This window comes from Onychomys torridus, chromosome 9 (genome assembly GCF_903995425.1).
Source record: "Onychomys torridus chromosome 9, mOncTor1.1, whole genome shotgun sequence".
Lineage (NCBI taxonomy): Eukaryota > Metazoa > Chordata > Mammalia > Rodentia > Cricetidae > Onychomys > Onychomys torridus.
The window spans coordinates 36596380-36668066 of record NC_050451.1 but is presented as its reverse complement, the minus strand read 5'-3'; the positions used below and the strand labels follow the sequence as shown (position 1 = coordinate 36668066).

The window sequence follows — 71687 nt, the reverse complement described above, 5'->3', positions numbered from 1 at the left end:
CTCTGTTTAAAGTGCAAACTCTTGGCCCTGCATGACTCTGACTCGGCAGGTCTGGGCAGAGCTTTTCCTTCTTAAATCTTCTTCTCACAGCCAGATCAGTAAGAGGCGATCTAAAATCCACTGGATCTAAAGATGATAGCTGCTTTTTGAGTCAAATAGATCTACCTACATTTTAGCATTGAACCAATGAGACTTTGGTGGATTTTGTAGCTTAGACAAGGTTGCTGTAGGAGGATTGTCTTCTTCTGCAGGCTCTGGTGGGGCCCCCATGTTTCCACCATAGGAGCTAAATTGAGGCGTCCCCTTACACATTTGTACCTGGGATGAGCAGGGCAGCATCTGCTTGCCATAGATGTTCGCACGTGGTACAGTTCCAGGGCCTTCCTTCTGAAATGCTTGGGACAAGAAGCATTTTGGCTTTTAGATTTTTTGATTTGGAGATATTTACATTTATGCAATGAGATACTCTGTGACTGAGACCCAGGCCTAAACAAAATGTGTAGATGTTTCTTATTTGCCTTGCACACAGAGCCTGAAGGTAATTTTGTAAAGTGCTTTCAATGGACCTGGCTCTGTGTATGGGGTGTGTGTGTTTGTACCCATGTTTGTGTGTCTGTATGTGTGTATGTGTGATGTGTGTATATGTGTGTACATGCATGTGTGTATTTGCTTATGCGTGTATATATGTGTGTGTGTGTGTGTGTGCATATTCACACCTGCTTGTGTCAGCCAGATGGAGATGTTAAATGTCTTCTTCAATTGTTCTCCACCTCACCTTTTGAGATAGGGCCCCTCACTGAACCCAAAAATGCACAGGTTTAGCTGGACTGGTTGGCCAGTGGGCCCTTGGCCCCCTCCTATCCCGGGGACCTCCTCAGCGTTGGGATTACAGGTCTTACTTTCTAAGTGCTGCGGGTCCCTAAGCTTGAATGGCAAGCACTTTACCAATCTGTCCCTGACCCTGTGTTTTGATTATGGTGTGTCACATGAGGCTACAGTGGAATTCCCACTTATGGATGTCACGTCAAACCTTAAGAACATTTTAGGCCTTGAAATTTCCAATAAGAGTACTTACTTTGCATGTTGGCAGAGTGGGCATTTGAACCCAAACCTTTAAAAACAAAACAAAGCAAACAAACAAAACAACAACAAAAACCAAGATCTCATCATCCAACCCTAGTTGGCCTTACGGCAATCATCCTGCTTCAGTCTCCAGAGTGCTAAGGATTATAAGCATAGGGCACCACACCCAGCTGAACCCGAATCTTTTGATGATGCCAAACCTAAAGCATGTATCTCACTGAGCCATGGGTGTCTTTACTGGCTGACCAGGAGCCTCATAAAGCAAAGTCTTTGTTGCAGGTGACATTAAAATACTTAGCAGCCTGTGGAGCAGGTACAGGGCCCCCACTGGAAGTGATGCAGATGTGAGAGCCGGGTGTTACAGAAGAGGTGGGTGTAGGCCTCAATGCCCCACACACTGATGATGGCAGAGCACCCCTCAAGGTATTATCCCAGGGGATTCAGGCTCCTAATTAGGGGTGGGAAAGAAAAGGAGGAAATCATTTCCACCCAACTTCCAGGAAATGAGGACAAACGAGATAGGAGAAATACGTATAACTGTGTGGCTATTCTTTCCTTGAGTCCAGATAGATGGCTGAACTCAAGAATTCGCTCTCAGGCTGTGGTTTAACTCAACAGTAGAGGACTCACCTAACATGCACATGGATTTGATTCTCTAATGACAGACAGACAGACAGACACACTCACAACACACACACACACACACACACACACACACACACACACAGACACAGAGAGAGAGAGAGAGAGAGAGACAGAGAGAGAGACAGAGAGACAGGGAGACAGAGAGACAGAGAGAGAGACAGAGAGAGAGACTCACAAGAATGTAAGAATGGTACAATTTCCCCCTCCTAAATGTTTCAGATGCACGGTCTGGAGAGATAAAGAGTCTCCGTGTCTTAATTCATGACTACCCCCAAAAGCGTTTAGCTAGCACTTATCACTACGCTCTTTCCTTTTCTTCCTACCACATGACCTTCCTCCTGGGCCAGGACACAAACACCTGACGAGAAGAGAGAATGCTGGGAATGCCCCTAAGGATAACTCACTGTTTGAACTAACCTCATAGCTCTGCCTGGATCCAGCCCAGGTCAGCTGTCCGTGACCCGTGTCAGGAGCATGCAAAAGTCCCACTAAGTCCCATGTCCTTATCGGCTTGCTGTGTAGACAACGCTCCAGGCCCCCACAGGCCCCATTCCCATCTCCACTCTTTTCACGTGATCCGTCTTTTTCTTGTTTTATAGTGAGTGTTTAATATTTAATCCTTTACAGTTCTACAGTCCGAGATTCTATATTTCGTCCTAAAGTGAATTTGTTCTGTTTTTTAATAGCAGTTTCTAGGTCCCTTCTTTTTCTTCCTTTGTGTAACTATTGTCCTACGTACTCCGTCCCAGAATACTTAAAATGATTTCTGATTTCAAATCATGTCATTCTGATTTAAAATCCCATACTTAATTCAGCCATGCTTAATAACCATGCCCCCAAGGTATTTAATGTAATTGGAAAATATTTTGTTATGGCTCCACTTCCCTAAAAGCATTCCAACATCACTCATTCAAGTCGCTAAAATAGAAGCTTGATCTTGGAATTAATTAGGGATTAACACGGAATCTTAATTTTAAATGTACCAGAGGAAGGAAAACAATTTAGACCCCAGTGTACATCAAAGCAGAATTCCATCTGGCAAGGTACAATGGCTTTGGCCGCTGCCTAATCTCTCACCACACCCTAATGCTTCCATGACGACCGCTCCACCGAAGCCCCGGCGTCTCTAGCCCTGTTCCTTCCCCCAAGGAGTTCTTGGAAGCACTGAGGCTGGGGTTTCGTTAATTACATCTATTTACAAACTCGCAGATGCTGGTGGGGTCCCACCAGAGTAGTGTCCACCCGGCTCATGAAGCCGCGCCTTCGGCAGCTGTTGATGGACGAAAGGCCTCGGACGACAAGAGCGGAAAACTGATGGAACTGGCAAGGATTTGGCTTAGGCTTTCCTCAGCCTGCCCTTTCTGTAGTAGGAGAGGCTGGGGCACTGGGCCAGAGGCGGAAGAGAGAGCCAGTCTGAACAGGGTGGGAGAGAACACAGAGGCCAGCAACCAGCTGCCGTCAGGGTTCAGAGTGGTGTCAAATGTCAGCACTCGGCAGCCTGGAGATTCATGTGCACAGCCTCCTGGTAGGCAGGGGATTACGAGCACTTTTCTCACTCCGTCAAAGACATAGCAGCAGAGGAAGGGATTACGCGCTGGGAGTGTTTCATTTTCAAATGTTTTTGCAGAGAGCCTTTGCCTTCCACCAACACCGCAATCCCACAGCGCAAGCTTCCTCGTCCGGGGCATCATTTAAAAACCGATCAAGTACCATGAAGTCAAAAGAGTGTGGCATGCCTAGTACTTCTGGAAGAGAGGCTGCTGAATAGAGAGGTTCCCCACCCATTTTATTTAGGGATCAAGTTCTTCCAAAAATCGCTCTCCCAACCTTGAGTCAACCTGCTCATAATTTGAGCCTTCAATAAGGGAATCAAATTTAGGAGGCTAGAGAGCCAAATTTTGATTTCATCAGGATGCAAGCTTTTTAGGTGTATCTTGCTGTCTAACCACAGATCCTAAAAAGTGTATTCTTCTATTTTTCTCCACCTCTCTCCTTCCCCATTTTCTCCTCTTTTTTTTCCCAATAAATAATCAAAGGTTTAAGGTTGCCTTCCTAACAACTGTGTGTAATTGCATCCTACCTTGAGTTTCTGAACACTCAAATCCAGTGAGGTAGGGGACTCAGCTGTTCCTGGAGCCCAATGGACTTGAGGCCACCTTTGTGTCCCCCCCTTCCCCAGAGGTCTTTCTCTTTAGGGTAACTTTTCCCTCACTCAGAGCTAAAGCAGCTACAGGCTGGATCTGTAAACAAGACCTAATCTGCCTGGACACAGGCACAGCAGCCATGTCCCCACGCTGGAAATGTTTCCATCCCTAGGAGAAGTTTTCAGTTTGAACTGATAAACTAAAAACATGTTGTTATATTCTCTGGCAGTATAATATATCCTCCAAAGCATTTTTTCCTAAGAAGGAAATGGTAAGCTCTTGATAAATGAAATGAAACTCTGCTCTCAAAGATAAATGATTACAATGAGGACCTTTTCCTACTGTAAAATCCTTGTGTTAATCTTTGCCTCCCAGTGATAGAATTCCCCAGACTGGTAATGCAGTCCATGCTTCTCAGACCTTGTTTTGGAAAAAGGACATGGGGTTCATCTCCAGAGGGTGAGTGGTTTACCTTATCAACCTTTCACTCGGGCCATGAAGATCTTTAACTCTTTAAGCAATGTCAGTTAAGTCTTAAGAACACCCAGAAGCATGCCCCAGGCATCAGTATTCTCTGGAGGGAAAAAACAAAACAGCAGAAAAAGATTGAAGCAGGTAGTTCAGTTCTGATAAGATTGGAGATCTGAAAGTTAGGTAAACTGCAAACAAGTTCCCTGCTACTGCTGAGGGCCTGGCCTCCATTCCACCCTCCCAGGATGCTGAGCAGCCAGAAGTACTCCAGACAGGTAGACAATGTGGTTATTCTCTCACATTTGCAAAGATTTAAAAATCACATCTTGCCGGGTGGTGGTGGTGCATGCCTTTAATCCCAGCACTTGGGAGGCTGAGACAGGCGGGTCTCTTTGAGTTTGAGGCCAACTTGGGCTACAAAGCGAGTTCCAGGAAAGGCACAAAACTACACAGAGAAACCAGTCTCGAAAAAACAGGAATTCATGATCTCTGAAATGATCTTTCAGCAGCTCCTGACAGAAAGCCTTTTCTTTAGAAATGGAAAGGAGAGGAAGGAGAACAGGAAGGGAGGGAGGGAAAGGGGGAAGGCAGAAGAAAGGAAGGCACAAAACTTTTTTTTTTTTTTTCTTTTTCGAGACAGGGTTTCTCTGTGTAGCTTTGTGCCTTTCCTGGAACTCACTTTGGAGACCAGGCTGGCCTCGAACTCACGAAGATCCACCTGCCTCTGCCTCCAGAGTGCTGGGATTAAAGGTGTGCGCCACCACGCCTGGTCACAAAACTATTTTTAATATTTAATGCAATTTCACTTAGAATGTAAAAAAAAAAAAAAACTCGGATGTATTTGTTTCACTCTTGGGTGTGTTAAATCCAAACTTTGAAATCCACTTTCTGGTTTTTGCCCCTCTGCTTATCTCTGGGTTGATTTTCCCCTAGGAGGGTGGCTTTTCCCTCCTCTCACTTCCCAGCATGGGTGTTCCTAGTCTTCAGTCAGGATGGCCTTTCCTACAGCTCAGCACTTATGGAACCCTGGGCTGCTCCTGTGAGAAGAGGGATAGTCCTGCTGGGGTCCTACAGTGCTAGCCAGGAGGCAGCTCCTTGGAAGTGAGAGGCCATGGAGAGCCTGAAGTATCATTTTACAGATGCAGGAAGGAAGCTCCAAGGGTGCAGTGTCTTTCTCAAGGACCCATCACTAGTGTGAGAAAGAGTGGAGATTAGAACCCATTGAAGGAGCAAAGGGTGCTGGGATGATAGAGTGGGGATTAGAACCCACTGGAGGAGGAAAGGATGCTGGGAGGCAAAGCATCATCTCAGCAAGCACAGATGAACTAGTTGCAGGGGTCAGGCGGAATCTTGTGCCTGAGACTGGCTGGATTTTACTCCAGAAACTACTGCCATCTGCTTTTGGTTGTTTTGTTTTCATTCTCCTGCCTCAGACAGAGCAATGGACACAAAGGCATGTTTCCCAACTGTAAAGGAGCACAACAAAATGGAAGCCATGAAATCAATGTACAGCTAATGACTCAAGTGTCCTGGCGAGGTGGAGGTACCTAGAAGGAGGAGGATGTACCCTATCTCAAGGGTCTACCACACTAGTCATTATTGACATCTAAGGCATCACACCTTAGATGCACCACCGAGCCCTTAGGAACTTCCTGTTTTCACCTTTCAGTGTTGGGTTACAGGTGTGTGTGATGTGAGTGCTGGGGATTGAACTCAGGTCCTAATGCTTACATGACAGGCACTTTGACTACTAAGCTGTCTCCCAAGCCTTGCATTCCTTTACTCAGTTCAACTTACAAGACAGGGCATTGCCTTTGAAATGAGGACAGGAGATTTCACCTTGGCAACCTAATCTGGACTTAATGATCAAGTAACAAGCATAATGCTTCATTATATTTCTATTGTCTCCTAATTTTCTGCAGGGAATATAATCATCTTTCTTTTCTTTTTTTTCTTTTCTTTCTTTTTTTTTTTGTATTTATTTCTTTTGGGTTTTGTTTTTGTTTTTGTTTTTTTGTTTTGTTTTTTTTTTTTTCAGACAAGGTTTCTCTGTGCAACAGCCCTGGCTGTCCTGGAACTTGCTCTGCAGACCAGGCTGGTCTTGAACTCACAGAGATCCACCTGCTTCTGCTACCTGAGTGCTGGGATTAAAGGCGTGCGCCACCACCGCCTGGCAAGTGTAATCATCTTTATAATGAAAGAGAAATAAAACAATATGTCTACCTGAAGAAATCAGGGAAGCCGTTAGGTGACTTAAGAAGCCGCCAAAGAATTAGAAAAGCCTCAGTTACAGGATCAGCACAGGGTTAAGGTCAGCTTTGGCCTTGACTTTAACTCCAAAAAAACGGATGTGGTGCTATGTGTACATGACGGTATTGTCTAGATTTATGATGTCATAGGGCACACAGTAGGGTTTGAATGAAAGAAAGCTGTAGTACCTTCAGCGATTTTGTTTACTGTACCTCCCATGGGAACTGTGGGAAACCGTGATGAGCATTCGAAGTCACACTTGCTCATGACAACCACCATCCTGTCTCTCCCAGGGACACAGGAGACCCAAATGTATGCTGTAAGAAGAATCCAACTTTGTGTTTCATGTTGTTTTAGGTGTTATTTTCAAAAGGCTCAGTGATTACAGTTTCCAAACTATTTGCGAGTTCAATTGCTTTTACATCTTCAGATTTAAGAGTTGGGCATCATTGCTCTCCTGGGGCTCTTTAGCACGAAAACAAACTGTCATAAAAAAAAACTTTGACCTGGCTGGAGAGATGGCTCAGAGGTGAAGAGCACTGACTGCTCTTCCAAAGGTCCTGAGTTCAAATCCCAGCAACCACATGGTGGCTCACAACCACTTGTAATGAGATCTGGTGTCCTCTTCTGGTGTGCAGACATACATACAAACAGAACTCTGCATACATAATAAATAAATAAATCTTTAAAAAAAACAACTTTGACCTTATGCTTACTCTGCAGTATAAATATTCAGTGACCACTTGACTGTTGAGTGGCCTTTCTATTTAGAATATCCTGTCACTTCCATATCTTTGAGAGCAGTGTTATTTGTAGAACAGAACTTCAAACTAAGATATATAAATATGCCATTTAAGACTGGAAGAGATAACATTTATTACACATGACTAGATACTTGCTGTTTTTCTGAAAAATAAGCACGGTTTGATAGAATCCAAAGGGAAGTGCAAGATATTGTATGGTGATATTGTGTTCCCAAAAATATTGTTCACCCTAATAAACTTACCTGGGGTCAGAGAACAGAACAATCACTAGATATAGAGGCCAGAAAATGGTGGCACTCATGCCTTTAATCCTATCACTTGGGAGGCAGAGATCCATCTGGATCTCTGTGAATTTAAAGCCACACTGGAAACAGCCAGGCATGGTGACTCACACCTTTAACCCAGGAAGTGAGCTTTTAATTCCAGGAAGTGATGGCAGAAAGCAGAAAGGTATATAAGGCGTGAAGACCAGGAACTAGGCAGGTTAAGCTTTTAGGCTTTTGAGCAGCACAGTTCAGCTGAGGTCCATTTGGATGAGGACTCAGAGGCTTCCAGTCTGAGGAAACAGGATCAGCTGAGAAATTGGCGAGGTAAGGAAGCTGTAGCTTGTTCGGCTTCTCTGATCTTCCAGCATTCACCTGAATACCTGGCCCTGAGTTTGTTCTTATTAATAAAACTATTTAAGATTCATGCTACAATATTGCACTGGATGAAACAACTCACTTGCCAGACTGGGTTAACTCTGCAAACCCTCTGCAGTCTGCTGAGAGTTTGTTAACATTACTGCATTGTAGGATTTGCATTTATATTTAGGATTTGCATTTATATTTAGGATTTGCATTTAACTATGCTAATTGCATTTTCATTTTCCTTCTTAAGAAATAATGCAAAAAAAAAAAAAAAGAGAGAGAAATAATGCTCAGATTGAAACAAGTTTATTTTCTCAAAACGTTATCTCTTCCGGTCTTAAATGGCAGTTTTATAGATACACACACACACACACACACACACACACACACGACTTAGTTTGAAGTTCTGTTCTACAGATAATATTGCTCTCAAAGATATGAAAGGGATAGAATATGTTGTAGGGTCTTAAAAAGAAGGAAAGAAAAGGACTGTTGTTAGTGCCTACAGACTTAGAGTCTGCCCACTGTCAAGGGTGCTCCTGCCAGCACGGGTCACTTTGGCCTTTGGTCTCCGGCCTGGACTGCTGCGGTTTGCTTAGTCTGGCCTCATACTGCCCACCCACCCCACTCTCTGATCCAGGCTAGAAAAGACTAGATAACAAGTTCTGATGTTTACTGAGCACATACCATGCTCCTCGCTGTGCTGAGTACCATTCTCCCCCAGCACTTGTAAATCCCTATGAAAGTGTTTCCATTTTACAGAGAGGCAAAGGGGGCAGGGAGTGTGGAATCAGAGAGGTTAATTCAATTGTGTAAATTAGTTGCAAATTGCATTTTGGACTTCATTCAGCTACTTAATTAGACACGTTTCTCCCCAACAGAGTCGTGGAAATAAGAGGGTAGAATACATCATGTGTGGTGACATCTACCACCTGCTTTCTTCTATCCTGGGTGCTCTTCTCAACACTCAGGAGATTCTTGATTTGTTTTGTTTGATTGTTTGTTTGGTTGGTTTCTCAAGACAGGGTTTCTCTGTGTAGCCCTGGCTGTCCTGGAACTCACTTTGTAGGCCCCAAACTCACATATCTGCTTGCCTCTGCCTCCTGAATGCTGGGATTAAAGGGGCACCACCACCGCCCTACTCAGAAGGTTCTTTTTATTGTGTACTCTTCCAGGACAGCCCTCCAGTTTTTCACTTGGTCCCAACACTTCTCCAGCAGTCTCTATTGTTACCACTTAGCTTTTGTTACTTTATCTGTCTTTTATCAAATGCCTCCAGGGCTGGGAGTCAGCTCTATTGTATGTTTACTACACAAAGCCCAGTTAGCAGTAGACACTCAGCAAATATTTACAAATGAATGAACTGGGAGGTCCTCAAGCCTATCTCCCCGATCTTTACATCCTCCAATCCAAGCAGCCATAGCAGGAGGTCTTTTGGAAGTGTCTCACAGAATGTGCTAAAGTGGACTCCTGTGTGTGTGTGTGTGTGTGTGTGTGTGTGTGTGTGTGTGTGTGTGTGTTGTACTCATAGGTAGGTTTGTGCTTGTGTGTGTTCATTCACATGTGTGCATGTAGGAGGTGGGGACGCCGGAGGTCCACATCCAGCGTCTTCCCCTATTGCTTTTCATTTGATTGATAATGTTTAGTGAGAACAGCTCTCTCTAATCCTGGTGCCCACTGACTGCACTAGGTTGGCTGCCTAGGGAATACAGAGGATTCCCAGCTCAAGGATTATAGGCAAAAGCACCTTTACTAAACTTTTATGTGGGTTCTGGGAATTTGAACTCAGCTCCTCACACATATGCAGCACTCACCACTGAGCCACCTTCCCAGGTCTTAATGTGGTCAAACCCTAATGCTCCAGCTTTGACAGTCAATGCTGTAAGAATTGTTTTGTACCACTCAGCACCCAAGCCAACCCCTCCCTCATGCTTCTCATCCTCTTCCTGAAATGTCCAGTGACATAAGACTTGTTACAGAGTTACCTCTGACCAGTTTTTAAATTCTCACCGAGACCCGTCAGTTCTTCCTGGGAAATGCCCCCTCCTGCCTGCCTGGGAAATGCCCCCTCCTGCTTCCCTTCCTCACTCTCGCTATTCTCCTAGGCGGCAGCTCTTCAGGTTTTTGATTTGGTTTGGTTTGGTTTTTTGAGACACGGTTTCTCTGTATAACAGCTCTGGCTGGGCTGGAACTCGCTGTGTAGACCAGGCTGGTCTGGAACTCAGAGAGATCTTCCTGCCTCTGCCTCCTGGGTGTTGGGCTTAAAGGTGTGCGCCACCACTAGCTCTTCAGTTTTTAAAGAATAAAAGACTAGGGAGAAGGAACCATGATCTGGACATGAAGGCTTTTAAGGAACTGGTTTTGAAGCAGGGAACAATACCATTTGATGAAATTTTTGTATTGCCTGTGAGTAATGGAGGAAAATCGTTTGAGTACCTTTAAAATAACTGTTTTACTTTTATTATCAGAAAGTGTTATATGTATCAAATTATACAGAATATGTATGCATTAGAGGAGAATATTACAACAGGAGACCAGACTTCACATAGCAATCATCCAAACTGTTCCTGCATCTCTTCCTTTGCTGACTCTATCTGCCCAACACACAGCATTTATAGTTAACAGTATTCTCAGATCTTTACCATTTCCTATTTCCTACTCAATAAGGAGTAGGTTTGGGCTTCATTTTCTGGTGATGCTGGGGATGGAGACCAAGGCCTCGTGTATGCTAAGCAGGTACTCTACCACTGAACTATATACCCCTAGTGGCCTACTACAGGGAAAAGAAAGCGTCACTTTGTTTGTTTTGTGTTTCTTTTCTTTTCTTTCAAGACAGGGTCTCACTATGTAGCTCTGGCTGTCCTGGAACTCACCCTTCTAGACCAAAGTGGCCTCGAATTCATAGAGATCCACCTGTCTCTGCCTCCTGAGAGCTGGGACTAAAGGTGCGCCAACACACCTGGCATTTGTGCATCGTTTGTTTGGTTGTTTGTTGTTCACGATAGGGTTTCTCTGTGGTGTTTTGGTGCCTTTCCTGGAACTCGCTTTGTAGACCAGGCTGGCCTCGAACTCACAGAGATTCACCTGGCTCTGCCTCACCAGTGCTGGGATTAAAGGCGTGCACCGCCCGGCTGCGCTTCATTTTTTGAGTTAAGGTATCACTCTAACTGAAGCTGGTCTGGAAGTCAAGGTGATTCTTACCAGGTCGCAGAGAAACCCAGGACGGGTCTCACTCAGTACCTGTGGCTCCTCCCAGCACTTCCCGCCCGCCCCTCCCCCTCCCCCCCCCCCCCTAAACCTCTCCAACCCTGGGACTGGGCTTCCCTTCCCCCCAACTTCTCTTTCCTACATAAACCAGTTCTGTGCTCTCTGGGCTCCGCCTTTGGTTCCCGGGGCCTCCTCTTTCCTCTCTCTTCTTCTCTCACTCTCTCCCTCCTTCTCCTCTCATGGGTGTTAGGGCTCAGAAACCGGGGACAAAAAGGCTAACTGAGGTACCTATTATCTTACCAAAGCAGAGGCTGGCCAGCCTCCCAGCATCACTCGGTAGCTGTGGCTCCTCCCAGCACTTCCCACTCCGCTCCCTACCCCAAACCGCTCCTGGGGGAGGGGAGCTGGACTTCTGCTTCCCCACCCCCAGCCTGATCCCCATATAACTCAGACATTTTGGCCTCTTGGCCCAAGCTAGCCAGCCATCTTGGTCCGTGGCCTCTCCTGCTCTCCCTCCACCTCTCACTTCTCAAGGTCTGGTGTAGTTTGAAGGGCCACGTTCAGCCTGGACTCTTCCACCTGCTTGCTTTCTCCTTTGAATCTACAGTAAAAATCTTCCATACTTTAGGAGTCGCCATGTCCTCGCTGGTCCAGTTCAGTCTGGATCTTTTCAGATGCCTCTGGCTGTTCTCTCCCTCATATCTACAATAAAACCCGTCTCCTCAAACATGACCTAGGGGTAGCCATGTCCTCCTTTTCATTCAATCCTCCCACCTCAGTGTCCCACCCCCACCAGAGCAAGGATTATAGGTGTGAGCCACCATGACAGACTAGGAACAGGCCCTTCATGCTATAGTCACTCCCTCCCACTGCATATCCCAGGAGCTGCCATTGCTACTCATTCTCCTGAGAAGAAATGCTTTTGGCTGTTAGTAAGGGCATATCCAGTGCATCGTGGTTTAAGTGTAGAGCTGCCTTTCTTACCTTGTAAGTAGTGAAGAGGTCTGAAGCCTGGGGCTGGGGCTGCGGCTCAAAAGGGGCCCAAGTTGCTTCTGATTTTCTATGGCCTTATCCTTCTTATCACCTTGTGACCTTGAGATTCACTTGTAAGAATCTAGCCACCAACAGGTCAAAACGTTGGAGGAAAGTGTGTACTAATCAAGCCTGTCCATTTGTGTGGGTAAAGGCCTTCCCAGAGTCCTCAGCCAGCAATCCACTACTTACAACTCAGCTGCTAAAGGCAAGTGTCACAGGTGGGCAGTGACTAGGTGAGGTGATGCTGGGGGGGGGGGGGGGGGGGGTGGGAGAGCCAGGTACCATACCCACCTTATTCCACATTTGCCCTTACCTCCTCCGGCTCCTCCACCTCCAATAACCCTAGCTCTGTCTCTGACCATTAAAGTCCTTTTGTTACTTACAGTGCTGAGGAGACTCTGCATGTCCTATACAGTCTTCATCTTCCAAGGTTCTGTCACAGAAACATCTCATGAGATCAACCCCTGTTTTCTGCCACACACAGAACTCTTCAGTCTGCTAGGGTTAACTATGTGTGTTGTCTCCTCATGTGTACTTCAGTGTCCGAGAGGACAAGGAATGTGGCCCATTCATCTTTGTATTTAGAAAGCAACTCAGCACAGGGTAGGTATTCAATAAACGCTGGATGGAGCCATGCATATTCTGCAGTATTCCATTTGGAACACAAAAGGTCTGCAGAACCCACACTGTCCATAATGGACCCTCTGATCCACAGAAAGGGGAAACATCTGCAGGCCGCTGTGAATATTGGCTGCTGTCGTCTGTCCTCAGCCAAGGCAGGGACATCTGTGGTGACGGCGTGACTATCTGCCATGCTTTTTATGTCTCTGCTCAAATATGCAGCTGTTCCTTGGATGGGAAAGAAAGAACACTGGAAATCAGAACAACAGCGAGTTCAGCGGGGGAGTCAAGGCTTAAGAGCTTCAAAATTGTGTTACAACATAAAACACAATGCTACCAAAGCCAATTAATAGCATGAATCAACAGCTCCGAGTGCCAGACACTGAGCTTTCTTTCTATGCATTGCTGTCTGCCAGCTTCTCATGAAAATACACTGCACTCATCTATGACATTAAAAAAAAAAAAGCAAGTCTCAAAGATATAACACAAGACCTGCCCTATGAAGGCAGGGTATAAGCTCTTATTTCTAGGTAAGGAAACTGTAACCTGGAGATGTCAAGTGCTTTGCTCAAAGTAGAGCATTTGGCCATTAAGACTCTCTGTTGGACAGCGAGAGTCTGGGTCCCAGGGCTACCATTTGTCTATGTGCTAGTAGAAGCTGTCCAGTTCTCCGCTCATTCCTTCATCTGTAAAAGAGAAACAATTGCTTTAGAGAGTTCATGAAAACAATATGTTTAAATGCAGTTACAGAGTCCTGCCTAGCAACAGGTTCAGGACAAACACTAAATAGCTCTTAGGGCAGCCATAGCATAGGCCAGCATACGCTTGGTGCTGAACAGAATCTAGTGGATAAACAGAGGTATTGTGGGCATTCTGGAGAAAAAAAAAAAATCTCTTTCTCAGTGATGACAAAGAACTCCTAGGTTTTCCAACCCCACCCATCGGAAAGAAATTTGAGGAATACAATGGCTTTGCCGGGGTATCTTCCCACTTCCAACCTTAACAGGATTGTAACTTTGGAGCCATTTTTGAAAAGAGCCTTTAGTAATGATCTCTGGGAATGGGCCTTGATATTTCAAATTCATTTTGTCCAGGACACATTCCCCACCGTGGGGCCAGCTTTAAAGGGCCTACCAAAGCAGGCTCCTTGGTGCTCACTCCCTTGTCCTACACTAAGAAAATGGTCCCCGCACAATCCATGACACACAGTGGAAGTGACATTCTGTGTCTGCTGAGGTGAGGTCAGAGGTAGTCCTGCAGCCTCTACCCTGCATCCTTAGAAAGCTGTTTTTGTGAGCCAAGCGTGGTGGTGTACACCCTTAATCCCAGGCAGATGCAAGTCGTTGATCTATGAGTTCGAGGCCAGCCTGGTCTACAGAGTAAGTTCCAGGACAGCCAGGGCGACACAGAGCAACCCTGACCAAAAGAAAAGAAAAGTTCTCTTTTTCTGTGCCAGCTCCTGTCCCAAATTTGCTGCTTAGCTGCTACCAGGTTGTGGGGAATTCCAAGCTACCAAAGTTGAGAAAGTTGGTACCAAAGTTGGCCACTTCTGGTAATCCAGCTATCCAAGGCTACCAAACACACAAAGAAGAAGGAGAGGTGGCTGTTTTATTATTTTATTGTTATTTTAACCCAGTATGTTGGAGGATCAGTTCCTATGCAGCAGTAGATGGTGGGAACACTGCTGGCTCCCCGCAGCTCTTGGTGCAGTGACACACAGCCAAATCCAGCTTTTGGGAGGCTGGGAAGCTGTTTGTTCCATTAAATTAGATTTGGCAGTAAACATGCAAACCAGACCCGGTAGGAGATGGCTCGCAAACTTTTGTAATTCTGTCCATTCTTCTTAAATAGCGGAAACCTTCAATTCTGTCACCACCTGGTATCATATTGAGGCTTGTTTCATCACCGAACTTCCTCTCTCTATGTGTATTTTAAAAGATGGCAATGACTTTGCTCATACGTTTGTTTGTTTTCTCTGTGTAGCTCTGGAACTCTCTGTAGACCAGGCTGGCTTCGAACTCAGAGATCCACCTGCCTCTGCCTCCCAAGCGCTGGGGCTGGAGGCATGCACCACCACCGCTCAGCTTTAAAAGGCTAGTTAAAAAAAAAAAAAAAAAATTCTGTAAATCATTAAGTGCTGGATTGTTCTAGTTTTAGTGTTTTAGATTTGTGTATTTTATATGTATGAGTGTCTGTGCCTATATGTATGTGTATGTATGTATGTCTGCACACCATCTGCATGCCTCCTACCCTTAGGGTCATAAGAGGGTACTGGATACCCCAGAATGGGAGCTATGGACAAATGTGAGCCGCCATGTGGATGCTGGCAACCAAACCTGGGTCCTCTGCAATAACAACAGGTGAGTTCGAGGCCAGCCTGGACTACCAAGTAAGTTCCAGGAAAGGCACAAAGCTACACAGAGAAACCCTGTCTCAAAAAACAAACAAACAAACAAACAAACAAACAACAACAACAAAAAAAAAGGAACACAGCTCTGTCAGCATCATGATTTTGTTCTACGAAGACCTATTTTAAAATTTTGACCTTCAAAACTGTAAGAGATCTGTATCATTTCAAGACATGTTGGTCATTTGGTATGGCAGCGATGGAAAACTGATGTTCCCAGATTCAAAAAGAAGAACATAGCCGGGTGTTGGTGGCATACGTCTTTAATCCCAGCACTTGGGAGGCAGAGGCAAGTGGATCTCTGTGAGTTCGAGACCAGCCTGGTCTACAAAGCTAGTTCCAGGAAAGGTGCAAAGCTACCCAGAGGAACCCTGTCTCGAAGAAAAAAAAAAAAAAAAGAAGAAGAGGAAGAAGAACATAGATCCACCACTGTCTCTGAAGAGGAGAAGGGCCAAAGATGCATTTAAGAATATGTGGGCCATCAGGTTTAAATGAATCCCCAGGGGAGTCTTGGCCCTGGAGGAGATGGGAATGGAGGGGAGGGGATGGGGGTGTGTGGGGGGGCATGCGGGGGAGGACAGGGGGAACCCATGGCTGATGTGTAAAATTAAAACACAAATATAATAAAAAAAAATTGAAAAAAAAAAAAAGAATATGTGGGAAGCCAGGATTTGTGGTTCACACCCAAAATCCCAGTATTTGGGAAACTAAGGCAGGAAGACTACAGTGAGTTTGAGTCCAGTCTGGGGTACACAATGAGACTCTCTTGTCTCAGCTTATGAACTTGGATGATATATTAAAAATTTTGTATCAAAGATGGCCAATAAACCAGTAGCAAGGCACACTTTCATAGCCACCGCTGTAGACACCTACCTGGTTCTCAGACTCATAGCTTCCAAATAGACACAATATATTTTGTTGTTTGAGCCATCCATTTGTGGTAGTTTGTTATGGTCACCTTGGAAAACTAATCCGGATGGCCTGTCTATATAGCAGAAGGCAGTTGTAGAGGAAGGAAAGAGGAGGAAGGAATAATGGAGAGAGTGGCACGTGTCTCTCAGAGCCTAAACCAGCAGTTCTCAACCTGTGGGTCATGACCGCCACAGGGTTGACTAACCCTTTCGTAGGGGTCACCTGAGACCATCAGAAAACACAGACATTATATTGCAATTCATAACAGTAGCAAAATTGCAGTTATGAAGTAGCAGCGAAAATCATTTTTATGGTTGGGGGTCACGCAACGTGGGGAACTGTGTTAAAGGGTCGCAGCATTAGGAAGGTTGAAAATCACTGGCCTAAACATTCAGTGCCTGGTCCTTTCTAGAAAACATTTACCAGCACTTGAAGTTCTGGACTCATAGAGCTCATGGACCCCAGAAAGAAATGGAAGTCTCCAAAACTACGGTCATGCCCAATCATCTAGCAAAGCTACGGCTGGCTTGTACCCTGAAGGTCACATATGGGAAGTGCGATTCCCAGGAGAGCTGTGTTGGGAGGTGATTAGGTCAGAAGGCCTGTGTGCTCACGGGGGAGTGAATGTCACCATGGAAGGAGTAGTGGTACCCTCATAAATGACAAGGTCAGTAACCTTCCCTCTCTCAAGTGTCTTCCACAGGAGGCCTTCTTTGATGCTATAGTGCCAGACATGCCCCCTCCATCTTGGATTCACCAGTTTCCAGAACTGAGAGTCAAATGGACTTGTGGCTTATCACTTACCCAGTGTATGGGTAAGTTCTTGTATAGCAACACAAAACATTGCTAGTGTGACCTGGCTTCAGCTAAACCCCAAACCTAAAACACCTGACTTCAAGTGTGTTTTTCCCAAAAATCAAACATACTGATGACTGTCCTCTAAAAATTCACATCAACAGTCTATCTATGTGTAAGTTCCAAACTGTGATGAGGAAACACAGTACTACTGGATTTGAGGAACGCTCATACTATGCTCCACATTTTTTGTTTTTGCTGTTTGTTTTACTTCTTACCTTGACCTCCAGCTGTAGTTAGAGTTTTCCTGCCTGGCCCACAGTCAGGACAAATCTCTCTTACCCACCAGTCCCACAATCGCTCAGACCCAACCAAGAAAGCACACAGAAACTTACATTGTTTAGAAACTGTATGGCCGTGGCAGGCTTCTTGTTATCTACTTCTTCTATCTTAAATTAACCCATTTCTGTTAGTCTATACTTTGCCACATGGCTTGTGGCTTACCAGTGTCTTTACATGTTGCTTTTCATGGTGGCGGCTGGCGGTGTCTCTCTCCAGCCTTCTACTTCCCAGAATTCTCTTCTTTCTTGTCTTGCCTATACTTCCTGCCTGGCCACTGGCCAATCAGAACTTTATTTACAGAGAGCGATATCCACAGCATCCAGCAGCTCGTTTTCTGTGATGCTCATTCTCCAGACATAATTTAAGGTCAAGAAAGAAGGCGTGCTTTCTTTGCAGAGTGTCCAAACACTCTGGCGTTCTGGGTTTGTGTATTTACATGAAAGAGATAGAACTGGAGAGCCGTCCACATTTCAACACTGAAGTCCCAGGAGAGATTTAAAAGAAAGTAGAGCTTCCTTGGTTCCTTCATCATAGCCCAGATTCAGAGAACAGCAAAAGGCACCTGATTTGTTTTCCTTCACTCAGCAATTTGATGATGGAGACTAGTGGTTCTCAACATGTGTGTCACGACCCTGCCACCAAACCTCTGTTTACCAAAAATATTTATATTATGATTCATAGCAGTAGCAAAATTACAGTTATGAAGTAGCAATGAAAATAATTTTATGGTGGGGGGTCAGCAGAACATGAAGAACTGTACTAAAGGGTCGAAGCATCAGGAAGGTTGAGGACCACTGCTCTAGACCAAAAGAGATTATCTTCTTGGTAACTGTGAGGGCAACGGCTGATTATGTGGAGAAGTCTCAGTTTGAATATCCATAGTGGCTGGAGATGATGGCCACTGACTGCTACAAAGGGTTCCTGGAAGGGTTTGCAGGGAGTGGAGGACTGGGGTCAGAAATCGGTTTTTGAAGGACCTCGTCAGTGTAGTTAGATGTTAAAGAAACTAGTGGCTACCAATAAGGAACTATGTGTATAAATCTTAGTTAAGGTGCTAGTGACCTGAACCTCAGAGAAAATGAAGAGTGTGGGGTAAAGAGAACTTTGTGGTGAAAAATTATGAGATGAGTGGACATCCCAAGGCAGGCGCTCTGTTCTAAACTCCCATACTTTGTATAAAACACAGGGAATCAAATCTACCCAAATCTGAACAAAATCCCCTCCTTTCCTGATATCCTCTCTTCAAAGAAGAGACTTTATCTGAAATTAAAACCTGGTGTTCATCAGCTGGGTGGTCTTAGACATTTGAATCTCTCTGTGTTTCTTTCCTCAAAAATTAAAAAGGTGTGTGTTGGGAGTGTCGGTGGAGGGCGGTGGTGGTAACTACAGTACTAAATATAAAGCCATACGTTATTTCAGGGATTAAGTGAGATAATGAAACACGAAAATGCCTGATAATTGTCAGGGATCCAAAGTATGTTGACTTTTCCTTGTAAGTATATGGTTGGAGAAAACATGCAAATACTCATATAGTTATAATTATTTCCATAATCGTTCATTTAATTATAACTAGCTTGTGGAAACCCATCAGCATTTCTTTTTGTAAGTGCCACTAGCCATATATTTTGTGATCTGTAAATTGGTTACACAAACACTCTAAGTGTCTGCTGGCAGTGTAGGTGGATTTGTAGCTGACCCGGTTAACGTGGGATTTTAGCTGCGTGATCCTGGGGTCCTTTCCTCTGCTGGTGTTGACTGACCCTGTTGTTTCCTCATGGGTGAAAGACAGTGTGCTGCTGAGTGGGGAAGCCGTGTGCCACTGAATCAAAGCTCTGTGTGCAACCTAGAGGCAGGGCCCAATAGGAAAGAGCACGTGGGCTATAGTCCAGAGTAGAGGGTGTGGTGGTGGTTGTTTTGTTGATCTTGCTTTTCCTAGTTCTCAATTCACTTGTGAAAAGGTTTTACACACTTTTATACTTGCAATAAAAATTATATGTATCACTGTGAATGTTGTTACAGATTCTCCCTAAAATGCATCTGGATTATTAGTTAGACAACATAGCAGGGTAATAATAAATATATAATAATTATTAATAAATTATTATTATTTTGTGGGGTGACGGGATGGCCTCAAAGTCACTTCTGGCATTACCAGCATATTCTACCATGCCTGGCTTTATGCAAGGCTGGGGGAATCAGTGTATCATCTGAACACATCCCAACCAGACTTAAGAATCTCTAATGTAAAAAGAGATTGACATTTAATTAAAATGCAACAAAGAAGCCAACATCCATTGTTATTTCTCCTTAAGGCTAATCCTTCAGGACCAGGGTGGGGTGACATATCCCTTTTACCCCAGGAGAGGCAAGTGGATCTCTATGAGTTCAAGGCCAGCCTGGTCTACATGGTGAGTTCAGGACAGCCAGGTCTTTGTAGAGAAACCCCGTCTTAACAACAGAACAACAACAAACCTAGGTAAAATAAAATAAGGAAGACTAACCCTTCGGCCATGCGGAGAGTCCCAACCTCCCTCGCCCCCAGCTCTTCTTCTTCTTCTTCTTCTTCTTCTTCTTCTTCTTCTTCTTCTTCTTCTTCTTCTTCTTCTTCTTCTTCTTCTTCTCCTTCTCCTCCTTCTCCTCCTCCTCCTCCTCCTCCTCCTCCTCCTCCTCCTCCTCCTCCTCCTCCTCCTCCTCCTCCTCCTCCTCCTCCTCCTCCTCCTCCTCCTCCTCCTCCTCCTCCTCCTCCTCCTCCTCCGAGCTGAGGATGGAACCCAGGGCCTTGCGCTTAGGCAAGCTCTGTACCACTGAGCTAAATCCCCAACCTTTATGCAGAATGAAGGAGCTTCCTTGTTAGGTTTCATTAACTAGCTCGAAGGAAGGCTCGGGTCCCTAAGGACTGGCCAGAGGCTGTTGGAAGAGGCTTCTTAACCTCTCTCCTCCACATCTCTTCTTTTATGTCAGGTTCCTCCATTAATTCCTCCAGGCCTTACAAATCTCAGTTTCTAGGAAGGCCTCAAGGTAGGGGCCGCTGCTGCTGGGCTTGGTAAACGGAGAGCTCTCCGAAGCAGAAGGTTTCTTGACTGGGAAAAACCATACTCCTGGTTAACACATCACAAGATGGCATCAGCAGTGGAGGGCTGGTAATTCTTCCCAGCCCGTGTACCTGTAGCCCAACCTCCTAGGAGATCGTCCCCTGCAGCGGGGCAAAATCGGTCCAGGAGCAGCTACTTCTAGGCCAGGAAAGTTTCACCTTAGGTCTTTCTTTCCACGTTATTTATTTAACTCTGGGAGACCAGTCTAAGTTTCCAGGTGGCGGCAGACTTCAAGGAGGTGGAAACGCCCAGTGTGTAGGTAGCCTCTTCTCTGCAATGGATGCAGGTTCAGTGCGGGTGGTTCAGCATATCGCCCCGCAGCTTGCAGTTTATTCAAGTGTGGGTCAGGTTAGCCTCCTGGGGCACAAATCCTGCAAAACGAGTCTGAGAGCGGGGCGAGCTCTTGCAGGTAGGAGGAGGGTGCAGCCGCAGAGCTAAAAATAACAAGGGCAGAGAGGCGGCGTGGCGTGCCAGGGTCGCTAGGGCCGCTTGCTGGAGGTGTCAGAGAATTGCTTTGCACCCCAGCGGGTGGTGCGGAGCCGTGAGGGTGACCCTGCACCCATTCACCACACCCTGTGCGGAAATGCAGCTCACTGGAGTGTCTTGGTAGAGACCCAGAAGCCTTGTTCAAGGAGTGGGAGCGGCAGCCTCCAGAGCGTCCGGAAACAGGCGCAAGGCAAGTGCCCCTGATCTCCTGTGGCGCTCCTGGCCTCCGGTGTGCAGACGGGTTGGTTTCTTTATGTTATTAAAATTCACCTGGAAGTCTGATCAGGGTAGGCCATGAAGAATGGAAAAAGGTCAATTAGCCCAGGCGGGGCTGGGGAGGCTCTGGACCTGGTGTGCCCAGTGATGTCCAGGACATGCTAGTTCACCTGCCATCTGAGAAGGAACGGAGATATTTCTGGCAGCCTGCTCCATCTGGAGGGTGAGCGCTGGGGGCGTTTGGGCTGCTCCCCCAGAGAAGGGGTCTTTGCCTGTCTCCATTCGACCCTCACGTTTCTTTCCTGACAGCCCAGGCGCTCCCATGCCACTTTCTTTCAATTACTTTCAGAACGCTGTGAAATAAAAGTTACTCTCCTGTCATACGCACTTAAGGAAAGCGAAGCACTGGAAGGTGAGAGATGTGACTAGAGTTTACCTTGTAAAGATATTGTCTACATATTCCCAGGGGCTGAGAAACCCTGAAAGAACTTGTCTTGGTGGAGATGGTTAGTGTCTTTCTTCAGATCACTTTCCCCCGCCCCCCGGGGAGTTCACAGAAAGTCTGGCTTTGAGAATGACTTCTTCACAGCCCCGTTTTCTTTGTTCTCCTCTAACCAGTTCCCTGAACCCAGGGCTTCGATTTCCACCTCTTCAGCTGTTACCTGCCCTTTTGGCTTTGTGCATGCCCCGTCTTAGGACACACAAACCCTGACATTCGCTTCCAGACATGTCGCAATGCCCTGTTAGGACTTTGCGCCAAGAGAAGCCACGGAGGGAAAGAGCCAAGCCTGGGCTGATTCCTGCACCAGCTCTTTCCCGGCCCAGCTGGCTCCCCGGCCTCCTAAATTTGAGGAAAGAATGAGGGACGCAGCTGGGCATGGGCCATCCACCATGAAATGATCTTAGGCCCGGAAGCCAGGTGTTGAGTGGTGTAACCAACTTTTTTCCACAGAGAGACCACAGACTAGATTCCCTGAAGCCTTGGGAATGTAGTTTACGTGGGTTTCTCAGATGTTACAGCCACAGGATGAGGCTCCTGCTAGCTTGGGCCTGTACAACCAATGACTGATTTTATGGTACCTACTGTCCCTTGCTGGCGTGTTTCAAAAGATGGCCAAAGATACTTTTGAGGAAAGCTCATTGCCAGGGCTGAAGATGTATTCAGTTAGTAGAGTGTTTGCTTCACTTGAGCTAAACCCTGGGTTCTGTCTCCAGCACCTCATAAATGTGGCACAGTGACACTTACCTGTTATCCCAGCACTTGGAAGTGAAGACAGCAGGGTCAGGAGTTCAAGGCCAGCCTCCCATGGCAGCATGGGCTATAGAAGATTTTGCCTTAAAAAAAAAAAACCAACCCAACCCAAACCAACCAAACAACCAACACAAATCTAGAAGAAAAGGATAGACCTATGTTTTGATGAAATAAAAAGTAGAAGGAAATGAGAAGAGAATTTTGCAGATCTCAGACACTCAGTTTGACAACTGTCAAAAAGTCAACATCAACCAATATTTTTGAGTTGCTATTGCTGCGCATAAGCCCTGAAGGAAAATACAAACAATGTGCAATGATCCCTGAACAGGACTCCACCGAAAGCACCCCTCCCCACTACAGTAAAGCACTTGCCCCATGGAGTGAAAATATCCAAGTTTTATTTACATGTTAAAAACATTCTTGGATCACATATCCATTTGGACAAATTTTTCCTTGGGAAAGACTAGACAGCTTTTAGTATAAATTGAGGGGAGAATGTTAGTTAGTCTGACCCAGTTGACATGTAATTGAGAAACCACAACAGTTCACTAGCTAGTCAGGCATCAGCATAGGATTGGGCGTGCCTGGCTTCTAAAATGTACTCTCTAGTGATACTACATTCTTGTCCAGGTCACACTGTTCATGCACACCAAGGATAGAAGGAGAATGAGAAGGATGTGTGGGCTGAGAACAAACACATTCCAGAGTTTTAAACATTTTCATACACTTGAAAACAAGAATTTCTTTCTCAACAGTGTCTCTGCTATAGAATTAGGTAGATACAAACAACCCTGTTTGAGAAGCAGCCTCAGAATTCTTCATAATGTGAGACCTGTTTTGGAAAATAAAGAATTCCCAAATCCATGCCCCATCTGGCATGTTAGCATATTATCTTATGTCTGAAATCACTGGGACTCAAATTAGAATTCGTTGTCTTTTTTTGTTATTGTTGTTTTTGGAGACAGAATTTCTCTGGGTAGCCCTGGCTGTCCTGGAACTCGCTCTGTACACCAGGCTGGACCTTGAACTCAAAAGATTCACCTGCCTCTGCTTTCCAAGGTGTGTGCCACCACTCCTTGGCTTAGTTTTAAAGATTCTACCCCCCCAGCTCAGGATCGAACCCAGGGCCTTGTGCTCGATAGGCAAGTGCTCTACCTCTGAGCTAAATCCCCCAAAGCAAGTTTTTTTGTTTTGTTTTGTTTTTTGTTTTTTGTTTTTTTGTTTTTTAATTCTAGAACCTAGGAAGACAACTGTGTTGCAAGGCATTGAAATACTATTGCTTTTCATTTCTTTCTTATGGTGCTGGGGATCAAACCCAGAACTTAGAAGATGCCAGACAAGTCCCCTGAGTTATATGCCCAGCCCTAATTAAATGACTGAAGTAAATCAAGGGTTGATAGCAATCTTAAATGCTAAGAGAAGAAAAACCATGTCCAACTGAGTTGAAATACTTCTTCAGGCCAGGGATGTAGTTTAATGGTAGAGTGCTCACCTAGCATGTGCAAGAACCTGGATTTAATTCCCAGCACTTAAATTTTTCAGACCAAGAAATAGGGGGGAAAATCTATGGTTTAAAAGAGAGAGAGACATTTCTTTAGTGAGAGGTCTTAAAAAAAAACCAGGGAAATCAGAAGTGGATATTTTGGACATCAGTGAGTCAGTCTATCACTTTCTTCTTGGTAGGTATGACTGACAGTTACGAATTATCTTGGCAGAGATATGTTCATGGGTCAAATCTACATAGACATACCATAATAAGTAGTAACTTAGTGAATGCTATTCATGCAAACAACAGCCTTTATTCAGTAAATACCCAAGATGTCTACAGTACGAGAGAGAACAAAGTATATTCGAGATAGGATCCCTTCCTTCAAAAGCTTCTCTACAGCTTCTTTTTGATTATAATTGTTGTTATATTAATTGTACAAACTAATGGGTCTCATGGTGATATTTGCATACATGCATATACCCTTTAGTAAACTTCAATACGTTTTTAAAACTTTAAATAAATCTCCATGCCCAAGTGTCTCTGTAAGTTCTACTTTGTTCAGTTAATCAGTACCATCATAAGGAATAATGCTAGCTAATATTTACTGAACCATGTTGTGCCTGCCATTTTATTTTATGAATTCACTTAGTGCTTATAAGACCAGCACAAAATAAAAATCATTCTCAGACTATGAAGGAGGAAACCAAGGCACGGAGGAATAAGTGATTTGACTGTGGTTTAACTGCCATGAACCCTGGGTCCCGAGGAACTTGTAAGGAACCTGCTAACCTGTACATTCTTACGAGAAAACTCTGAGTTCTTTCTCAAGACCCAGCCTGTTTTCAGGGAAGGCTACAGGGAAGTCTTGCATATGGGCTATATGTGAGGAAGAATCCAGCTTCCTCAGAATTTGTTTTGTTTTTCCATCTAAGAAATTTCGAGCCAGGCAAGGTGACTTGGCTTATGCTTACAGTCCTAGCACGAGGGAAGCTGAGTCAGGGGGACCTTGCAGGTCTGGTATCACAGGTTATAGGGCAAGGCAGCCACTAATGCTTTGGCCTGGGAAAACCCTGCAGACCTGACATAATGTCACCTGCAGTGTTCTTGTTCGAGAATCACACAATCAAAGTAGAAAAAAGGGAGAAAAATGCAAGAGAAAAAAAAACCCATAATGTCTTAAAGCAAGTTCATAATCTTTTGTCTCATAGTCACCCTGGATGTGCGCAGCCCACAGGCTGAAGGTTGGATGCACCTGCTGGGACAAGTCTTGTTCAGCCGAAGCTGTGACCACAGGCGTCCACATTCCTGCAGGTCCTGTTCAAGGCTTGTGCAGAAAGAGGCTAATTGACCTTGTCTGGATTTGGGATCCTTCACCTATAAGCTCTGTGACCTTGGAGGATTTATACAATCTGATAAATTTTAGATTCTCATCTGTAGAAGAGGGATTTGATGTGGGTTTTTGTGAAGGCTAGATCAAATGAGAAAATACAGTAACATCCATGCTAGAAAACCAATGGTCTAGGTTTTGTTTTTGTTTTGTGTGTGTGTGTGTGTGTGTGTGTGTGTGTGTGTGTGTGTGTGTGTGTAGGGGAGGGTTTCAAGATAGGGTTTTTCTGTGTAATAGTCCTGGCTGTCCTGAAACTCACTCTGTAGACCAGGCTGGCCTTGAACTCACAGAGATCTGCCTATTTCTGCCTCCTGAGTGCTGGAATTAAAGGCTTGTCAGCACACCTGGCTCGGTCTAGGTTATCTCAAAGCTGTCTTCTAATTTCACTTTGAATTAGTCTATCTTCTTAAAAATTTTTATTAAGAAATTTTCTATTCATTTTACATATCAACCACAGATTCCCCTGTCCTCCCTCCTCCCACCCCCGAATTGGTCTATTTTATTGCTCATAAAAGTTAGCAACGGTGCTGGAGATTCCTTTAAAGTATTCCCTTATAGTTTCTTTTCTTTTCTTTTTCTTTTTTCTTTCTTTCTTTTCTTTTTTTTTCCCCGAGACAGGGTTTCTCTGTAGCTTTGGAGCCTGTCCTGGAACTCACTTTGTAGACTAATCTGCCCTCAAACTAATAGAGATCCACCTGCCTCTGCCTCCCAAGTGCTGGGATTAAAGGCGTGTACCACCATCACCACCACCACCACCACCACCACCACCAGGCTTCCCTTTTAGTTTCAATAGACATCAAATGACAAGGTTTAAAGACCCATGCCATTCTTAATCTGGGACTTAGGATCAAGGCACTGTGTTTTCAGCATTAGAAATCTTTTTACTGAGTTGGGCATGGTGGTACATTCCTTTAATCCCAGAGGCAGGCAGATCTTTGTAAATTTGAGGCCAGCCTGGTCTACAGATCAAGTTACAGCCAGAGCTATACAGAGAAACCCTGTCTCAAGAAACAAACAACAAACAACAACAAAAAGGAAATTTCTTTGCTGATACAGACCTATTTGGTGTGTTGTGGACATTACTATAATTGCTAATAAAGCTTCAATCAAAATCATCCCTTATCTGTTTAAGAAAGTCTTCATATCTATTTGTTAATGGTGCTTATCAGATATGAAACTATAAGTAATAACTTTTAAAACAGGAGTATTTGTTGACCAGGCTTGGTGGTGTATACCAGCAATTCTAGCTGAGGCCAGAGAAGATCATTAATTTAGTGTAGCCTGGGCTACCCAGTGAGACCCTTACTTCAAAAACAACCAAACCAAACCAAACCAAACTAAAACAGGAAGAAAACAAACAAACAAACAAACAAACTAAACCCCCAAACAAAAGTAATTTGTTGCTTGGCATCACTGAGAGGTGAGGAAAAAAGGAAAAGATAAGGAGGATTGGGTCATTGGAGATTCTGACGGGTAGGTTGTTTGTGTCTTTGTTTTGAGACAGGGTTTCTCGATGTAGCCCTAGCTGTCCTGGAACTCACTAGGTAAACCAGGCTGGCCTTGAACCCCCAGAGCTCTGCCTGCCTCTGCTTCTTGAGTGCTAGGACTAAATGCATGTGCCACCATACCTGGCAGCTAATGGGTAGTTTACATTATCTAAAATGGGGAAAAGAAGTACAGCTGTCCCAAGAGATTGCAGCTGAGTTCCCCGTCACACACCTAGAGACCCATCCTAGTTTCTAGACAAGGTTTGTCCAAAGGCTTAATTAGAAACTCCCAGACTGGCTTTCACAGAATCATGGGTGGGCCCACGGCCACATTACTGTTTGATTTTCAGCAAAATGAAATAATAGCTGTCATTCAAACAACATTTGGGAGAAAAAAAAAAAACCAAAACAACAACAACAAAAAACTCCACTTCCCCCCCAAAAAAATCATTAAATCTAAAGCCCTGACCCTGAGGACAGCGAATCGCTGCTGTTTGTGAGTTTAAATATTAAGGTACACATTGTGTTAACCATCAAAGCAACAGTGATTGATGTAGGGGCCTCCGTGAGCACTGAATCAGTCCTTTAACCGGCTACGGGATCCCAGAGCCTGATGCCCCAGGAGAGGCATTAGTAACTATGTAATGGAGTTTTAATTTTCTGTTGTTATTTTAAATAATTAATTGTAATTTTGTCTGTGTTAGAAGCTGTGGGTATGTTTTCAGTTATCTTTTCTGGCTAGTGTTATTGCTCTACCTTGATTAATCAGAGGTTATAAGAGAAGGTATACTTAAAATGATTTCAAATGAAAGAAGGTAGATGGTCACTAAAATTACAATAAAAATAGTGACATTGTCTTCTAATAGAAAAGATCATGGAAATGATCTGACTTGATCCTTTCATTCTGTGGATGAGAACGTTGGTACCAGATGGAATGAAAGGACTTGACCAGGAGCATACAGCTTGCTCCAGGCCAGGGAGGGTCGAGGTGTTGTTCCTCTCTAACAATAGTCCTGAGACCTGGCATTCCTTCCCACCCTTTGTCTCTAGCCCATAGAATACCGACCTGGTTCCTGATTTCTAAATTCTGAAGGTGTGTAAGTGCAAAGGTCAGATGAGCTGAACTAGGTCAAGATCTTGTGACAAAAGAATCCAACACCCATCTTAGAGAACGGAAACCAAGATCCGGAAATTGCCATCTTCCAGCCCTTTGGGAGCTACCTGGAGCTCAGGGCTGTTGGCCTCACCCTTACCCTGCAGCCTGAGCTGAAAACTCCAGAGCAGAGGCTGTGATTTCCTCCAGACCTTGGGGCAAGTGCTCTTAAGCTGGCTGTCCTTCCCCATCCTTGTTTGTAAAACAGAGATGAAGCAGATAGCTCCCTCACAGCTCCATCAGAGGTAGGGTGTGAAAGCAGTTCCTGTTTGGGAAGGTCTGAAGCTGCCACATTCCACCTCCCAGGTAGTACTTACCAAACACTTGTTCTTATTGTTATTATTATAAAAGAATCAATTCCTCATCTCCCTTCTTTTAAAAACAGACCAAAGGGCACTTTTTCTTCTCTCTACATGGTCTAAAAGGCAGCTGCTTCGCCGATACCTTCCTGGAAGGCCTCAAATAATCAAATAAACAAAAATAACTGTGTGGCAGGGCTTCAGAGTTATAAACACTTTTAATTGTCAAACATGGCCTAGACCTGTGTTCCTGCCAAAGGCCTGCAAGTCACGTCTGAAAGGTTAGGTACCGGGAAGGGATGGTAGGCTCCCAGTTTAAGGGGGCTGTGTTTCTGAGAGTCTGCACTGAAGGTTTCCGAAACAAGAAGCACCTTAAGAATCGTTTTGGGAGGAAAGTCACCACCTATTAGTTGAAGAGGTATCTCCTTTGGGCACATAGCCCTGTTCTCAGCCTGTTTCTCAACGTTTGGGAATCCTTTAACAGTTTACGGAAGGCCACCCTTTAAACCAATCCCATAGCGCTCTTCTCCATAACCTGATTTTAGAGGTGTTTCATTATCTCTAATTACTCGGGGTAAATGGTGATTACTCAGTGTTTTAATCATCAGTTTGGGCAGCAGTTACTCTAAACTCAGGGAAGCCCAGACTCCCATGGGTATTTTTGGAAGGCACAGAGACTAGTTGGTGCATGCTTTCTAGTACCTCTTGCACACGGTCCCCAGGTGAGCTCCGGCCGCTTCCCGAGCTGGAGGCACTGGTGTCCCAGCCAATGTGGCAACTGAGGGCTGGGGCTCAGTGTAGGCTTCCTGACCCAGGCCTGCCAGGCGAGGCGAGGCCCGTGGCTGGATGGGAGGATGTGGGCGGGGCTCCCATCCCCAGAAGGGGAGGCGATTAAGGGAGGAGGGAAAAAGGGAGGGGCCCCTGGGGAAGACTGGGGAGGAAGGGAAGAAAGAGAGGGAGGGAAAGAGAAGGAAGGAGTAGATGTGAGAGGGTGGTGCTGGAGGGTGGGAAGGTATAGGAGCGCGAGGCCTGGCCCGGAAGCTAGGTGAGTTCGGCATCCGAGCCGAGGGTCCCCTAGCCAAAGAGACGGCGCTGCTACCCAGCCTGAGTATCTGTTCTACGTCCCTAATGGGATTCGCGTCCGAACCGTCTGGAGTCTGCAGCGACCCAGTCTCTGGCCCTCGCCCAGGTTCACTGCAGCTGTCTAGAGGTCCCCAGGAGCAGCTGCAGGCAAGAGCGCTTCTGCAGGAACGTATGGTAAGTTGGACAATCTGGCGAGGGGTTCGAGGTGCATCAGTAGTGGGAGAAGCTGGTGGTGGGGTTCAGGCTGTAACGGAGGCAAAAGGTGGCCTGTTTCTCCTCCCTTCTCCAACAGTGGTGTTGGAGATGGGCATGATGGGGCTGAAAATCGCCTCCATATGTGTTTTACTGCGGCTATCCAACTCATTTTGGGAAGGTGCGGGCCAGGAGAGGCGGGAAAGAGACAAGGCTTTGGTAGGAGGTCATTGGGAAGGACTGTGGGTTTGGGATGAAGATTTGACGCTGGCCCGGTGGTTTCGATCCCCCTGGGAGAGGAGGGAATCAGCTCTGTTTTTGAGTGAGGGACTGATGAGACTCTGGGAGAGAAAACCTAGCCAGAGCTGGTTCTGCCAGAGACTGTAGCCCTGCTTAGCTCTAAAGCGCGACCTGGGATGGAGGGGCTTCGTCGAGGGGAGTGTCACCTAACCTGGTCCCCAGCGTGGGGCGCCCCCGAGAGCTGACGAACTGCAGCTACAGAACTCTAACCCACCTCCACGGGCTGTTTTCTGAGCCTTGGGCACCCATGCATCCTGCCTTCTGTCTCTCTCTGTCTCTGTCTCTTTCTAATGCACACACACACACTGGAGATGGGGGTATGTAAGGTTCTATGACCACGACCGGGATGCCAAAAGGCTACCTGTGCCGGTCTTCTACCATGTTGTGTCTGATGAGGAGGAGCCGGCAGGGCTATGAGGAGCTTCTTGGCTTCTGATGTCCTGAACCAACCCAAAGAGTCCGGAATTTCGGGGTCTCTACAAACACTCAGCGGAGCTGGACCCCCGAGACTCGGAAAGTTTCCCGCCACGGCTTTGATTGATGGTTTTCGAGTATCTGGGTTTATGAGCTGAAAGTTTTTGTGAAAAGTTGACTCACCAATAGGGACATATTCAGTAAACTGAGGCTATCAATTAAATTTTGGAGAAGATTCTGGGAAGAAAGCGAAGTCTAATTGCCTACCACGAGCTGCACCATCCCCCATCAAGAACAAGCCCAGGAGATGAAATTTTCTTTGGTTTTTATTTTTTAATTAAAAAGATCAGAGGAGGAAAGCGTGATTAGAGAGAAATCTTCGTGAACTTGAAATTGAAACAATTCCTTCGCCTGCTTTCTTGGTTTTAACGTCGCGAGCGCTCCCGATACCGCCAGAGACTCCTAAGGACAGAGGATTGTCCCGGGATTCCCAGCGTCCGCCCCTTCCACTCTCCCCTTGCTCCGCGTGCGCCAGTCACCAGCATATCTCTGTCTCCTTTCCTCATAAAAGAAGAAGAAGAAGAAGAAGAAGAAGAAGAAGAAGAAGAAGAAGAAGAAGAAGAAGAAGAAGAAGAAGAAGAAATCAACAATAAGCTCTTTGCTCCCTCCAACCCTTTCTCACTTCGTCCCAGCCGCAACGCTGGTCGGGGAGGGAGAAATCGGCTCAAAAAGCTGTGCAGCTGGTGGTGAGAGCGGACTGTCGCTCAGGGGCGCCCGCGGCCTCCGCACCCGGGCCAGCGGTGTGGGGTGGCGCCAGGCAGCCAGGGCCACCGGGAAGGACGTGACTCCATCCTTTATGTTTCTTTCTCAAAGGTTTCCCGCAAGAGCTTCTCCCAACCCGAAAACGAAGTTTGTGGGGAGAGAGTATGGAAACCAACCAGGCACGTCGAGTTCTTAAGCCAGAAGCAGGGAATGGCCTCTGCAAAGAGGCCGGGTGGAGCGGGCTCTGCGGCAGGAATCCTGGGACTCGGGTCCTCGGATGGACTCCGCTCAACGACCTGCCTGAACAGGAGAGTTGCGCTTTCTGAGGTTCGAACAGGCCTACGCGTGTGGCGTCTTAGGATAGTCAGTCATAGCCTGAGCTGTGTGTTGGTGAACTTTTGGAAGGAGTCTTTGCTGCGATTCTGTAGCTGGTGCAAAGGAGGAAAGGGGTGGGGGAAGGAAGTGGCGCGCGCGCGCGAGGCGGCGGCGGAGAGGGGGGGTGTTCTGGGGGTGGTGGTTTAAAAAGTAAGCCAAGCCGGAGGGAGAGGGACTCGTTCGCAGAGGTCGAGAGCAGGCCGAAAGCTGTTCCCGGTTTTGTAGACTCTTGGGATCGCGCTGGGGTTTCCCTTTCGCGCCGGGTCGGAGTTGTAAAGCCATTGGAACTCCGAGATCTGAAAATGGGATGCGCTCTTTCTTCGGCGACGCCTGTTTTGGAATCTGTCTGGAGCTAGGAGCCCAGACGTCCGCCCCTCCGCCTTGAATGGCACCGCCGACCGGTTTCTGAAGGATCTGCCGGCTGGAGCGTTCGCTGCGGTCGGCCGACACCGTGCGGGAACTTCGGCGGTGCTACTAGACAGTACTTCAGAAGCCGCACCTTCTAACTTTCCCACACCGATCACACCCTGACACCCCCCGCGGCGGACTACGTTGGCGACTGGGTCAGCGACTTCTGGCTGGGAGCTAGATCCGCTAGGGGTCGGATGCCTGTCGCTAGAAGCATTATTTGGCCTCTCGGAGACCCTGTGGAGGAAGTGCCGGAGTATGCGAGTGTGTTTGCGTGTGTGTGTGTGTGTGTGTGTGTGTGTGTGTGTGTGTGTGTGTGTTCGCGCGCGCGCGCGAGCTTGGAGGGTCCCTACGCGCTTTCCTTTTCAAGTAACTCTCAGTCGTGAGCCTTTGGAAAGCTGTCTCTGCGGTCCCCCTCCCGGCCGCATTTAAGCTGTGTCGGCGCTGCAAAGCGCAGCGTCTTCAATGCACCCTGATCCTCCAGCTTCAGATAACCAGGGTCCCGGTCTGGCTAGATCTAGGCACTGAGCACCGCAGGTAGAGACGTATTCCAGGTCCTCTGCGCGCAGCGCCTACGACCGAGAACCGCGTCCGCAGCGGGTGTCCCGCCGAGGGCTCCGCGGAGCAGGCGGGGACAACTCCCAGACGGCTGGGGCTCCAGCTGCGGGCGCGGAGGTTGGCTTCGCTCGCGGGGGCTGGACCCAGCCGGGGTGGGAGGGTGGAGGAGGGGCGGGCGGGCTCCTCGGTGAGCGGGGCGGGGCCTCTGGGTCCACGTGACTCCTAGGGGCTGGAAGAAAAACAGAGCCTGTCTGCTCCAGAGTCTCATTATATTCAAATATTCATTTTAGGAGCCATTCCGTAGTGCCATTCCGAGCAACGCACTGCCGCAGCTTCTCTGAACCTTTTCAGCAAGTTTGTTCAAGATTGGCTCCCAAGAATCATGGACTGTTATTATATGCCTTGTTTTCTGTCAGTGAGTAGACACCTCTTCTTTCCCCTTCTCGGGATTTCACTCTGTCCTCCCATCCCCGATCGCTGTCTGTCCCTCCCGTCGGTTGGATTTCCCTTCCAGTGTCCACGCTCTGTTCTGCTCTCAGGCAGCGCTGCCGCTCTCTTCCTGGCCTCTGCAGGCCAGACGCTCGAAGCGTGCGGGTGCCTTTTAAAGTGCTCCCACCGTCTTCTCAGATCCGCTGCGTTGCAAGAAAGGGGGAGCTCGAGGGGACCCAAGAGATGAAAGGTCCGCGGGTCGGGGCTGTCCCTCGAGGGCTAACCACTCCCTTCCCCGTCCGGTCCCACTCGCCTGGGAAGGCCAGTTCCTTGCCTCATGTCAAAAAGCCTGTGTTCGCTTCCGAATCACCCCCACCCTCTCCCTGGGAGCAAGACTTTTTCACTGAGCATTTTCAACGTATCGGCCACCATGAAATAAATCACAAAGTCACCGGGGCAGACCCCTGACTCCTTTCTCAGTCGCTGGACCCTGCCGCCCTGTCCGAGCCGGGTCGCCGCTGCTCTCTTCTCCCTCCCTCCTGCTCTTAACCAGCTCGAAGTTGTGGAAATTGGGCTGGAGGGCGGAGGAAGGGCGGGGGGTGGTAGTGGAGGAAGAGGGGGGGGAGGCTGGAGGTCTGAAGAGAAGAGCGGTGGCATTTTAATTCTCCCTCCCCCACCCCTTTTTACCCCCTCAATGTTAACTGTTTATCCTTGAAGAAGCCACGCTGAGATCATGGCTCAGATAGCAGTTGGGACAGGATGGAGGCTATCTGATTTGGGGTTATTTGAGTGTAAACAAGTTAGACCAAGTAATTACAGGGCGATTCTTACTTTCGAGCCGTGCATGGCTGCAGCTGGTGTGTATGTGGGGAGGGTGTGAGGGAGAAAACACAAAACTTGATCTTTCGGACCCTGTTTTACATCTTGACCGTCCGGTGCTACCCCTATATTCATATGCAGAGACATCTCTATTTCTCGCTATTGACCGGTGTTTATTTATTCTTTAACCTTCCACCCCCCCTTCCCCTCCCCAGAGACACCATGATTCCTGGTAACCGAATGCTGATGGTCGTTTTATTATGCCAAGTCCTGCTAGGAGGCGCGAGCCATGCTAGTTTGATACCTGAGACCGGGAAGAAAAAAGTCGCCGAGATTCAGGGCCACGCGGGAGGACGCCGCTCAGGGCAGAGCCATGAGCTCCTGCGGGACTTCGAGGCGACACTTCTCCAGATGTTTGGGCTGCGCCGCCGTCCGCAGCCGAGCAAGAGCGTCGTCATCCCGGATTACATGAGGGATCTTTACCGGCTCCAGTCTGGGGAAGAGGAGGAGGAAGAGCAGAGCCAGGGGACCGGGCTGGAGTACCCCGAGCGCCCAGCCAGCCGGGCCAACACCGTGAGGAGTTTCCATCACGAAGGTCAGTTTCTGCTCCGGTCCTGGCGGCCTGGAGGTGAGGTGGCGGGGCGGGTTGGGGGGGTTGCGGGGAGCTGGCCGGGCAAGCTGAAGGGGCTGTGGAAGCCCCGGGGAAGAAGAGTTCAGGTTACATCAAAGCTCCAAGTCCAGGAGGCTGAGGAACAGGGCCGCTTACCTCCAAATGTCCAGAACTGCCTCTGAAGGTACTTTTCTGGAACCCGTGGCGGGGCTGGGGTGGGGGGGGGGGGCGTTGGGGAGGCGCGAAAGACACCACTCAGGCGTGGGCTAGCCCCAGCGGCGAGCTTTTTAGCTCTATCAAGGCCGGGTTTTCTGCCCGTTTTGTTCAAAGCACCTACTGAATTTAATATTACAGCTGTGTGTTTGTCAGGTTTATTCAATAGGGGCCTTGTAATACGATCTGAATGTTTCCTAGCGGATGTGTCTTTTCCAAAGTAAATCTGAGTTATTAATCCTCCAGCATCATTACTGTGTTGGAATTTATTTTCCCTTCTGTAACATGATCAACAAGGCATGCTCTGTGTTTCCAGGATCGCTGGGGAAATGTTTGGTAACATACTCGAGAGTGGAGAGGGAGAGAGGGTGGCCCCCTCTTTTTCTTTACAATCACTTATAAAGAAAACTGTACACAAAGCCAAGAGGGGGTTTTAAAAAGGGGGAGTCCAAGGGTGGTGGAGTAAAACAGTTGACACATGGAAATTATTAGGCATATAAAGGAGGTTGGGAGATACTTTCTGTCTTTGGTGTTTGACAAATGCGAGCTAAGTTTTGCTGGCTTGTTAGCTGCCCCACTTCTAGGCACGGTTATTTCCTTCTCTTAGGCTTCCACTATACAAGCAGAATTCACCCAATTCTGCATTATTATTATTATTATTATTATTATTATTATTATTATTATTATTTTGCTTTTCTGTCTCAGAAAAGTTCATGGGCCTTTTCTTTCCCCTTTTCAACTGTGCCTAGAACATCTGGAGAACATCCCGGGGACCAGTGAGAACTCTGCCTTTCGCTTCCTCTTCAACCTCAGCAGCATCCCAGAGAATGAGGCCATCTCTTCTGCAGAGCTCCGGCTGTTTAGGGAGCAAGTGGACCAGGGTCCTGACTGGGAACAGGGCTTCCACCGTATAAACATTTATGAGGTTATGAAGCCCCCAGCAGAAACAGAGCCTGGACACCTCATCACACGACTACTGGACACCAGACTAGTCCACCACAATGTGACACGGTGGGAAACTTTCGATGTGAGCCCTGCGGTCCTTCGCTGGACCCGGGAAAAGCAGCCCAATTATGGGCTAGCCATTGAGGTGACTCACCTCCACCAGACACGGACCCACCAGGGCCAGCATGTCAGGATTAGCCGATCGTTACCTCAAGGGAGTGGAGATTGGGCCCAGCTCCGGCCCCTCCTGGTCACTTTTGGCCATGATGGCCGGGGTCATACCTTGACCCGCCGCAGGAGGGCCAAGCGTAGTCCCAAGCATCACCCACAGCGGTCCAGGAAGAAGAATAAGAACTGCCGCCGCCACTCACTCTATGTGGACTTCAGTGATGTGGGCTGGAATGACTGGATTGTGGCCCCACCAGGCTACCAGGCCTTCTACTGCCATGGGGACTGCCCTTTTCCACTGGCGGATCACCTCAACTCAACCAACCATGCCATTGTGCAGACCCTGGTCAACTCAGTTAATTCTAGTATTCCCAAGGCCTGTTGTGTCCCCACTGAACTGAGTGCCATCTCCATGTTGTATCTGGATGAGTATGACAAGGTGGTATTGAAAAATTATCAGGAGATGGTGGTGGAGGGGTGTGGGTGCCGCTGAGACCAGGCATCCCTGAGGATACACACACACACACACACACACACACACACACACACACACATTCCCATCCAACCTCCTACACATACCACACAGACTGCTTCCTTATAGCTGGACTTTTATCTTTAAAAAAAAAAAAGAAAAGAAAAGAAAAAAAACCTAAACATTCACCTTGACCTTATTTATGACTTTACGTGCAAATGTTTTGACCATATTGATCATATATTTTGACAAAATATATTTATAACTACGTATTAAAAGAAAATAAAATGAGTCATTATTTTAAAGATAAACTATGGCCTTTTCATCTTATTTCCTGTTCCATCCTTTCCTGTTGAAATGGCAGAGGATAGAGCGGAAGTCAGGTGGTAACTGGAGGTGTGTAAATTGTAGGAGCAGGAGCAAAGCCATGGCAGAGAGGCGGTAATTGCCAGGATGAATTGTTTTCCGTTTCCATTTAATGTTAACAAGGTTGCAGCACCCTCTCCCATCTGGATGACACACGTCCTGCAGAAACAGGGGATGAAAGGCGTGTGTCGGAGGAAAGAATTTGGCCTGGGACTTCTGGCACATCTTGATTTTGCTCACCTGTTGAGTGGGTCAGCTTCATTCCAGAGTGAGAAAAAGGTCTTCACACGAGGAAACTCATTCCCACCTTTGCCTTTAGGATACCGCAGGAGTGCCTCCAGTCCTGGCAGGCATCTTTGTGTTTTTGAACCAAACCCAATCCACACACTCATGAATGTGGGTGTTTGTGTGTGTCTCCTTTTCCAAGGGTTTTGTTCTTAGACTCCGCCCACCCCTCCAGACAGGGTCTTGCTAGGAAGTCCTGGCTGTCCTGGAGCTCATTCTGGACCAGGCTGGCCTCCAACTCAGAGATCCACCTGCCTCGGCCTCTTGAATGCTGGGATTAAAGGTGTCTTTTTTTTTTTTTTTTTTTTTTTCAAACTGGATTTTATCTAATAAAACAAATAATGGGCCTTAACTTAGAAAAGTTTAGTGAGCACACAACATGTAGGATTCTCCATTGTTGAGGGACTGTTTATCTTTGTCCTGAGGGAAGGCTTTTGTCAAGTTCAGGATCCCATCACAGTTATGGCAGGGGATTAGCAGTGGGAAGGAATACGGAAGGGTCAGAGTTTCTAAGTGGGCATGTGATATGTCGTGGAGTCTGTTGAGTCATGAAGTCAGGCCTTCTGTTTCTCCACTGTCTCATCCACCACCTCTGGAAGCAGACAGAATCTGATCCATCCTGTGGAACTGAAATTTGCAGAAGGGGTTCTTCAAGGCGAAAAGACTAACTTGGAGTGAGGGATACAATGAAAAGAATGATCTTAGCTGGAGGTGTGGCTCGTGGGCAGAGGCCTTGCTGTTCAGCATTCAAGAAACTTTGGGCATGATTCCAGGCTTGAGGCAGGGTGTGGTAGTGGAGGTGATGCACATGCCTGTAATCTTAGCTCTCCAGCTGGTAGAGGCTGAAGGATCAGAAGTTCAAGGTCACTCTCAGTTACATAGCAAGTTTCTGACCAGCCTGGGTCAGAAAGACACAAGACCTTGTCTGTAAACAAAAAGGGGGGGGGGGAGGGAAGGGGGGAAAAGAAGACCTCAGTGTGCTTAGAGGTGAGGCACTTCTTCAGTTAAGGACAGGAAGAGCTTTCTGAAAAGACATGTTTGTAGTTTAGGGAAACAAAAGGCATGACTTTGTCTTTTCTCATTACCAACAGTTAAATTAAGTCCTGGACTGCTCAGGCTCATTTCTTCTGTTGTCCATTTGCTCTGATAGGCTCGAATGGGTTTTGGGGTAGAAGCAGTGGGGGCCTTGATCCTCTGGGAAGGGCCAGGGCCAGGAGAAGCGTCTTTCTCTATTTCTGCATTTATCTCTAAAGGTGAGGGTCTGGGTGGTGTGTCAGGCACACAGCCCAGGGGCAGCTTAGCCTTTCAGTGCTTGTCCTGTACGCACATCCCTGCATTCTTTTACACATCGTGTTGCATGTGCTTCTGGGAGTCCGGTGGATAAAGCAGGACTCATTTTTGTTTTTAATTACTGAAGGTCTACAGTTCTGCAAAAGGAGCAGCTTAGTGGGAACCAGTATAAATAGAAGCGGGTTGGTTGCCAAAGCCCCAGCTCCCTGGAGAGCGCAGGTGGAGAGAGGAGATCAGAGCCCCGGGCAAAGGCAGACAGGCTCCACAGCTCCTCCTAATTCCTTCCAAGGAGGGGTCTTTCCCATTGCTCCAGCCTTACTAGCCACTGCCCCTCTGATTAAAAGTACTGGGCCTGAACCAAGCATTTGAGGGAAGCCCGTACGGTTCTCCTTTGGGAGGCCTCATTTTGCTTTGCCTGGTCTTCAGCAACTCTGAGAAGTCAGTGTCATCATTGTCAGAGAGCCCCAGATCTCCAGCACCCAATGGTCCTAGCCTTGTGGCTGTTCAGGTCATTTGCAAGCAAGCACCTCCCCACCCCCACCCCTTCTACTGGCTTATTTTCAGGAATGGATAATGTTGTTTATTTGTTCAGCCAAATATTTGGTCTGGGGAATTTACCGTGAAATTCTGTGAATTGCATATACCTAGTTAACAAAATAGTCCAAGTGCCACAAATGTCAGCATGGAAAACAAGGCGCCATGATCGGCTTTAACCCTTCCGACTCCTCCTGTGCGAAGGCCGAGGAGGAGACGGACTTGAATGTGAGAGTCCCTAAATTAGGTTTTGCTTTAGACTCTGGCCCAGGATCTTATGAGGGTTTGGATCTAGCTTGGCTCTACCCCTTTTATAGTCCCTACTCTTACCCCCGAACCCCCGAAGACAGATGATTCCATTACTTAAAGACGGGAAGGGAGAATCGCCCTCGAGGAGTTCAGCAGTCTTAACCACATTAGAAGAGCTGCTGACTCGATCCCGGCCCACCCTTAAACTGGAACCGGCTTCCTTGGAACTTAAGAGAAAAAAAAAAAAAAAAAGCGTTTGTGTGGGGGCTTTCGTTGCGTAATTCGCTTAGAACCTGCCAGGTGACCTGCTGACTTTGTTTCTGTCTTGACGGTGCTTCATTCCACCGGCCCCCTAGCCGCGGGGCATCGTCCCACTGTGAGTGCCCCCGCGCGGCCTTGGAGCTGGCAGACCCCACTGGTCACCCTAGGCTTTGGACGAACTTCAAGATCGGGCCCCCGCGGCCGCCTCCCGCCCGCTCCTGCCGCAGGCCGGCCGCGGTGGGGGCACCAGGGGGCGTCCTTCCCAGCCCGCCCCGCCCCACCCCACCCCGCCCTGACCCGCCCTGACCCGCCCCGCGCCAGCGTGCACCTGGTGGCACCACCCCTGCCCCGGACTGCGGTTTCAGGTCCCCCAGTTCCAGCCCAGCGCGCGTCTGGCTCGTCCACCCGCCGTGGCGCAGCCTAGGTGAAGCTTACGAAGACAGGCGGTTCTGATTAGCGCACGCCAGGTCCTTAGGGCGGTTGCTCGGCGTATTTAACGTGAAATGGGGTCACTCGGCCGCGTAGAGGCTCAGAGACTGGGGGTCGGAAAAGGGGGAGAAGACTCAATATGTGGAGGGGTGAGAAGGGTTCGAGATCTTTGAGGGATCTCAGTAGGGAGCCGAGAGCGGGAAATGGGGAGTGAGCTCTTGACATTGAGCTCACAGTGGCTCTACACACCACAGGGACCTGCATGACCTTGGGAACAAACCCACTGACTGAGGATCCCATGCAACCGGCCACTGAAGAGCTAGCCTCGGCCTCTTGGGGGCATACAGAACTTCAGATCCTGGCTGAACTTCCTGGAGAGCCTGACTTTACTCTTCCTCAATGTAGCTGGTGAGAAGGGAAGAGGTGAAAGCTTAGGGTGTGTCATAGTACAGTGTGGGTCGATTTCTTTCATGCCAAATCCATCATGCGTGATGCCAGCACTTCAGATGACCGCCTTTAGAAGCCACAGTACCAGCCAGCTTTCCTCTCTAAAAGGTGAGCCTGGGAAAGGAGAAGAAAGCTCGCCCCGAGGCCCAGGTGTACAAACAATCAATATTTGTTCTTAATGATGCTTCTGCCTCTAACCAGTACTCCTCACACATTCTCTTTCACAATGAAAGAAAGAAAGCCACAGCAGTATGAATGACCCAGCATTGGAAAGACCTACAGTACTTCCCAGAGGAATTCAGAATGACTTGCTGGGGTGCCTAATTAGAACTGATGTACACCGCGTGGCTTGCCATGTGATACAAACCAGCACAATTGAGAAAACTATCACTAGAAATCAACTCTAGGTTAGGAAGGGTCCGGGTCTGAGGGGAGGGTCCCATTCACCTGTGCACTCAACATCTAGTGACCAGTGAGAGTAAGGAGAGTTCACGACTGTGCCTCTGACTTAGCAGTGGGGAAACGCCTGGTTTTTGGAAAGATGTTTGAATGGCTCCTCAGGAAACAACCCAGGAGCTCAACAGACATGGATAGAAAACTTGAGAAGTCAGAAGTTTGAGGTGTGTGATGTTTAATCAGTTCTTGAAAAAAGATAAGACAGCGAGGACTGTCCTCGTGTACCTTAAAGCACCATGGAAGCTTCCAGTCACCTTTGCTTCTTCTTCCTTCCAAATACCCCTTGAAAATGCTGACTGCAAATCCAAATGCTGTGTAGTAGACTGCTCAGATCAAAGCATTAGAAAATAGAAGGTTATACAATCCAGAAATGTTTACTTTTAAAATGTAAAAACAACAAACAAACGAGTGTTTTGTGAGGAAGGGGGAGACAAGAAGAGGCAGTGATTTGCTGAGATGTTGCTAACAAGCATCTCTCAAGTCTGGTTCTCAGTGACTCTTGCCACATTTTCTGAAGAAATCATGATTTCTCGTCACTTTACATAACTTGATTTCTACCTAAAACATTTAAAACAATGAAGCCCATCTGTCCCAAACCCCTGAACTCCAAAGCCAAGGTACTTTAGCAACATTTTGGGGAGCATAATTTTATTATAACTTTAGTGTGTTGCCCCCACCCCCAAGTTTTATTAACGATGCCTTGGCCAACACATAGTTTTCTAAAGGGTTAAAGCCATCCTTACTCAAGTTTTCTCCTGGAGTAATTTCTGTCCCCTTAAGGTAGCAGCCACCAACAGACATCCTGCACAGCTTCCCAGGTTCAGTAGAGAACATGCAGTGTGTTCAACTCAAGCTTCACGCTGATTTAATCTTTTAATCCTCGTCACTTGGTTTTCAAAGCAGTTTGTTTCAGTAGAAAGGCCTGAGGGAAGGGCCTAAAACAAGGGGAGAGGGGAAGGAGCGGAGTGGGGGGACAAGGGGAGAAATGGGGAGAGGAGGCATTCCAAGCCTAGCCTACTTACTTCAGGGTTACATTGGTTGTCATGTGAAAATCATTAAATACTCTTTTTAAGGACTAATAGCAGTTATGGTCAACATTACACCTAGGACCCTTGAATTCAGCTATAATCCAGAAGTAGGAAAATGTCTCCTTCTGAAAGCTGCCTTACAGTGTCCTCTAACTTGTCCACAAAGCCTATGAAACCAACAGTGTTCACCCCCAGAAAGCTCAGAATGGAGCATGGAATGGGTCGGCATGCCATTTCTCAATCCAGTTGGTCAGTCACAACTATCTCTTTCTGTCTTTGATGTTTCTAGCCTTCACTTAAAGTGCTCCTGTAAAAAAACTATGAGAAAGCAAATTTACTTAAGGCAGTTCTTTAGGATATTGGTGTCCTTTCTGTCTGTATATATTCGTACGTTTTCAGTATGGTGGGTTTGTTTGTTTTGTTTTTGTTTTTGTTTTTGTTTTTTGTATTTCTGATCAGGGTTATAACTTTTACATATTTGAAACCCCAACTGTGTGATTGACACCTGTGTTAAAGTGGCCAATCTCTTTCCTTTGTCAGTAGAATTTAAATTTCTAGTCTTTGGCATTTTTAAAGCATCCGCATGATGCTATTAGGGCCCTGCACATCATCTCCAAATCTTAATAAAATTCCTACTGACTTTTCAAGGCTTAGTTTGTGCACTGTGGGTCCGGTAATAAACAGAATGCTCTTTTGTGTTTTAAGTATCCCCAGAAGTGGCCATATTAGCTTCAGGTGTTTTTGTTGGCAAATTTGGTTGGATAATTTGAATCCACATGATTTGATCTTCCTCATGCATTCTTTCCCTGGATAAAGTCCACTGTTACCTGAGAGGAAGACACACACTAAGGAGTCTGTCTCAAGCATTAGCCACTGGCTTCATCTGCATCCATCCCCATGCTCTTGTCTTTACTTCCTACACTCATTTTCTTGAGCTTTGAGGGTGGTGAGGAAGGGAACCAGATTTATATAAATGCAGTAATTACCGAATTGCAACTTATTCAAATGGGTAGGCTCTTAGATTCTTAGGCTCTTAGTGACCTTGACACTGTCAACTTTCAGATTCCAGTTGGTTGGGGTCAGACACCGAGGTCCAGTTGCTGAATGATTTCCAGGAGCTTCTTTTGTGTGCCTTCATAAGGGCAGACAAAAGATGTTTTCCCAATGGGACTCCCTCTTTATGAGGCCTGACCCTCAAAGAAGCAAGCTAATCTCAGGTGATTGGGAGGTTTTAGGGCACTAAGAGGACTTGCCTAGCAGGGTGAATTCATTTGTTCAATGGTACCTCAGAAGAGTTCATTTACCTTCCAAAGGTAAGCTCTTTTCATTAAAGGGCCCCCTCTCCTTCCCCTGAGACCAGACTTATTTGCAAAGTGAAGTGTTCCAGTTAGCTGGAAAGCAGGGAGCGGGGGTCTGTTGGTTCCCAGTGAAAGTTTCCCAGTTTTTCACAAATTAGCAGTGTAGAAAATGGACTTTTCCAAACTTTTCCCTCCCCTAACAGCTCCACCCCACCCCCACCCCACCCCCAGCCCACCCCCACCCCACCCCCCTCCCGAAAACCTCAGGCTCCTTTGCTCACTATTTTGAGACCAACATGCTTTTCAGGATGCAAGAACTGTAGGATTTAGCATCTAGCTGCCAAGAGGACAGACAGTTTTGCTAACATTGTTTATTTTGGCAAGTCAGTGTAGACTTGCAGGTGAGAGCCCGGGAAAACAGACAGCCACCTCCACCAGCATCCCTCTTCCTTTCTACAGACCTTTAAAAACAAAAAAAAACCAAAAAACAAAAAACAAAAACAAAAAACACACTACATAACCCAATAGACCGGGAGGGAGCTTTTTACTGGTTGGTGCCACTGTGCATGGGAAGGGGTCAGGTTTATCTTGATAGTCCGTTTGCCATTCGGCTACCCTGCTTATTCTGACCCACTTCAATCCTGGTCTCTGGGGGCCTACACTCATGTGTAGGCTATTGTTAATTTGCTGGTCACTTACAAGTCTCCAGAAGTAGCTCATAATTTATTTTCACTAAAAATGCTCTGCCTTAGAGAACATGGTTAAATAGTGCTTTTCAACATTCTAGAAGGCTGAAGGCTCCTGGAGTCTAGTAAGTGTGGGGTCCTTCCTACTGGTAGACCTTTGAACGTCTGTTCTTTCCAAACTGGGAGATTAGTCACAGGGATCTGAAGGAAGAACCAAACCTTTAATAAGCTCTGTAGACAGGAAAGAGCAACTGAAACAGAAAACAGTTCATCTCTGGAGCATCTGTGGACGAATGGGCCTGCAGCAATGTCATCCTAAAATCACGAGTGTTAGATGACCCACCAGGCTTAGTGACTTGGAGAAAAGCAACCTGAAGAAAACACTGGAGGAAGAGAATGCCAAGCAGGATAAACAGCTGATGGTGGTGGTGATGGTGTCAGTGTTGTTGTTGTTGGTAGTGGTGGTGGTGGTGGTGGGGGCTTCCCTGCAGTGTTTGGTCTAGGAGACAAGACTTGACAGGGTAGGGCAGGCAGAGTCTCCAAGAACTTCTGCTTTCCTGAGAGGAGCTCATAATGGAAATGTGTTCCAGGTGCTTGAACCAATCTGAAACTTTAACAGATATATAATGTACTTAACAAAAATGATTATCTGTGGTGTAATGTTGGGACCTCCCTCCCTCCCTCCCTCCCTCCCTCCCTCCCTCCCTTCCTTCCTTCCTTCCTCCCTTCCTTCCTTCCTTCCAAGAAGATTTGGGATTAATAGAAGTGTGGCTATTGGTAGGAAAAATATGGCTTTCATAAATGAAAATGCTCCCTAGATTAATTTGAGACACTAATTAAAATCTTAAAATATTTCGCAGAGTGTGAAAGATGCTCAGATAGGCCAACAAAGTGAGGAAGACTAGACTGGCCTTAGGTGAAATAAAATGATAATTTAAAGGTAATACTGTTCTTGATGTTGGAGAGATGAATGGGCCAGTGAAGGAGCAGATAGCTGAGAGGTATAAGACATTCTAGAATGTCAATAGACAAACTAGAAGAAAAACATTGCACAGGAATTATTAAGACTTGATCAAAGGGTTCTACATGTGTTACACTAAAATTAAGAAGTGTCTAAGCAGATTAAAGAACAGATCATATTTTTAGCTATAGAAAATCATATTTGGAGCCTAGGTAAGTTGAATTGCCTATTATTCATGCATTCAACATTGTTAGAGAAGTAAAGAGTTAGACATCACATGTAAATGTTTAAAATGTATAGTAAAATATAATGAGAGTAATACACACATAAAGGCAAAATCCAAAGTCCAAAATGTGATAAAATGGATAAATATGGACTGTGACATAAGTCAACTATGGTTATAGTTAGGGAGGTTTTATAGTCAAAGCAGCTGAAGAGATGCTTTGGAGCAGAGGGTGGCAAAGGTCTCCTCAAAGCCCAGGTGATGAATATTTCTGGCTTTGTGGATTGAAGGTCTTAGTTAGAGCTAACTGTTGGCCTCTGTGGTTAAAGCATAGAGACAACCACAGATCAGTGAACGAGTGCACACGGCTGCATCTCATTAGCTATGAAACATGGAAATTTGAATTTCATACACTTTGGCATTCTGTGAATGGTCCTCTTAATTTTGAAAAACTATTTAAACTTCTTAGCCCATGGGCTGCCTAGAGGTAGATCCCCAGGGCCATAAAACAAAGGACATACCAACCAATCAAACCAACACATGATAGGTTGGGTTTGACAACAACTTGTTCCTTGGAATAATAGTCTCCAGAACTCTTCTTGGAAAATCCTGAGATCTGCATTACTCACTTAAAAATTTACAACTAAATTTCCACATTTTCAAGAGTTTGAGAAATCCTAGAGTGAGAACCCAGTGTAAACTGCTTAGCCCAGGCATACCTCTCTTAGGTTTTGGGATTGGCTTACAGTTCAGAGGTTAACTCCATTGTCATCATGGTACAACATGGTGGCGACCAGATAGACATGGTGCTGGAGAAGTAGCAAGTGTCCTACATCTTGGCTTGCAGGCAACAGGAAATGGTTGAGCATATATGAGACCTCAAAGCCCACCTCCACAGTTACACACTTCCTCCAACAAGACCACACCTACTCCAACAAGGCCACACCTCCTAATAGAGCCACTCCCTTTGAGGGACATTTTCTTTCAAACCACCACAACACTTTTACCTCCAGAACCTCATTTACCTCCAGAACCCATTTTCTTCCTCAAATTTTCAGTTCCACAAGGCCAATGGAGTGTGGCTGTTAGCTGTCTCTCTGAGAGAACCTGATGTCACTTTTCTCTTGTCCAACTGCACACCAGCTACATAGGTCTTTGGTTTGTCCTGTACCCAGCATATAGGTATTTTCCTGTCTTGGATATTCATGGCTGGTTCCCTCTTTGGCTAAAAGGTTTCTTTACAAGATCTTCACAAAGCTCCACCACACATTGTTAATCAAATTTCAACTCAGCTATTTATTCCTGAAGAAGATCTCCTCTGAGGCTTTGTTCTAAAACAGCTCCCACTACCAGCAGTCTCAACTGCATGGATCACTGAAAGGCAGGGATGAGGAGATGGCCCAGTTGGTGAAATGCTTGCTGCATAAGCATGAGAGTCCGTGTTTGATCCCGTGCACACACATGGCAAAGGTATGTGCTTGTAATCCCAGTGCTGAGGAGGCAGAGACAGGAGGATCCTGGGTCTTGCTGGTGAGCCAGTTAGAAAAATTGGTGAGACCCAGATTTAGTGAAAAATTCTGTCTAAAAAAGTAAGGTGGAGAGTAATACTTGATGTAAACCTCTGGCCTATCCATGCATAAAAATACATACACACTCACAGACATTATGGTACTTTCTCTCCGTCTCTGTGTATGAGTATGAATATGAACACATTTCATTTCTTCTTTGCAATGAGGTTGACAATGCTTTCACTTTTGCTACAACAGCCTGTCTTTCAAAGTATCCACCACAGAAAACAAATACATATAATTTAATTCAGAGAGAGAGAGAGAGAGAAGAAAGGGAGGTAGGAGAAGAAGAGAGAGGGAGAAAGAGGATGACAAAGCATGTTATAGACCACATTTCACATTTTGGGAAATATTGTGTTGTGCCAAAGAAAAGTACAAATGTTAAATTATCTAATTATCTCCTGGGGGGGGGACCCACATGGTGTCAGCAGTAGTTTAGTAGTCACCATGTGAATTAGCACTTTATTTCTACAGTACAGCTCAAGCAAAGGTGATGCAAAACACTCATGTAATTACAGCCATCGGTTGTTGATGTTTCAGTAAATGGTTCCATTTATTTGTTTTCTAGAACACAGGCAACTTGAAAGAAGAACTATAAAAATTCTCATGTGTTTTGACATCTGAAGAGTAAAACAATTTTTTTTCTCAATAAATTGATATCATAGCAAACGATTGAGAACAATTCCGCTGTACTGTTAAACTTGGCCAGAGTGGAAGATGGCATCAACACCTGGACTTGGGTTTATCACGCCATGGTAAGTGAGAAGGGCAGAACACAAAGTCCACGCCCTCTGAGTCTTTCCACAAAAACACACACGCACCCACTACACAGCTAAACAAGAAATTACATTAGTGCAAATTGAATCTCGTCTGCCGTAGCCCTGCCTGAGCAACGTACAAAAATTGGCAAAAGAGAAGACAGGGAAGGTCTCATCACTGAGGAGAGAAAAACCAGTTTTGGACATACTTTAATTTGTCTGAGGTCAAAGCGAGGAGACTAACCATCCTGAATTAAAGGTGGTAAAGCTTGCCTCATTTGGCCTTAAAATAAGTCCATGCTTGGGGTCCAAAAGGCATGCCTGTTTCTCAGCTAATTTCACTTTGTTGTATTTGAGGTCTTTCTCAAGGCAGAAGTACCTACACATGACAATGTATTTGTGTTAAATAAGATGCTGTAGCATAAATGACATTAAAGACATTAGTTCCTAGGCCTTGACTTTATTAGCTTTGTTCTATTAGTTATAAAAGGTTAACAAACAGCCGACATTTAAAAGATTAACTGAAGGGTGAGAGATTGGCCTCTTATTTCTAGATGCTCTGTGGGCCTGCTGCAGTCAGGTAAGCTGCCCATCTTAGGACCTGCAGACAGGGCTGTTTGATCTGCAGGGTGAGCATCCATTGGTATGTACATGAGCTCTGTGGAGGAGGCACAGTGAGAAGAGAACTGTTATGTAATTATAGCATCCATAGCGTCCGACGCGCCTCCCAGCCCAGCCTAATAGTTTGTACTGTGAAGTGAGCGTCATAAGGATAGTGAGAATTAATTAATGTTTATGAAGACTTGTCAAGATTCATGGGAGGAAAGTACTTTATAGGTGAGGTGGTGTAGTGTTTGGAAAAAGATGTCCTCTTTTTCCTAAACTGTAGGTTGGAGCTGGTTGGATAGAAGCCTTGTGATTTCAAAGTCAACATTCATTTAAAACATTTTTTGTTTTTTGAAAATTTTGGGTAGATTACTTACCTTATGAGTCAGGTTTATCTGGAGTGTTTTGCCCTCATAAAACTTAAAGACTTGATGTTTGACAAGGCTTAATGTATGTCAGATACCGTCATTCTCATCAATGACACATACAGTTGATTGCCCAGCACATACATGCTTTCACACCACTTCTTTATAGTGTGTATAGTAAGCGAATTATAGTATATAAATATAGTAGTTTATAGTTCAGGAGTAACTTATACCTAAACACAAAACAACACGTTTTGAATTATTTGAATTAAATGAATCACATTTGAATTATTCGAGTATATATTTTTTTAAATCTTATCTTACAAAATTAAAACATTTTGGGCCATTGAGATGGCTCGGCAGGTAAAGGCCCCAATGACCTGAGTTTAATCTTTGGGACCCACATAGAGGTAGAAAGAGAGCTCTGAAAAGTTGTCCTGTGACCTTCACACTTTTGTTGCGGCTTAGGGCATCAGTGCCTCCTGTCCCTGCCATGCAACAGCTGGAAGTGAAACGTTTTATATTTTAATGCTATCAGTGTACTTACACATAATTAGGAAAACAATCTCTGTGCTCTGTCCTATATAAGAAGATTTGGACTCTGAAGGCAGAAAACATGTGCCATCCAAGTTGCAAAGGTAAAATTGTGACGTCATTGACTCCCCGACATGACATTACAAAGGAAACCTTTGTAATTAAACTTCTCAGTGTAACTTAGCCTGGAAGGTGTGATGACAGTTCCTCACCCTGCCTTCTAAGGGGTATGGAGCACAGGCGGCATGACGCTCTGCCCTTACTCTAGTCACTCTAGTCTCTTAACAAACATTCTTATTCAGACACAGAAGCACCATCCTAGTTCCTTCAGAATCATTGTTTTCATTTATTTGAGAATGCCCTTTCTTTGTAATGAAAAGAGATGCTTGCAGTATCCTTAATTTTATGTTGTCATTTCCTTGTGAAAGATGCTTAAGTTGGCAGTTTATTATTCATGTGTCATTAGGCTAAACACCTTTAATAGTGGGCCTGCAAAACAGGGGGTCTTACTCTATGTCTGGAGACTGGCAGTGGCAAACACATGTGTGCCGGTCTTCAGTTCTGCTGACAATTTGTTTGAATGTCCTGACAGCTCTTTACATGTCTGTTTTCAGCTACGCCAATTATTTCCCTTTACATCGCACTTCCTGGATAAATACTCTGGCTTGCCTGTTAATCTAAAGAAATATAAAATCATTAGAGAGTCATGTGTCATCCACTTACAAAGTAATTGAACAGAGGCACCGAGCTCTTGAGAATGTGTTTGTGCTACTCTTTAATTAAGTGCATGTGTTTTGCTGTGGATCATACCTAGGGATTTATGACTTCTAGACTAGTCCTTTGCCATGCTGTTATACTCCTAGCCCTATTGCATTACTTTACATTAATTAGAACATTAATCTATAGCATATATATGTATATATATACATATGTATGTACACACACACACACACACACACACACACACACACACACACATATACACACACACACACATGAGGACCAAACCCAGGGCCTTGCACTTGTTAGGCAAGCACTCTACCACTGAGCTAAATCCCCAGCCCCAGTATTTATATGCTTTAAAAATAAAGGAACACTTCTAAATACTATCATTGGAATGTCTCAAAATGAGAAACTAGGCCAAATTAAGCAGGAGGGAGATTCACGAAAACCATGATTCTTCTAGGTGTGAATTTGGAATATTCCTATGAAAGAGAAGATCAAACCAAGAGAAAATCCAGATGTTCCCTTTAATGTAATAGAGTTAAGTCATAACAAATAACTAGGCTGCTTGTTTTAACCATATATATTACACTTGGTCAGTGGCAACCAAGAAACCAGAAAGGATAATAACTAGCATGAGAGATAGCAGAAAAGCAAACTGACACATGGAAGAATTTGTGTATAATCAATGCGACAGATCCAGATTTGCAGGTGTTGGTTCAAAGTACTAGGATCAAAGTATTAGGGGATGTCACCCCAAATGTGAACTACACCTTCTGAGAAATTAAGAGTTGACTGACAAGACATTTAGACAAAATAATAAATTCATCTTTAAGTGGGAAATTCACAAGCCTGACAGTTCAACTTTAGTATGCAGAAAGCCTCACGTTTGTCATACATGGTCTTTAATCTAAGGTTCTGGAGAGCAAGAGAAACGTGGGCTTGTCTTTAAAGACATGCTTGTTTGCCCTGTGTTCATAGGTTTTGAGTCCTAGCCCTGGCTGGATAGCCATTGTTAATAGAGGGGTATTTGGAGTTAGTGTGGGCTTCCACAATGAGAATGAGGTTAGGAACTTTTTAAAAAGAGGAAGAGATTAGAGGCCCCTCCCTCCCCTTCCCCTCCCTCTCCCCTCCTCCATTTCTCCCTTTCCCCTTCCTCTGTCCCTCCCTCTTCCTCTCTGTGCTTCCTTCTTCTTGGTTACATGAGGCTCTAATAAAAACGTTTGTCAGAGAACCTGAAAGATGCTCTTCTCTAGACACCAGATCTGTTAGACTTGATCTTTTAACTTTCTAGCTTCCAGAACTGTAACCACCCCTACAACCCACTCTCCCACAAGTATATGGCAGTTTGTCATAGCAGTCCAGGCTCACCAGAACTGGCCCTCTCAAAAGCTTCTGACCTGCTAGACCTGGTGTGGATGCAAGAAGAACATCTCCACTGGCATCCTTGGCTCATATCAGATCATCTCCACCAGCATCCTTGGCTCACATCAGATCATCTCCACCGGCATCCTTGGCTCACATCAGAACATCTCCACCGGCATCCTTGGCTCACATCAGAACATCTCCACCGGCATCCTTGGCTCACATCAGAACATCTCCACCGGCATCCTTGGCTCACATCAGAACATCTCCACCGGCATCCTTGGCTCACATCAGAACATCTCCACCAGCATCTTTGGATCACATTGCTTCTCCCACATGGATTTGTTCTCCAGGTTGCTCCCGAGAACCAAACAATACTGAATTATTAGGGCAGTAGTCAGAGACTGCCACAGAGAGAGGAACAGATTTTGTAAATTGACACCTTGACCTTGTCCCTGAGCGGACAATGCTAAAACCAACTTAACTAACTGGTCACAGACCTAAGCAGATGAGCTTGGTTGACTGAGAGGAAGCAATAAATTATGTTTGTATTGACCTTAGTAAACCTTTTAATTCTTTCCCACATGATAGAGTTCTCGACAAATTGGGAAAATATGGCAGAGCGTCTAGGTAATTGCACAACGGCAGATCAATGGCTAAGGCCTGCGGCGCACGTTCCATGCCGTGGTGTTCTTGAACAATTTTGTCACCTGTAGGTAATGAGGGGGACCTTCAACTCCAGAGAGGAGGCTGGCTTTTTCTGCCCCACTGCAGCAAGGGAGATTTAGCTGTTCCCAATGTGACATAAGGAGACCGGAAGTCCAGTGTACATTGTTCTAGAAGCTGCTCTCTCTGCACGGAGAAACTGGACACACTTCTCCCCTCTTTGCGCCATTCATGGGGCTCATGGTTGCAGCCAGCTCAAGGCGAATCTTCGAAATGGCTTTGACTTTTGTCCCCATCTGTCGCCTGATGTGTCTCTTGGTCAGCCTCTTAGTCGTGAAGCGGAATAGCCTAAAAAAGTATTGGCTGCCATGTCAGAACCCCTAAACAGTTGCAGCAGACTCATTTACTCATTCACTCAGTGGGTGGTTGAGTGGCTGCCTCCACGGCTGGCACTGCCCTCGGCCTTGAGCATACTGACTGAAGTTCATCCTTCACTCCGGAGGTGTTTGGACTGTCTGAGGGCACTGACGTGCATGGACATAATGATAGCCTCCTTATATTCTTACATGAATTGTGCTCTGTGCAGAGATCTCCTGCATCTCTGTGTTCAAATTTGCTTTTTTTTTTTTTTGTTTTTTGAGACAGGATTTCTCTGTGTACCTTCGCACCTTTCCTGGATCTAGCTTGGTAGATCAGGCTGGCCTCGAACTCACAGAGATCCGCCTGGCTCTGCCTCCTGAGTGCTGGGATTAAAGGTGTGGGCTGGAGAGATGGCTCAACCGTTAAAGGCTAGGCTCACAACCAAAAATTTGCTTTTCTTAAAAGAACACGTTAGATTACTGCCTACCCCAAAGGCTTTGCCTCTGCCTCCTGCTCTTCCTCCTCCCACACCTCCTCCTGCTCCTCCCCATCCTGCTCCTCCTCCTGCTCCTCTCCCCCACCTCCTGCTGCTCCTCTCCAGGCTCCTTCCTATCATCCCCCTCCTTCCCTTCCCTTTCCTTCCCTTTTTTTTTTTTTTTTTTTTTTTTTTACAGCTGTGGACTAAACCCCCGGATCTTGCAAATGCTAAGCAAGTTCTCTAATTCCTGACCTTCAAAAGTGTAGCGTTAACTTACTTGCCTCTTTAGAGATCCCATATCCAAATGGAGTCCTATTCTGAGATACTGGGGCCTAGGGTTTCAGCACATGAATTTTGGGAGGGATATAGTCCAGCCCACAGGAATGACACAATGTTAGAGATAAGTGTTAACAGAGGAATGGGAAGTTTTATGTGCATTCAGACATTATCATGGGACCAGAACAAACATCATTTCTCAGTACTAACCAGAGTTGTAAAGCAAGTGTAACTTTGTCAAGTCAGAGATAGAACTGGGCCTTAAAGACATGGTCCAGCTGAAGAAACAGCTAACTCTGACAAGTTTTAAGGTGAGGCACTTATTGCTCTTTCACTCAGACAAAATTCAATGGGCTCAGGCTTGCCTCAAGCTTCCCTTTAGCCACTTTGAGACTTAGCCAGCTTCAAGCCTGCACTTCATGTCATCTTTTTCTTTTTAAACTTAGATTTATATATTTTGTTTTATGTGAGAGTGTTTTGACTACATACACATATGTACGTCACATACATGCTCAGTGCTGTAGAGGTCAGAAGAGGATATTAGATTTCCCTGGAACTGGAGTTATAGATGGTTGTGAATCATCATGTAGGTGCTGGGAATTGAACCCTGGTCCTCTTAAAGAATAGCCAGTGCTCTTAACTGCTGAGTCATCTCTCTAGGCCCCTGTTTTTCTTAAATAAAGCTTTTTCTTGCTAACATAAACTTATATCTGTCTTCCTATATCTTTTAACATTAATCATGATGATGGTGTTGATGGTGGTGGTGGTGGTGGCTGTGGTGGTGGTGGTGGTGGTGGTGGTGGTGGTGGTGGTGGTGGTGGTGGTGGTGGTGGTGATGGTGGTGGTGGTGGTGGTTGTGATGATGGTGGTGGTGATGGTGGTGGTGGTGGTGGTGTTGATGATGGTGATGGTGGTGGTGGTGGTGGTGGTGGTGGTGGTGGTGGTGGTGGTGGTGATGGTGGTGGTGGTGGTGGTTGTGATGATGGTGGTGGTGATGGTGATGGTGGTGGTGGTGGTGGTGTTGATGATGGTGGTGGTGGTGGTGGTGGTGGTGGTGGTGGTGGTGGTGGTGGTGGTGGTGGTGGTGGTGTTGATGATGGTGGTGGTGATGGTGATGGTGGTGGTGGTGGTGGTGTTGATGATGGTGGTGGTGATGGTGGTGGTGGTGATGGTGGTGGTGTTGATGATGGTGGTGGTGATGGTGGTGGTTGTGATGATGGTGATGGTGGTGGTGGTGGTGGTGATGGTGGTGGTGGTGGTGATCAAACTCAGGGCCTTGGACATGCTAAGCACAGGCTTTTTCACTGAAAATTTCCCTTGGTCCCTTCTTTTCCAAGTTTATATTGTTCATGACTATGACTGCAGATAACAAGACAAGCCTCTAGTGATCCCTTAGCACTCAGCTCCATGGCCAATGGGTGACTTCTCTGGGGATATCTAACTTAAAATAGCAGGAGGCTAGATTTTAATTGGCCTATTTGTTTTGTGGGCAGGTAGCAGGCTATTCTCATTCATATCTTTCAATCTGCATGAGGTGAGGGGGTTTTCTGTAAAGGAAGAGTGAAGGAGCAGATTCTATTTAGATGTCTGAAGTGCTCTATGATCTTTTAATTGTTCATTTTTCTGTGATGGCTTCAAAATAACATTTTCTTGCAGTGAAAACAATATCTTATGTGAAATGTCAAACAGTTGGAGACTGTCAGCAATCAACAAAGAAATCGGAGTCGTGAGAACATGAGTTCTTGAGGTTGAACTTGGTTTAACAGGATGAAAGACAGGTGATCTGTTTGCAGGAGAGTGGGTAGATGGATAGCTTTACATGATTGCTGTGGTATAAAATGATAAAGTGTTTGGAGGTTAGCCTATTGTGAATTATCACAATTTAAATTCTACTTCTAGAAATTTATCTCAAATACACATATACACTCATGCATATATTACTTTGAATTTTCACAACATCAGCAATGATTGAAGAAAAAAATAAGTAGAGAGTTAAAGATTTGTTCAAAGTCAGCATTGTGCCTTCATACAACAGAACTGTGTGTTGTCATGTAAAAACAGGTTGAGTCATTACTATACATCAGCATGAAAAGGCATTTCAACAAACGTATCATCTAGTGGATTATGCCAGTGTTGAAAATTGCTATGTAAAATAATCCCATCCATACTAAATTGTGTATGTGTGTGTGTGTGTGTGTGTGTGTGTGCACACATGTGTATGTGGTATGTGCATGTGCATACAGGTGTGTGCATGGTGTGTGTATGTGTGTGCACAGGGAAATGATATAGCTGAAGATTCAGCATATTCACAATGATAATGGCTGGAAGAAGGGACTAAAGGGTAATATTTACTGATTTAGAGAATTTTTATCTTTTAATGTAGAGACTAAATATTTTCATTGTGCTAGCTTTATAATCAGAAAAAGTAATCTTTTTAAGAAGTTTGGGTAAAATGTGCTTCTGAGATATTTACCAAGAATCCCATTTAATACTGGATTTCATAAATATGTTGATTTTTGTGTATAGGATGATTCTTGCATTTAGGATATTAGTATATTGTAAATTTTCCCTAAAAAAGCATTTAACATTCCAATAGTGAGCAATATTCCAATATATTAAAAATATGTCATAAATTCATCAAAGACAAGTGTTATAGGCCAAATTATGGCTCCCCAAATTCATATGTATGACTGATAACTCCCAATATTTCAAATATGACTCCATTTAGACTAAGTATCTTCAAATAAATAAATTAAAATAAAGTCTTTGGACTGTGTCTACAGGTCATTAATATAGTGCTAGCCTAGTATATATGGGGATAGAGGTTCATTCCCCAGGACCCTCCCAAATCAGTTAATTAAAATAAAATAATATCCTATGGTTGGAAATGCAAATGGCTGACATTTTTATAACATGGAAGGGAAGCTTGAACACAGACACATACAGAAGGGAGGTCAGGTAAGGATGGAGGAGAAGGCCATACACAGACAACGAGAGAAGGCTCAGAAAGAAGCCATCCTGTTGACACACTGGTCTTAGGGTCTGGTCTTTTAGGATTCTGAGAAAGTGAAGTTCTTTTGTTTAACCACTTTGTGGTATTTGGTTTCAGAGCCCTAGCAAGCTATACAGCAAACAAACCTACCTCACAGCCAGGTATGATGGCACACACCTTTGATCCCAGCACCAGGAAAGCCAAGGCAGGTGGATCTCTGTGAATTTAAGGCCAGCCTGGTCTCCAAAGCCAGCCAGGGGTACGTATTCTCAAACCAAATAAAAATGAAACAACCTCCCAACAAAAGCATATACTTATTTCATCTATAATCTCCATTGGAATTCTTGCCTTGATTTAGTAATATTTTAAAGTTACTTAACTATATTTTATATGAGCAGTCTTGAAAATTTTTATTAAGCTACTCAAATTAGCAATATGATGTATGTGCATGTGTTTCTGTGTATGTGTGTGTGTGTGTGTGTGTGTGTGTGTGTGTGTGTGTGTGTGTGTAGCAAGTTACACCTGTAAACGATAATCAAGGGTAGAAACCTAAAACTAACCCCGAAGAAATGACCTAATGCCACCTGTAGAGTGTGCCCGATTGAGCAAGGCAAAGTCGGGAGGCAGCTGAGCTGCTCTGTGGTGTTAATTAGATGCAAGTATTTGGACTAGAAGCAGCCTCCTCCTGGTCGCCTCACACAACTGAAGGACTGCTGCTTCCTTCCATGTATTTTCGTAAATGTACGTGACTCACAAGAGAGGGAAAAGCTCACAATGCAGGGAACTTACAAGCTGAGAAGAAAGAAAACTGCCTTTAAGTTGGAGGATCTTTGAAGAGGTGGAGTGACAACCAAAGTCTGTACAGTATCTTTTATTTAACAATATCAGAAAGTTTTAGACGAAGATTTTTAGATTTTGGATTATAAAGGCTTATTGAGAGTTGAAGGGCTGACTAAAGGTATGGTTAGCTACTTGATAGTTATAAAGTATGAAATCCTTTGAGGATGGGAAGTTACTTTTAGTTAACTGGGTTGGATCTTATGTATTTATAGGAAATGTTTCCATTTAAGACCATTGATACATTAATAGTTTCCAGGCACATTTTATGGCAGGGCCGGAGTTTGTTCTCTTTGAACATCTAGGGAAGGATGTTTTTAAAGTAAGCACTTAGATTTGCCTGGATTTCATTTATAAAGCAAGGGTCTTAACTCTAAATGCTTCTGAAATCAGGCTATGCCCGGGAGTAGTGAATTCCCCGGAGATGACCACTGCATCTTCCACTCAGTTTCTTCCTAAATCCCTGTACTTTGCCTGTGTTTGTCTTTTTGAAAAGCAGGAATGGGTACAGCTCCTGGCTGCTCCCCACATCCTCCGATTTGCTCCAGCAGAGCCTGGGATTTTCCTCCTGTCTTTCCTTGGAGATGTTCATCATAATCCTTAGGGTTAGCTCCATGCTAGATTCAAAGCTGCGGCCGGGCTGCCATCTTTAGTGGGTGTGATGAGACATTCAGAAACGAAATTCCACTAGGTGGAGAAAATATAGTCTTAAGAGCCTATGAGTATGCCTGTCTTGTTCCAGCTCACAGGTAGAAATGGACTTGAGTCTTTTGTCTTACAGCGTGTCGCTAAAGCCCCCTAGTGGCCAGGTGACCTCAGTCAGGTGCGGAGTGCCCCCTCCTTTGGAAGAGGATCCTATCCAAAGGCCTTCCCCTCTCTTCAGACCTTTCTCCAAGCTAATCTGATTCCCCAGTTTCAGGAACTCTCCAGGAGCACGGTCTTACAGCTCCCCATACTTCTAGGAGAGGGAAAGGCCAGAGCTTTCCCCAGCTGCGGACACATTGACTCCCTGAAGCCGCTCATTCTACAGAGTGGTACTGGGAACTGTTTGCAGACTAGAGATCTTTCCAAGAAGCCAAGGCAGGCTGTGAGCTGAGTCCTCAGGTAGCTCCCTGGTTTGAGTGTCTTTATCCTGTCTGGGTGGCTTCAGGAGAGGACAGATCAACATCTCAAGCAATATATTGGTCCAAGTATTGACTCTTTCCTCTGGCCTGTCTACATCTTCTCTGTCTGCTCTTTCACTGTCTTCAGGGTGATTTTTTGGAAGCTGAGGATCGAACCCAGGGCCTTGCGCTTCCTAGGCAAGCACTCTACCACTGAGCTAAATCCCCAACCCCCCAGGGTGGTTTTTAAAGAAGCATATCTAAGTACATCATACCTTCACGTATGACCCTTTGATAGGTGTAGATGTAACCAACCTTCTTGTTAAATAAGAAACACAGAGCCAAATACAGAGTTAAAAGCCAAGAGGTCAGAGCAATAGCTGAGAGCTGAAAACCTGAACGGCCGCTTTCTGATGGCTCCTTCTCTCTCACTCTCACCAGCTCTTTCAAATCCATGCTGACACTTCCTGGGATATCTTGGGGTCTTTGTTTATGCTTCCTCTCTGGCTACTTTAATCATGGATACGCATTGCAGCACCTGGTAGAATGTGCTTTTCAAAGGCATATATACTCCAAACTCCAGAAATGTATTGGGTTACTGGTTTGTATTTTGCGAAAAAGAAAATTCCATAGGTGCTTTTTCTTTAAAAAACAAATTTATTTTACTCGTGTGTGTGTGTGTGTGTGTGTGTGTGTGTGTGTGTGTGTGTGTGTGCCATGCCATGCATGGATGGAGGTCGGATGGCAACCTGCATGAGTCAGTTTTCTCCTAACCTCTGTGTGTGCTCTTAGGTCAGCAGGCTTATGGGCAATCACCCTTATCCACTGAGATGGCTCTTTCTTTCTTCAAGGTTTGTTTATTTTCATTTTATGTGAATGAATGTTTCTCCTACATGTATGTATTCATACCACACATGTGCCTGGCATCCAGGAGAACAAAAAAGGGCACCTGATCTCCTGGAACTGGAGTTACTGTCAGTTGTGAGCTGCCAGGTGGGTCCCGGAACCAAGGCTGATTCTCTGCAAGAACAGCCAGTGCGCTAAACCACAGGGCCATCTCTCCAGCCCCCCCAGTGATGCTTAATAATGTTACTGGTCAAGTTTTCCACCTCTCATCCACTCCATCTTTATCATCTATGGCTTCTATGTGTGATAATTTCCAAATAGAAATGTCTATCCTTGAGTTTGCTTTCTACATCTTCTCTGTCCACTCTTTCACTGTCTTCAGGGTGATTTTTAAAGAAGCATATCTAGGTACATCATACCTTCACATATGACCCTTTGATAGGTTCTCAGCACACTTGGAATACATGTTCCAAACCTCCATAACCCCCTGGTCCCTTTTCCTCTATAGTTTTAGTCTAAGTAATTTTCCCTCTTCTATTTCTTCCTAGGGTCAAATGTCCCTGGGCTTTTTAAGGTTCTTTTGGATTCAGTCTTTTCACACTCAGATTTCTTGGCCCAATATCCTTTATCCTTTTAAATGTTTTCTTTATCTTTCTTCTTCCTTCTGTTCTCCTTCTTCCTTTTTTTCTAGTGCTGCTGTAGATTGAATTCTGGGCTTTGCACACATCCTAGACATATGCCTGACGATACCCAACCCCTCCAGCCCTGGGTCCACATTTTCTTTGGGTAGCACCTGCAAATCCTATGTCACCCTGAATATTACCTCTTCTGGGAAGGTTTGCCTCCTGTTCCCCACTAGACTGAGGGTCCTAATGATGTAGCCTGAAACTACAATACTAATTGCTGCTGTTACTCATTATATACATTATTCTGCAACTATTTTCATAATCCACTAGTCTCCCTGTGAGACAAAAGCTCTATGTGCATTGCACTCCCCCATTATCTTCAACCTTTCACATAGTGCCTTAACTTTGGTAAGTGCACCACATGTAGTCCACTGAATGCATGAGTAAGACCCAACTTCCTACACAGGGCTGAGACAGCTCAGTTACAGCTGCTTGCCATACAGGAATGAGGACTTCAATTCAGCCCCCAGCACCCACATAAAAAGCCAGGCGCAGTGGGGGTGCGCTGTAATCCCTGTGCTGGAGAGGCAGAGACAAATGAACATCTCCAGTTTGCTGACCAGCCAGTCTATCTTAATCACTGAGAACTGGGTCTCTGTGAAAGACTGTTTCAGCAACGACAACCACCAAATCACAAAAACAAGGAGATTTGTCTTGAGGAAGGATTCCTGAGTTCTGCATACACACCCATGCTGCACTCAGGGCTGCATGGTGTGAGTGTAAAACCAAATACCAGAATATACTTCTGAATCATAACTAGAAGATGAACTATGCCCAGTGGATGTTGAAAGAGAAGAGAATATTACAGATATTTTTTTCCTGGAAAATTTCACACAGAGACAGTTGTAGTTTTTTGATATGAAGTCATTCCAGCCCCCTGTCGTCATGTCCGTCACTCCCACCTCCCCCTGCTGCCACCACCCAAGGCTTATGTACTGAAGCTCCCCTTACCAGGCTCATGGACTGAAGTTCCACCCCCCCACACACAAGGCTAATGTACTACCCCCCACCCTACCCCCACCCACCCCACCACACACAAGGCTAATGTACTACCCCCCACCCTACCCCCACCCACCCCACCACACACAAGGCTCATGTACTGAAGCCACCACATACACACACACACACACACACACACACACACACACACACACACACACAAGGCTAATGTACTGAAGCCCACCCCCCACCCCCACCCCCTTGCTCAGCGCTGTTGACAGGTAATTTGAATTTGAGAGCACTAGGCTCATCAATGGCTGACTCCATCAATGAATTTATGACTTGGGTGACATCATTGGGATATTCTGAAAGGTAGGAAGTGGGGTCTCATGGATGAAAACAGGACATGTGGGCTGTGGCTGCCAGGCCTTAGAAGACAGTATCTTATCCTAACCTCTTTGTTCCACCCCATTCTGCACTGTCCCATGGCACCAGGCACAGACTCAGGGAGCTGAGTGACCACAGACTGAGACCTCTTTGACCATGAACCAAGGTGAATCTTTCCTTCCTTTATATTGTTTTCTTAAGTATATTTGGTCATAGCCACAAAAAGTAACGAGTCCTTCATAGATGGGGACGTTTTCATAGATGGGGAATGATATCTGAGGCTGTGGGGGTGGGAACAGGAGCAATAGCTTATAGGTGGGAAAAGGTAGGGTCAGTTTGAAGACTAACTAGTAACACTTTACCTCTAGGGTAAATTAGAGTCTAGGAAGGAGAAATCTAGAAAAGAGCCAGGAAGGGAGGCACACTATAGAAACCTTTAGGGTTGTGATGTAAGTTAGGTATTCTGAGAGAAATCATCTGGATATGGCTTGTAGGTAAAGCTTTGGCACCCTAAAACCAGCTAGAAAGGGTGCATGGATTTTACCGGGGATCAAAAAGGCCAGAACACCAGTCATAGCAATGAGAAGGAGGGAGGCTAGACCTGAGGCTAAAAGATGACCAAAGTGGCAATTGCTGGAAGTATGATGACTCATTCTATGCAATGGCTACAGAAAGTGGCCAGTCCCAGATGACCCTCACATCCAGATACCACAAGAATGGTTTCAGAGTAGTTGGAGTTCTAGGGGAGATCAGACTGTTCTGTATCCTTTCTGCAAAATCTATGGGAGTTCATTCACCCAGCAAAAATCTATCCCTGTGAGTGGGGGACTGTTAGCATGGCTTCTCAGCTGATTATTAGATGGAAAAATTAAATGTGGGTTTTCTTTTTTTTTTTTTCATTCATTTTTTTTCTTTTCCCAGATGGCTGTTATGGTTCAGTCCACTTCACAGGTATGCCCCAGGACTGCAAATGACTATTTCACATTTGCTATGTAAACTAGTGACTCAGTATGTTGCTTTAGAACTAGATATGTGCGGTTTTGCTTCACTTGAGGAATTCAGTAAAGAACATACTTCATGTCAGCAGAAAGCCTCGTAAATCGATGTGAAAGACATGACCAGACTCCCCTGCTAATCACACAGCTGCATGGGCCTGGTTTCCCTTTCCTAGTGGGGGCTTCTCAAGTCTTCCCCACGGTCCTAGAAAGGCAAGGGCCAACACTGGTGTCTTTTTCTCGAATCTACTCTTCAAGATTAAAACATAACTGAAGGAGAGCGTAAAATTGAACAGAGAGGTTTTTTTTTTTTTTTTGCTTTGTATGTACAAACTATGAATGTGTTCCCCTCCAGATGGGTCCTCCAGGGATGCCTGCCAGAAAAAACAAGCAAGGCGACATGGCCCTAGACAACTTCTCTTACATAATGGAGAGCTTCTGTACTGGCCCTGTGTCTACAAACATTGTGTCCAGGATAGAAAGCTTCCCAGAAGCACACAGCACAGACAGGAGAGGTAAGAAACAGAGATCATTGGTTTTCAATTACAAAGGAGTGTTTGAACCATCAGTGTTCCACCGTGGGCACAGATGGAGCTTCAAAGGGTTCACATGAATACCACCTTCTCGTTGTGCTTGGCAGTGAGACTTTGAGATTAGTGAGCTCAAATGAAAGCAGAGAAACACTACAAGGATGGAAGTGGTTCTGCAGAACTGGGCATGCTGGGTACAGAGGCCCCGGAAGAAGCTCTTTTTGAACCCATGGGTTGGGCTGATGATCCTTCATGGCCTTTGTGGCATGGGAAACCCACATAGTGTAATGTTCTTTTTCCTGAGCGGTAGACTAGATGTCTTTCTAGACTTCTTGATATTCTGTTGTCTTTCCCATTACCTTTATCCACAAACTTGGAAGATTTCTGGACATGCATGAGGCCCAACACCCACTTAGGGTTTTTAATATTCAATATTGTAGACTTTTTTTTGGTAACCAATTTCTCCTAGGAAGTTGATACATTATTTACCAAAATTCATACTTCTGAAACAAAGCTCTTCATATCATTTATTATTTCATGAATGTCTAAAGCCCCTTTTTGCCACATTTCTGGCTTGAGTAACATTATTTTTTCTGTATGTGTGTGCATGTGGTTATACACACACACACACACACACACACACACACACACACACACACACATTTACCACTGACACTTGTTTATTTTGTGTGATGTTAGAGGGTTTTTGAGACTTGAGACTATCCAGCACACCTTGTGATGCATGCAAGGGGCCACATGTCCCAGGGCGGAGCTGAGGTTGTCACCTTGGGTTCCCAGTGACCTGAGCATTCCTCATGGCAGATGACCCTCTCCTGGATGGGTATACTCACAAACACTACCCCTTTAATTCATAGTTGACTCTGTCTTGGAAGGAAAAGCTGAAAGTGTACATTTGAAGTTGGAATTCGAAGCTGAGGAATTAGCAGGGGCAAAATTTTCTCATGGCGAACACATTCTCAGGGTCATAGTGCCCTCTTCATCTCCTGCTTTAACTCAAAGCTAGCTGCTCCCCAGGACTCCTTCAGCTGGGGGCTCCCCAGTGCAGGCTGCTGTCCAGGTTCCTGTGTGCTCCACTTCTCCTTACACACTTAGCCAAAGCACTGAAGTCACCCCATCGTGCTATCTTCTGCTCACCATTCTGACTGCTCTTCTCACTTGCCAAATTCCTTGGTGCCTTTGGCACGTACCATCTTTGTGGGAGGCCAGCTGGGAGACCGGCTCCCACATTTTACTCCAGGGTACTCTTGAAGACTGAGGGATAAGAGATTTAGATAGAAGGATGGAGGGGAGAGAAACAGATAGATACACAGGACAGCTTCCGGAGATCCGTATCCACTGGGCCCCTCTGTCTCTTCTAAAGGGCTCTTTATAGGAACGCCAAGGGGTGGAGCAAAAGACCTCCCCCCAGCACAGCCAAGTGCAGACCCTTCCAATCACCTGGTAGACATTCACACGATGAAGCAATTCTCTAATGCAGCTCTGCTGGGTAAAGCAAGCTCCAGTCTCACGAGGAAACCTTTGTGGGCCTCTACATGTCTTCACAGTCTGTTTCTCTTTTTCCTATCACGATGGAAAAAAAATGTTCTTTCTACCTAAGTTTGAGCTTGACTTCTGGGCTCTGGGTTCCATGCCCTCAGTCTCCTTTCAGCCCAAAGATTCTTTTCTTTAATGTCTTCTTTTCTTCTTTTGTGGATGGGTAAGTGGGGGTTGGATGTTCAAGACAGGATTCCTGTGTGTTGTCAAGGATCTCACTCTGTAGGCCAGGCTGACATGAAACTCAGAGATCTGCCTGCCTCTGCCTCCCGAGTGCTGGGAGTAAAGGTGTGCACCACCATCACCTGGCCCAAGGATTGTTTTCTACTAACATTGCTTGAAGTTTGAAAAATACATATAGTTTTCACTGCTCAGTCTTAATTCTGGACAGCACACTCATTCCCAGTCTCTCTTCCCTTCTCTCATTTCTTTGCCAGGGGCATGGCTGTGAACAGATTATTCAGACTGTCAACTCGAGCATCTGTTTACATCCCTTCTGCTTCCACCTTGGGCTCCTGGTGGTTGTTAGAATAAGGTTCAAGCTCCTCCACAAAACACTGATTGCTGTTTGTGGGCTGGCCTTCAGATTGCTTTGGAGGAAGATAAAAAGCCAGTGTTTGATGAGGTCAGCAGTGATACAGATTCATGAGTCTCTAATATTAATTAATCAGCCAATCAAGCAGCCGGTTAATTGGTGTGTGTGTACTCAAATGCTGTGGCATGAGTGTGAAGGTCAGAGGGAGTTAGCTCTTTCCTCCCACCACGGGTTCTGGGAATTGAACTCAGATTCCCCAGGCTTGTAGGATGCTTTCATTTACTGACCTGTTTTGCTGGCCCTCGACTATTAATTTTTTTTAAAAAGGCACATTTTTTTTTTTAAGCATGCAATTAGCCTGACTAGAAGGCACTTTGAAGCTTATATAAGTTTGTCTTCACAGGCTAACATTGCTTCTGAAAATTGAAGTCTCATGCTTCCTTCTACTTTTTAAATGCCTGTGGACACATGTTTGGACAGTTTCTTTTCTATGTATGCTATGATGATTCTCATGGGAGGTTGATGGGGAATTGAAAAAGCAGAACTTTTAATTCTGAAAAGTTGTCTGTGCAAAGAATTTGTTCAGTCTTTGCTTATTTCCTAAGGAGTAAGATGGGGACACAATAGATATTTCACCTCTGTGAGTGTTCGTGGGGCCTAACTAGGAGAAACAACAGCATTTTTTATTAGGAAAGTAATATGCCTTGGAAATGACGACCTCTTTTCCTGAATAAACTATGGTGATTTATGAGCCCCTTGCAACTGTTTCCAATCCCTGATGTTAGCTTTTATGTAATTTAAGGAAGACTAATTAGAGACACGTTGGTGACATTCTCTGCTCAGTGGACGTAATATGATACAAGACACCAAAAGAAAACATGGCATTGAGAAGAAAATCAGCAACTGTTTAGTATTTCCAGATAACATTTTGCTTTTGTGACCCTTCCCAAACCCAAACTGATTTATCTATAAATGTCTTCAGGGGAAGGCAGGGTGATCCGTTTTGCAAGTGCAAGGACACTGAAGTTGATCATTCTTGTCATTTGAATGTGAAGTGTCCCTCCTCACAGTCTCCTAGATTTGAACTCTCAGTTCCTAGATGAGGGAGGGTGTTGTTTGGAGAGGTGGTGAAACCTTGAAGAGGCGGGGCCTAGCTTGAGAAAGTCATCACTGTGGGGGTAGGCTTTAGTTAGCATTGTACTCTCCATCCCTGTTTTGGCCAGACATCTCAGCTTCTTGTTCTACCATGATTGTGAAGAGTCCTAGGCAAGAGCCTGATACCACAAACTCCCCCATGCCTTTCTACTGTCATGGACTACATCTTGTCAAACCATGAGCTAAAATGAGTCCTGCTCCCCTAACGTTACCTCTTCTTGGGTATTTGGTAACAGTAACAAGAAAAGCAAGCAGCAGTTATTAAACAGCTTGCCCAAGGTTGTAGAGGAGGGTCTGGTATGTGCCTGACCCAGTCTCAGGCACATCTGTCATATGCTGTTAGAATTTGCTTTCCCCCTCTTAGTGGCTGAGATAACATTATTGTTGAGAGAACAGACCTTAGAATTCATTTTCTCTGGTTAGGAAGTTGAATCTAACATGCTCTGTGATTCATGTGGAATGTCATGTTACCATCTACACTCAGTTAATAATAAAATCTTACTCTTGATGCATGGTGGTGGCATACGCCTCTAATCCTAGCACTCAGAAGGCACAGACAGGTGAATCTCTGTGAGTTTGAGGCCAGCCTGGTCTATAAAGTGAGTTACAGAACAACCAAAGCTACAGAGAGAACCCCTGTCTCAAAATAAACAAAACAAACAAACTACCTCCAACAAAACAAAATCAGAGAGAGAGAGAGAGAGAGAGAGAGAGAGAGAGAGAGAGAGAGAGAGAGAGAGAGAGAGAGGAAAAATAAAACCTTTTTCTTTCTGAAGACTCAGAGGGCTAAAGGAATTGGTAAAGACACAATACCCAGGGAATTATTGTGCTTTGACATGTGGATGAGTGACAGATGATGTCTTGCACAGCTTCCGGTGATGAAATTTAAGCATTTGGTGTTAACTGGTAACTGGGGAGGGCACTCAGCTTACAGTGTGAGGTGATGACTTGGGAACTTCTAGAGAGCAGGGATGAGGTATAATTCTTTTGTTCTTGCAAATTGAGGATGACAGCCTAGACAGGTTGTTCACCATGCTCTTTGGAAAGGGAATGCCAGAGGTCTCTGTGGCTCACATTCCTTGATTTACATAACAGATACATTTCCCTGAAGTTTATGGAAGTGGTGACATATTTTAAGGGAATCAGAGAATTTTGGCCTTTAAAACACTCCTAGGTTGAATCCGTTTGAAATTGGGCTGAAATCCCATGATGCAGAGAATTTGGAATCCGTCTCCTGTGCAGATCTGGATTTTCAAATAAAAGACTTGTTAGAAGTAGAATCTTCCTGTGAACTTGTCAAGGAAATTCAGCAATGCTTCTGAAACCTAGTGGGAAATAGCAGCCCTGAAAGAACATGGTGAGTAGAGACAGGGTCTCTGAGTTGCAAGATTGCTGTACGTCCTTTGACAAGCATCTTTTGATTGGTTTTACGTATTTTAATTTAACCAAGCAATGGGCGGTTTCAAGGAATGAAACGAAGCAATCTCAGCTGTAAGGTAACTAAGGCAAACCTTCCATTTATTGTCTTCCCATGGTTTCCAGTGCAAAGATTTATGGTAATCATGTCTTCGTTCTCCTATGGATAACCAGATTGTTTCTCCAATCTTCCTTTTAAAGGAAAAGTCTTAGAGAACTTCACGTGCTTATGCTCCTATTACAGCAGAGTTCTGCTAAGGCGTGACTAGGTACCTTCAACTCTCTAGATCCTGAGATGACACCCTCTTCATATTCCAGTAAACAGGGAGTGCACATTCTAGCGACATTGCTTTTTATTTCTGTGTGTGTGTGCACACGCATGATGCGTATATGTATGCTACATGTGTAGATGTGCATGTGCCTGCTCCTATGTATGAATACAGCCTGCTCCTATGTATGAGTACAGTAGGTCCTTGTCTTCCACCTTGCTAGAGGCAGAATCTTTTGCTCTTGTCACTGTGTAATCCAGGCTAGCTAGCCTGAGAGTATCTAGGGATCAGCATGTCTCTGTCTCCTATCTTGCCACAGGAGTACAGGGATGACAGACACATATGCATCTGTATCCATCTTTACATGTGTTATGGGGATCTGAACTCAGGTCCTGACTCTTGTGGAGGAATCTCTTTACTCACTGAGCTACCTCCCCAGCCTACAATAGTGTTTCTTCTGAGCATTTACTAACCCTTCTCATTCTCCGAATCTATGTGTGAAAAATAAGAGCATTACTTTTGTTTTTGTGTTTATTTAACTATGGATGAGCCTCAGAGCTGGCTTTTCCCCGTGTGCAGTAAATCAAACTAACTGTTTTGTTTCTGGCTGATTGAACAGGAATAACAAACTCTGAAGCTAAGAATGTCCTTGTGTTCTTCATTGTGACAGTCAGAGGGCCCTGCAGGATGGTAACTGGACCTATCCAGCCCCAAAATTCTGGGGAGACACACAGAAACCAGCGCAAGGAGTTCCTAACTTAGTTCAAAGTCTCAGACTCCTGATGTTAGACAAGCATTTGAGTCCTTGGAGCTGAAATAGATAGGAAAGCTTTTGAGAAAACAGGAAATAATTCCAAGAACATGAGACTAAGAGTTTAGAGGGGGAAATATTACTACCTAATACAAAATTATTTTATTTTCCTGAGCCCAGACTCTCAGCTAGAGAATCTAGTTAACATTTTAATTGTTATAGTTGTTGTAGCCATGGGCTTCATCTCTTTAATTTATGGTAAGAAGTTTGGCCTATAGCTGTTTTAAGACAACAACTCTTAAATGTATTATCATTCCAAAACAATCAACCCTACCTATGCAAATAGCAAGTCTGCAACATGCCAATCCTTAGGGCTTTCATTGCAATATCCCTTCTTTTCTCCATCAATCAAAGTTTGTAGCTCCCCACCCCCAAATAATAGACTTGCTTTTTGCAAGTCTTATAATAAAGAGGGGGTGAAGGGGAGAAGGGGAGGAAGAGGCGGAGGGAGGAACAGGGAGGGAAAGAAGGAGAGAAAGAATACTAGAATATAAAATCCTCCTTTTGATGTATAGAAGGCGACAAAATAGTTATTGCAATTAAAATTTTCAAGTTTTCTTTTTCCATCGGCCCTTTTTGACTGTACTAACTTTTCCAAGCATGGGCCATTACTTGGAAAATCCCACTTGGCCTCAGTGAGAATAAACAGAAACACAAGTGGGGGGTGAGTTTATGTCTTTTGGGAGAACCAAACTGTCACTGCCAAGGGCACATAGGAGCATGTTTCTTTTGACTCCTCTGTTTGGCATCCCTGATATTATGAGGAAAGTCTAGTCCAAGCTCACTTTCATACACACAATAGTAGTAGTTGATTGTTTTTTCTAGATGACATGATTCATACTCAAAATGCAAAGGAATCTACATAGGCGTCTGAGAAAATCTGTGCATTTAGCAAGCTTGAAGAAATCAATATATGTATATTAGTTTTTGTATATAATAACAACAAATAATTGAATTGAAAAACTCAATATTGTGAAATTTGAGTTGACCTGACCTATAGATACAGCAACACACCAAATCAATAGCTTGGTAAGATTTTTTTATTTTATAAAAATTAAAACTTTTGAGAACCTTACATGCTGATTAATACTTTATATAAACATCTAGAACACTAGAGTGCTTAATGAACCACCACCACAAAACAAAACTCATTATTCTGAGGAAGGAACATAGAGTTAGAGAACTCATACTGCCTCATTCAAGGGTGAGTTTAAGCTGGGTGTGGTAGTTCGTGCTTTAATCCCAGTACTCTCTGAGTTCAAGGACAGCCTGGTCTACAGAGTGAGTTCCAGGACAGCCAGGGTTGCCCAGAGAAACTTTATCTTGAAAAAATGAAAAATAATAAAAAAAATAAAAGAGTTAGTTTAAAACTACCAACCAATAGAGAGTGGTATTGCTGACAGGCATACTTGTAAACGAACAGAACAAAGTTGGTTTCCAGCAACAGATTCCACACACATGTGGCTGATAGATTCTTGAAAAAAAAAAAAAAGACTTGTTGAGAAAAAAATCATAGATTTATATACAGCTTTGAGAAGTTACATAAGATTCCATTTACTGAGTTTCCTTCAGTAACAACATCATGGACAGCTATAGTATAATATTGATTTGATGACATTTATTCAATGAGTTATACCCAAGCTTCCTTAGTGTTACCTATACTTATTTTTGTGTATGCTTATGCGTACATTATGTATTTGATTCTACACAATATTGTCATATATGTAGGTTCATGTATTTACCTCTATCTGCATTCAAAATACTTAAAAAGAGAGTTCCTTTATAAGTGTGGATGCACACATCCACCATTCACACACATCCACATGCACACGAATGAATGCTCACACACATATACACACACTCAAACACGTGCATGAACACACACACACACACACACACACACACACACACACACACACACCACCCATGGTTGAACTATCTGCAGTTAAGTCTATATCCAGTACCAAGTGTCATTGACAATTTTGCTTGTGGCTGTGACTTGTTAGATGTGACGATTATGAAAGGGAAAGCTTGGGTTAGCTTGGTATCATCATTTTCACACATAGGGAGAAACAAAATCACATAGTACTCCGGGATGACCACTCTCAGTCGTATTACATGATTTGACTCCTTGTTATGCCATGAGCTGTGACACCTCAGTGGAGCCACTCAACTTCTCTGTGCCTTGGTTGTCATACCGATGGCACAAGAATCACAATGGTGTCTATTTCATGATGTTGCTGTGTGGACTAAATTGGTTTCATACAAAGTATGTGGAAAGGTGCCTGGCTTAGAGTTAAGTGTTCTTCCCTCAAAACTTGATCTTCTGATTATGTGAAAAATTTACCTCTGTAGGCTAGAACTACAAAGGAAGCTATAGGTGTTAGCTTCAAATGTGAACTATTACTTGGGGTTGGAATGGTTCCCCGAGGACTCTTTGTGCTACTGGGTAAAATCCAATTGTCAAGACAGAGGGTCCATTGAAAGAATGGATAGCTTGTTCTTGAAGGATTCAAAGGTTCAATGGTCATACAAGACAGAGCAGTGTCGCAGATCACTGTGACCTTGGAGAGAAGGGGGGGGGATCAGGAAGCTGGAAAACTTCTGGTTCTCCTTTGGTTTTGCCTGTGCTTGTGAAAGTGAGTGCACATGAGGATAACAGCAAGTGAACAGGAGTGTCCTGAGAGCATAGTGACCATATATTAGCATGTACCAGCTTGATGGTATTTGAGCTGTCGGTGGTTGTGAGTGCCAGAGTCCTTGAGTCTGTGAGTGTGCACAGATGTAGGTGAGGTGTAGGAACAGAAGGAGATGAGGCAGAGGTTGTAGCAGTTGGTGAGTAAAACAGTCACTGTTACCAGGGTCCTCACATTGGCTCTGTGCTAGCTCCTTTTCAGAACTAGGAGAAAGATGAACTACCTGGAAAAAGAAAAGGAACCAAGCTTGTGTTGGCTTTTGAAACACACTTAAGACCCCGAGAGTCCCATTCAATCTTTGTATTTTGTGTGCTGTCCTACCTGGTTAGCACTTGAGGCTGGGGTGCAGTATTGTGCCATCATCATTTCTGAAGAGAAAAGAGGCAGCCAAGGGGCATTATTAGGACACTCATGGGTGGAGGTGGGTTCTGTCTACAAAACGCACTGCGGTCGATGCAGAACCTTTCTCCGTCCAGCCTCCGTTTCAGCATGTGCTTGTGAAAGGCACTGAATCTAGTCATAGGGACATTTTCCCCATCCATGGTGCTTTTTGAATTTTTTCATGTGACTTGGGGGCCCCAGCAAACAAAGGTGAAACAACCTGAAGCCGAGCAGCCGGCAGCAGACAGGAGGAAGGGGATTCAATCAGCAAAATGTGACCACAGAGGACTGAGCTGCAGACAGAGGAGGGGAAAGGGACCTGAGATGCCCGGCAGCAAACAGCCATCAAGTACGTAGGCAGAGATGACTCAAAGGCAGCCAAAGTGCCTGCTTAGTGATCACAAAGGGTCTGTGGGCTTGAGACCTTCCAGGCAAACACGGGGACGGTGAAACTTCATCTCCTGCGTTACTGCGGTCTCAAAACTCAGGAAGCCTACCAAGGGGCAGGCAAGGCATTTGTTTCACCAGGAGAACCACAAACCATGCCCGACAAAAAGGGAAGGAGAGCCAGCTAAGGGGAGGGAGGCAAAAGCCTTGGTGGTGTTTGTCAGTCCCAGAAAGATCTGCATTAGCAAGGTGAGCTCCATGTTCCAACAGGACTCTCAGTCTCTTCTTAAAATCGACATGCTGACTGTAGAATTGATACTTACAAGCACAGGCCCTTGAAGAGCCAAACCAGATTGGAAGAGAAAAATAATTTGCATAATGTAAATATTGGTGACTAAGCTGCTGTTTAGTTCAACTGTTGAAGTTGATGGAGAAAGAAATTCGGTTCTGCCCCCAGAGGTCATTGCTAGCTAGCTAGCTTGCTTGCTTGTTTCATTCATTCATTCATTCATTCATTCATTCATTCATTCACTCTTCTACTTGGGGTTGCAGAGCTTCCTGTGTCCTCCCAGGCACTTTGCTGCCTGAACTACACCTGCAGTCCTCTTTTCTCTGTGTGTTCACCACTATCATTGATTCTGGAAGCTCCTGCTGGTATAAAATGGCATTTGATTGTTGGGCTTGGGCTCTTTCTAATGTAAAAATTCAGAACCGGGAGAAGTAGCCAAGAGCTGGGTTGTTTCCCTGCGTGCTTCTGTTTCCACGTTCCCAGGCAAAAATTTGGTCCCAGCATATACAAGTCTCTGAATTTACTAACAAAATCTCGTTGTAAATCCTGGAAGGTGGTTTCTATTTATAAGTGTTTCCTAACCTTTCCTCCTCTTTCGGGCTTCTCTTTTATACACGTTAACCATGGGGTTTAGAAAACTGGAGATACTTGGAAAGCGTTGGGGAATATTGGAATTAAGCCAGCTTGTGTTCAGCTTCTAAATGTAAATATGTACTCGAAGGTCACGGTGAGTGGGAGCGCAGCTAGTGTTTC

The 71687-nt window shown here is 45.2% G+C and overlaps 1 protein-coding gene across 4 annotated transcripts; it reads left to right on the top strand.

Moving 5' to 3' along the window:
• The first annotated feature begins 29145 nt into the window (after nt 1–29145).
• Bmp4 (bone morphogenetic protein 4) lies at nt 29146–36225 on the top strand. 4 transcript variants are annotated; one of them, XM_036199408.1, is made up of 4 exons: nt 29146–29423; nt 32549–32673; nt 33775–34101; nt 35079–36225. In XM_036199408.1, exons 3-4 carry the CDS (start codon nt 33918–33920, stop codon nt 35933–35935), a joined length of 1041 nt encoding a protein of 346 aa, XP_036055301.1. In that variant the 5' UTR covers nt 29146–29423; nt 32549–32673; nt 33775–33917; the 3' UTR covers nt 35936–36225. The 4 variants fall into 4 exon arrangements, with proteins under 4 accessions (XP_036055301.1, XP_036055300.1, XP_036055299.1 ...); XM_036199407.1 differs by having other exon boundaries at nt 33722–34101; XM_036199406.1 differs by lacking the exon at nt 29146–29423 and adding an exon at nt 31482–31855 and having other exon boundaries at nt 33722–34101.
• The last annotated feature ends 35462 nt before the right edge of the window (nt 36226–71687 follow it).

Bases quoted from the DNA above. Each gene is read 5' to 3' on its own strand.
- Bmp4 (XM_036199407.1), top strand. From the start codon at position 33,729: ATGATTCCTGGTAACCGAATGCTGATGGTCGTTTTATTATGCCAAGTC. The intron at 34,102-35,078 runs GTCAGTTTCTGC...AACTGTGCCTAG, and splicing joins GAGGAGTTTCCATCACGAAG to AACATCTGGAGAACATCCCG.